Source organism: Zingiber officinale, chromosome 2B (genome assembly GCF_018446385.1).
Source record: "Zingiber officinale cultivar Zhangliang chromosome 2B, Zo_v1.1, whole genome shotgun sequence".
Lineage (NCBI taxonomy): Eukaryota > Viridiplantae > Streptophyta > Magnoliopsida > Zingiberales > Zingiberaceae > Zingiber > Zingiber officinale.
Window position 1 is genome coordinate 126221859 of NC_055989.1, and position 70777 is coordinate 126292635.

At 37.1% G+C, this 70777-nt stretch overlaps 6 protein-coding genes and 1 pseudogene across 7 annotated transcripts in view; 5 read left to right on the forward strand and 2 right to left on the reverse strand.

Moving 5' to 3' along the window:
• Window positions 1-9057: 9057 nt before the first annotated feature.
• On the reverse strand, window positions 9058-17326 carry LOC122048666 (annotated as a pseudogene).
• LOC122047048 (GDP-L-galactose phosphorylase 1-like) lies at window positions 15905-16662 on the forward strand. The gene is made up of 2 exons (XM_042608079.1): window positions 15905-16199; window positions 16303-16662. Exons 1-2 carry the CDS (start codon window positions 15951-15953, stop codon window positions 16612-16614), a joined length of 561 nt encoding a protein of 186 aa, XP_042464013.1. The 5' UTR covers window positions 15905-15950; the 3' UTR covers window positions 16615-16662.
• A 1599-nt stretch (window positions 17327-18925) lies between the features above and the next one.
• Window positions 18926-27747, forward strand: LOC122047049 (vacuolar protein sorting-associated protein 2 homolog 3-like). 2 transcript variants are annotated; one of them, XM_042608080.1, is made up of 11 exons: window positions 18926-19064; window positions 19366-19410; window positions 24456-24490; window positions 25033-25083; window positions 25202-25306; window positions 25388-25459; window positions 25601-25672; window positions 26775-26855; window positions 26985-27020; window positions 27101-27156; window positions 27443-27747. In XM_042608080.1, exons 1-11 carry the CDS (start codon window positions 19031-19033, stop codon window positions 27495-27497), a joined length of 642 nt encoding a protein of 213 aa, XP_042464014.1. In that variant the 5' UTR covers window positions 18926-19030; the 3' UTR covers window positions 27498-27747. The 2 variants fall into 2 exon arrangements, with proteins under 2 accessions (XP_042464014.1, XP_042464016.1); XM_042608082.1 differs by having other exon boundaries at window positions 27446-27747.
• An 824-nt stretch (window positions 27748-28571) lies between these two features.
• Window positions 28572-32715, forward strand: LOC122048667 (serine/threonine-protein kinase tricornered-like). The gene is made up of 13 exons (XM_042610204.1): window positions 28572-28826; window positions 29055-29229; window positions 29420-29745; window positions 29821-30046; window positions 30460-30539; window positions 30616-30700; window positions 30858-30989; window positions 31067-31180; window positions 31264-31311; window positions 31406-31477; window positions 32360-32413; window positions 32507-32601; window positions 32706-32715. The coding sequence occupies exons 1-13, from the start codon at window positions 28624-28626 to the stop codon at window positions 32713-32715; spliced, it is 1620 nt and encodes a 539-aa protein (XP_042466138.1). The 5' UTR covers window positions 28572-28623.
• Window positions 32286-36346, reverse strand: LOC122047050 (pentatricopeptide repeat-containing protein At3g09040, mitochondrial-like). Its single transcript, XM_042608083.1, has one exon. The coding sequence runs from the start codon at window positions 36162-36164 to the stop codon at window positions 33099-33101; it is 3066 nt and encodes a 1021-aa protein (XP_042464017.1). The 5' UTR covers window positions 36165-36346; the 3' UTR covers window positions 32286-33098.
• Window positions 36347-37709: 1363 nt separating this feature from the next.
• Window positions 37710-45843, forward strand: LOC122047051 (FAM10 family protein At4g22670-like). The gene is made up of 11 exons (XM_042608084.1): window positions 37710-37907; window positions 37990-38044; window positions 38936-39097; window positions 39181-39268; window positions 39348-39428; window positions 39517-39581; window positions 44172-44312; window positions 44404-44520; window positions 44633-44794; window positions 44876-44933; window positions 45539-45843. Exons 1-11 carry the CDS (start codon window positions 37798-37800, stop codon window positions 45634-45636), a joined length of 1137 nt encoding a protein of 378 aa, XP_042464018.1. The 5' UTR covers window positions 37710-37797; the 3' UTR covers window positions 45637-45843.
• Window positions 45844-69189: 23346 nt separating this feature from the next.
• Window positions 69190-70777, forward strand: part of LOC122047053 (60S ribosomal protein L23A-like) — a 2220-nt gene continuing 632 nt past the window's right edge. Inside the window, exons 1-3 of the mRNA XM_042608086.1 lie at window positions 69190-69303; window positions 69736-69782; window positions 70716-70777. The exon at window positions 70716-70777 is cut by the window's right edge and continues 296 nt beyond it. Coding sequence (XP_042464020.1) covers window positions 69770-69782; window positions 70716-70777 — 75 coding nt within the window. The 5' untranslated portion in view covers window positions 69190-69303; window positions 69736-69769. The remainder of the gene's footprint in view (window positions 69304-69735; window positions 69783-70715) is intronic.

Here is a 70777-nt window from a genome sequence, read left to right on the forward strand (position 1 = left end):
GATTGGTATATCCTAATCAATCAGCTAATCAATTGGGAATGCTTTTGTGCTCACTAGAATGGCTCCCAATCGATCGACTGATCGGTTGGGCTACCTTTACTCGTGGAACTCTTCCAATCGATCGATTGGTCTCTAGTTCAATCAATCATCTGATTGATCGATGGGCCAATCGTTTGACCCACTTGAACTTTTCTCCCTATGCCAAGTGTTTGATCAACCTTAACCCACTTGGACTTACTGTCTCATGCCAAGTGTCTGATCCTCCATAACCCACTTGGACTTCCAAACACTACGTGTCTGGTCAACCTTGATCCACTTGAATTTTCACTATCTAACTTAACTCACCAGGACTTTCCATCACCTAGCTTCACTTAGTAGGATTTCCCAACTACCTAGCTTCACTCACCAGGACTTTCCATCACCTAGCTTCACTCACTAGGATTTTCCAACTGCCTGACTTCAGTCACCAAGATTTTCCATCACCTAGCTTCACTCACTAGGATTTCTCAACTGTCTAGCTTCACTAACCAAGACTTTCCATCATGTAGCTTCATTCATTAGGATTTTCCATCACCAAGTTTCACTCACTAGGATTTTTCATCTACCCGGCTTCACTCACCGTGGCTTTCCACACCAATTATCTAGTCAATATTGACTCACTTGGATTTTTTATCTTCTACCAACCTTCCCATTGGATTTACCCTTGTCTAACTTCTAGTTAGGACTTTCCAATCAAACATCTGGTCAACCTTGACCTATTTGACTATTCTTCACATCAAACTGGTCAAACCTTGACCAGAGAAGAATTACACCAATAATCTCCCCCAAACGGACAATTACAGATGCAATATCCATACATTGTCAAACATTGAAACTCGAATATCAAGACTCAAGCTTGAGCTAACTCAGGCTTAGTCAAACTGGTCAACCTTAACCTAGGGAAAATTACACCAACATAGAGCACTGCTCCTCTTCATTCAAAAACACACTGTATTTGAATTCTATTCTTTGTTTCTATGCTTTCAACAATTGTAAGATACTACTCTGCCTTTGTCAAAGGAGAATTTTAAGTGAGCTTCAACTGCCTTAGATTAAGAACCATCCTGATTGTAATCAAGTAAAACTTCTTGTCTCTTACTCTTTCTTTATGTTATTATTTTGTTAAAACTAACAATGTGCCCTTGCTAAGTAGAAAGCAAGAGATTGGTTTTAAAAATATACTTGTAGGCTATTCATCCCCCTCTAGCCAGCATAGCGCTGACCAATAATTGGTATTAGAACCAGGTTTGCTTTAGAAGGACTAACCGCCAACTAAAGAAAAAGAAAGATGGTCGGATCTAGCATCTATCCACTAACATTTGAGGGGGAGTTCGCGTTTTGAAAATGAAAAAGGAGGTATTTTTTTTAACTGACTTTGATATAATGCTTTCAATTAAATTTAGTTTTTAAGTGCCCAAAAGTAAATATGGAAAAGAACTCAAGAAGCATCTTTAGACTAAGAAGCAACGCGATGAATTCATGACTAATGGTAAAGACGAGTTCCATCTTCTGAGCATTCTACCTGCTCAGGAACTCGATAGAATCAGTAACTACCGCTGTGCAAAAGAATCTTGGGAAAAGTTCTAAAATTTTTATGAACAATCAAAAGAAGAAGAATCTGATTCTGCAATGGATATCCATTCATCTTCAGAAGAGCCCAAGACCAAGGAGATTGTTGGAACAACACTAATTGTCGAGTACCTACCTAAAGATGACGAAAGTGCCTCAAAAGAGAACATCGATGAAGGGAGAGTATCAACCGATGAATCCGACACCGTAAGTTAGATACGTCAACTTCCTCTAGATCAACTATATGAATGCATTAAAATGCTAAGTAAATCTTTATGTAAAACTTAGTTAAAATATTTAGAATAAATATTATGCTTGTTTACCATAAACTTTTGAAAAATTAAAAGTTGAAAATGCTAAACAAAAAGAAAAAAAAATAGAATTATTAGAAAAGAATTTGGCAAGTTCAAATTCCAATTCTTTACCAATTTCAAATTGTAAAAATTAAAAAGGGCTAAATGTTAGATTGTAGAGCTCGCTAGAGGGGAGTGAATAATGATTTAAAACTTCGTAGCGAGTTAGAGTAAGCAACGGAAAAATAAGAGCAATGCTAACACGAACCAGTTTTACTTAATTCGGAGCCTTGGTCGACTCCTACTCCAAGGTCTGCACTCGTCGAGTGATTTCGTTGGGAAATCATAATAGTTCGCAAAATCTGATTACAAATGTAAGTACAAGAAGTTTAGAGAGAAAATACCGACAACAATACAAAAAAAAAAACTTGAGCCGTAGGTTGTCAGAGAAGCTTCGCAGAGTCACAGCTTTGTAGAGTCACAGCCCGTCGACCCGTCTAGACTTCGTGCCAGCTATCAGATCAGTCCGTCAACCTAACTGGACTTCATGCCAGTTATCAAGTCAGCCCGTCGACTTAGTTGGATTTTGTGCCAGCTATCAGGTTAACCCATCGACCTAGCTGGGTTTCGTGCCAGATATCAGGTCAGCCCATCGACTTATTTGGACTTCTCCTGCACACTTCGTCAAAGTATTAGATCACAACGAAACTAACTTAACCTACTTTGTCATTCATCAAAAACAAACTTAACCTACTTTTAAGTTCAAATAATTTCTAGGTTCAAATAATTTTTAAGTTAAAATATTTTTTAAAATATATTTTAAGTTAAAATAATTTTTAAAATAATTTTTAAGTTAAAATAATTTTTTAAGTTAAATTAATAATTTTTAAATTAATTTTTATGAGAACATAATTTTTAAAATAATTTTTTAAGTTAAAATAATTTTTAAATTAAAATATTTTTTAAAAAATAATTTTTAAATTAAAATATTTTTAAAAATAATTTTTAAGTTAAAATAATTTTTAAAATAAAATAATTTTTTAAAGTTAATATATTGTTTAAAATAATTTGAAATTGAATTTTTAATTTAGTTTTAAATTAATTTTAATTTGATTTAGTTTAATTTAAATTTAATTTAATTCAAATTTATTTTAATTTAATTTTAATTTAACTTAATTTTAATTGAATTGAATTTTAATTTAATTTTAATTTAATTTAATTTTAATTTGATTTAAATTTAATTTAATTTAATTTAATTTAATTTCATTTGATTTGATTCGATTCGATGGATTTGATTTAATTTGATTTAATTTAATTTAATTTGAAATCCTTAGTCATCTCACCCGATCTATATTTTCAATCAGGGAAATCTATAATTTTTGTTAATTGAAGTTAAGTTTAGTTTTTAGGGTTTGGTTTAACTTTGTGTTAGATTTAGGTTTAGCTTTGGGCTCAACAAACAGACATTCTTTGGATAAACTTTTGGGCTATGGTGAGTCACCTGGACATCATTAGAGTAATCATGCCTTCGAGATTTTTCAAATAGTCTTATCCACTGAACTTAGTACAAAATCTTGGTTTAGCTAGTTAGGATCTGTAAAGGGTAGCTTCAGTTAGTTCCACTCAGCCAAATGCACCAGGTCAAAGTCATATCTTCCTAAACATGCATAGATTGAGTTTCCCTAACATACTATCATCCAAAACTTCACCAGTACCGTAGGTCAAATTAAACTGAGTCCCTTTTTAAACTAATCCTAATTACCCTGCGGGTAGGTTATTTTTGGAGGTACCAACTAGTTTGGAGTCTATATCTAAATTATTGATTTTCCTTTTAAGATTTTTAATTTGTAATTTAAATTTAAGCTTTTAATTTTGAATTAATTAAATTGGTTAAATTTTCTTTCTTTAAAGGAGTGTATTTAATATTTAAATTTTCTTTCAATTTTAATTTTATTATGTTAAAATTTTTGGCGTTTAAGTTTTCATTATTTTTAAATTTGAATTAATTGAACTGTTTAAATTATATTTCTTTAAAAGTTTATCTCTTAATTTTCTATTAACTGTTAATTTTAAATTTTCTTTAATATTTAATTTTAAATTTTCTTTAATGCTTAATTTTGAATTTATTAAATTCGATTTTTGTTTTATTGAAATGTTTGAATTTATCCTTATATTTTCTGTGTCCTTTAAGTTTATATTATTAGTTGAATTTATTAGATTAGTCTTATCTTTAAAATTTAATCTTTTGTTAATTAAATTATCTTAGTTTTGGATAGAATTTTCTAGATTGATATTGTATAGATTATTAAATACTTTATTAAGGTATTTATTGATTTTATCTAAATCTATTTCATTATTTTTTGAATTAAACTTTATTTTAATATTTGAATTAATTATTTCTGAATTAATTAATGTATCTAAATTGATTTAGTCAATGTTTTGTTTGACCAAGTCATGGTTGATGCTGATTTGATCAAAGTCTTGATTGACTTAATCAGAATCTAGATTATTTTGTGGTTTTGAACTTTAATTATGTAAATTTAGATTATCATGTACCATATTTGGGATAATTTCATACTTATATAAATTAGCATGCAGATTATTTAAACTACTACTGATAGGGGTATTTTGGTAAATTATACTAATTTTAACCACATCCCGTAATTCAGTAGGCTTTTTGATTCGATTTGACTCAAGTCCATATTTATTTTTGACTTGATCCTCTAGTTCTAACAACTCCTCATGTAGCTTGATCAACTGGGTCCAAAGCTCATGTGCATTCTCGTACTTTCCTAATCTGCATAAAACATTGTTAGGTAAAATATTACAAATAAGTTTACTTACATTTTTGTTCAGTTCTGAGTCCCGAGAAGGTTTTCTCAATATCAGCAAATTATCAAAATTTATACTTCTAAGAACCATTTCATTCCTCGCCTTCAGTAGTTGAAATCTTCTTGATCGTATGGTGGTGGCTTGTGGATGCTACGTCCTTCTTGAATAGACATTGGTATATTTGCAAAAAAAAAAAAAGAAACAATTTCTAAGACTTTGTCTTGGGGTAAGCAATGTGGGAGATAAAGAAATATGCATCAAATTTTTTTTTAAAAAAATATTATTATAAATTTTGTTAAACGCGATATTTTGTCAACACTAGCCAATGGTAAAAAAGTGAAAATGAATTTTAAAAAAATACTTTTGGATGGAAAAAATGAAAGGCGCAAGAATATATTTTAAGCAAAAATAATATCTAATTTTTCTTTAAAAAAAAAAGGATCCCCCTTCCTTGATTGGTGGTTGCACCAATTCAGAGTGGTACTTGCTTTGATACCACTTGTTAGATCATAGATCTCACTAGAGGGGGGTGAATAGCGATTTAAAACTTCATTGCGAGTTAGAGTAAGCAGCGGAAATATAAGAGCAATGCTAACATGAACCAGTTTTGCTTGGTTCAGAGCCTTAGTCGACTCCTACTCCAAGGTCCGCACTCGTCGAGTGCTTTCATTAGGCAATCATTAATAGTTCACAAAATCTGATTAGAAATGTAAGTACAAGAACTTTAGAGAGAAAATACCTACAACAATAAAAAAAAAACTTGAGTCGCAGGTTGTCGGAGAAGCTTCACAGAGTTGTAGAAGACAGCGCAGTAGAGCAGTCATTGGAAGACGTTGTTGTATTTTGCTCTAGGGCGAGACCTCCTTATATAGGATACTCCAAGCGCTCGGATCCCTTTCGGGCGCCCGGACCGTGACGTAGGTCCGACCAACCAGCGCGCTCCATGTTGCAATGCGATAAGTCTTTGCCTTCCAAGCGCCCGAATCCCTTCCGGACGCCCGGACCAACTCCGGGAGCCTGACCACCATCTTCCAAAAAGTCCTTCTCCTGCAAGAAAATGTTAGTTCGAGGTAAAATAAAAGTTATATTACCCTACAAAACAGAAGTTAGCACAAATATAATACAAAAGTAGTAATTAGATTCCATCTCACTGAGACCGGAATCTAATCACGATCTCAACTTAGATTCCCAAAATGGTTCTAAGTTGGATCGACGCCTACTGTTCCCTCAATCGGGGAACGCGTCCTCACCAAGTCACTCCCCTCTAGTGACTGACCTTAACTTACCTACTAGATGTCTGGTCTGCCCGTCAACCCGTCTGGACTTCGTGCCAGCTATCAGGTCAGCCCGTCGACCTAGCTGGACTTCGTGCCAGCTATCAGGTTAGCCCGTTGACCTAGCTAGACTTTGTACCAGCTATCAGGTCAGCCCATCGACCTAGTTGGACTTCGTGCCAACTATCAAGTCAGTCCGTCGACCTAGTTGGGCTTCGTGCCAGCTATCAGATCAGCCCGTCGACCTATCTGGACTTTCCTGCACACTTCATCAAAATGTTAGATCACAACGAAACTAACTTAACTTACTTTATCATTCATCAAAACCTGAGTTAGACCGTTAGTGCTAACTGTACCAACACTAAATTGGTATTTTAAATTTTACAAAGATAAAATTTGAAACGTGATATGAAAATATATTTCAAAAAATTATCTTATTAATTCAGTAGATAAAAATTTATATTGGATTCCTAAATCATGCTTAGTATGATTAGTGAAATTTTTATGCATACGTTATATTTAATTTACTTTAATTTTTAATATATCCTAAAAAGTTAATTAGTTCATATATCTACTGTTGTTCATGTTTTCTATTTAAATTTTTTTTATACATAAATGGATTAACTATTAGTACATAAAATTTCAAAACTTGTTGACTAACATTTTTATGAATTTTTGAAATAAAAATTAATTTTTAAAATTTAAAATATTTTAGAGATTAATTTTGAAGATCCTGATTTTTATAAAAATTAACATGAATTATAAATATAGAGAAAAATTAGCAAGATTTTTTATAATAATTTCTATTTTTTAATCATTTATTTTACGATATAACTCTATCTATTTAAAATATTTTCTATGATTAAAATAAAAAATGTTATGTACTTGAAATTTTTATCATATTTTCAAATCATTATAATTATTATTGAAAAATATTTTTAAGATTTTTAGACACTTTAAAATAATTTATAAATTATTTTTTAAAAAACTTTTGATTAATTAATTAAATATTATCTCTTTAAAAATTAATTTCGGTAAAAAGTTAAATAACTGAAAATTGTGTTGTGTACCCTTAGAAAAAATTTTCTAACTATTTTTCGTATTTTTTCTAACATTATTTTTTATATGATCAAAAGTGAAAAAAGTTAGAAAGTTTAAGTTAATGGGGGAGGTATAAAATTTTTATATTTTCTTGAATTTATTACTTTAAGTAAAATTTTATATTTCCTTGAATTTATTACTTGTTATTTTCTTAAATTTATTGCAAATTTATTATCAATTATAAATGTAAATTTACTTATTTACATTATTTTATTTTGGTTTATCCCTAACTTAACTTAGATTAATGCATATCAAAAGGGAAGATATTGTAAGTATCTCGGGTTAAGTTTGATGTGATTATCAAGGTTAGTTAGGCTATGCATATTTTATGTCTTGTGTCTAAGTGTGCAGAGAGTTAGGAACATATGAAGTCAAGTGGAAGATGCAACAAGCGAGAAACATGGCACGGAAAGTAAGTCGACGAACTCGGTGCATCCAAGGGATGAAGAGTTGTGGGAGGGGCACCGGCGGATGAGAAGGACGTGTGCAGTGCTTTCGAGAGATGAAAAGCCGAGAAGGAAGTCTACTCGAGGAGAAAATCGAAATTGAGTTCGAGTGAGCTCAACTCTGGATGACTGAAGAATTACCCAAGTAACTGGAGTAGTAGTCAGATAAGTCAACACAAAATTGACGTGTCCAGGCACCTAGACTAAATCCAGGTGCCCGGACTAGTCCAAGCACCTAAACCAGCTTGGGCCAGCAGAGGCTCCCTTTCGGAGACGTTGCAGTGGGGATAGAATTTGGGTCCACATCAACAACATTCCAGACGCCTGAATCAGTCCAGGCGCCCGGGCATGGATGAGAGACTTATCACGAAGCCATTGTGGAGCCGTTGCAGAGCAGATAAGGTGCCACAGTGGAGGAGGTTGAAACTAGTCCAAGCTCTCGAAACTCGCCACATCATCAATGACTATATTTTGACCAATCAGCTATAATAGAGCTCTGGTCCTCTTTATTCAAAAACACAGTATTTTAATTCTGCTCTTTGTTCTGTGCTTTCAATGATTATAAGAGATTACTTCACCTTTGTCAAAAAAAAAAAAAAAATTAGTGAGTTTCAACCGCGGCCCAACACAGACTAACAACAACTTCCACAATCAATGAAGCCTTGTTAATATCTTTCTTACCTATTTCTTTCATTAAATTCACTAATACACCTTTTGTCATTACTCAATTTGATGACTAACAACTTACCTTTTACAAATTTGTTAAAAACGTTTACCTCCATTTTACACCAATCGTGGTAATGTTTTTAATTCCCCTCTTTTACTTCCTTAGCTTTGGATTCGCCCTATATGCCACATAAGACTATTGCTTTAATATTTGGCCTTAATTTCCTCATTTCTCATAACCATGCTCTCTTAAGTAAGAATTATGTTGTTTTTTTTCTACTCTTGTTATTTCTCCTATCCTTTTTGTTTATCCATCACATGTCTGTGCTTGTATGCATAGTGATGCTTGCCCCTAGAGCTATGGTGCAACAGTAGAGCATCCATGTTGTTACCCAGGTACTCGAAGTTTGATTCCCAGATATAGCGAATGGGGTGTACAATAAAAGGATGATAGATTTCTTAGCTGCTCGCCACAAATGTTTTCCAATTTACCCTAATGGACGGTAGAAAAATTTCGTGAGACCGGACCAATCACTCTAAGATTAGTCAATGAGGTTAATTAAATTTATCATCATTGTAAACATAATCATGCCCCCGGGGTTATGGTGCAGCGGTAGGACATCCAGGTTGTCACCTAGGCACCCGCGGTTCGAGCCCCAGCTATAACAAATTTGTAGAAATTTTTCCTCCAAATGGGGCACACAACTAAATGATGTTGGGCTGCCTGCTACTTCCCGATTTACCCTGGTGGCCGATGTAAAACTTCCGTGAAACCGGACCAATCACCCCAAACTTGACATTACCCAGCTTGATTAATCATTTTTTTTTACCTATGCATCATAGGTCAGTGCTTGTAAGCATAGTGATGCCCACTCCTGAATCTTTCAACCCAAAAGCTAGTCGTGATCTTAATGATCTTCTTCTAGTTGCATCTCCGAGTTCAATCCCACAAACATCGGAAAGCCTTATTAGGTAGAGTGGGACGTCGAAAAGCTCCTTGCCCACATGCTCCTTCTCCAACTCCTTCCTGTCACTACAAGAAAAAAGTTGATAGACAACGCTTTAAAAGTATTGTCTATATGCCTGAAAAAACGTTATTAAAAGCACTGTTGTTAAAAGCCTGCTTAATGACAACGCTTTAAAAGCGTTGTCATTTGTAGCAAAGACAATGCTTTTGCAATGCTTTAAAAGCATTGTATTTTTTTTTTTTGCAAAAGCAATGTTATTATAACACTTTAAAAGCGTTGTTGTTTTTAGCAAAGATAACACTTTTGCAACGCTTTAAAAGTGTTGTCTTTTTAAAATTAAAAAAAAATCTATTTACAAAGTCATTATTTTTATATTTACAAAACTATTATTTTTCTTTTACCATGTCTAGATTCAAATTTAACATATAATAGCAGTTAATCAGTTCAACTAATGATTTTAAACTCATACTAAAATAATAGAATTTAACTACAAAGTATATATTAGTATTTATAGGAGAATTGCTAATGATTTCAAAGACTAAGGGGGCGTTTGGTTCTCTCCTAGGAATCGGAATGGGAATAAGTATCATAGTATTATGGAATGGGAATGGGTATGAGCTTAGGTATCATTCTTAAAAATGATGTTTGGTTAGTTAAATATTTTCAATCGGAATGAACCTAAATTTCCTTTTTTACCCTTATAGGAAAATAAGAGAAAAAATTAGATGGGAGAGAAAGTTGAATATGAGAGAAACATATGATGAGAGAGAAAGTGTGTTGGGAAAAAATGAAGAGAGAGAAAGTATGATGAGAGAAAATGAGGAGAGAGTGCATGATAGGAGAGATTGAGAAAAGAAAAAGTATGAAGAGAGAGAAAATATGCTAGAGAGAAAGAGTGATGGGAAACAATGAAGAGAGAGAAAGTATTATGAGAGAAAATGAAAGAGTGAAGACAGAGAAAGTATGATGAGAGAGAAAGTGGGTTGAGAGAGAAAGAATGATGGGAAAAATGAAGAGAGAGAAAGTGTGATGAGAGAAAATGAGAGATTGAGGAGAAAGAAAGTATGCTGAGAGAGAAAGAGTGATGGAAAAAATGAAGAGAGAGAAAGTATTCTGAGAGAAAATGAAAAGGTAAGGAGAGAGAAAGTATGATGAGAGAGAAATAGTAATGGAAAAAATGAAGAGAGAGAAAGTATGATGAGAGAAAATGAGAGACTGGGGAGAGAGAAAGTATGATGAGAGAGAAAGTGTGATTAGAGAAAATAAAGAGAGAGAGTGTGTGATGAGAGAGAATGAAGAGAGAAAATAAGGAGAGAGAGTATGCTAAGAGAGATTGGGGAGAGAGAAAGTAGGATGAGAGAGAAAGTGCGATGAGAGAGAAAGTGCGATGAAAAAATAAGGAGAAAGTGTGTAATGGGAGAAAAAGTGTGATGAACGAGAATGAAGAGAGAGGAAATAAGAAGAAAGAGTGTATGATGGGAGAGAATATAGAGAGAAAATGGTAGAGAATGTGTGATAAGAGAGAATGAGGAGAGAGAAAGTATGTTGAGAGAGAAAGTGTGATGATAAAATAAGGAGAGAGAAAATATGATGAGAGAGAACAAGGAGAGAGTGTATGAAATTAAAAAAAAATTGAACAAATATACTAAGAGTATTTTTGTCTAAAATTTAATTCACATTTCTATTCCATCAAAACCCAAGGGAGGAGGTGAGTTTCATCCATACCCAAGTTGTTGGGTTTCATTCCAAAATCTTGGGGGCGTTTGGTTAAATGATGGGAATGACTATGGGTATAGGTTTGATAGTAGGGTGGAATGGGAATAGGAATAGAAATAAAACCCATCAAGTTATATGAGTTTGGTTGATTTCCATAAATCTAGTAATCATTCCCAAAATGTCATTCCCAAACCCACAATCCAAACACTATCTTTTACTATCATTCCATTCCCTCATTCCCAAACCCATCAACCAAACACCTTAATTTCATTCTCATTAACCAAACACAAGGTTTGGGAATGAATTCATTCCCTCATTCCCAAACACATAAACCAAACGCCACCTAAATAGTTTTGTTTCAAAGTCGATAGTGATATTCAAATTAAAATAAAAAAGCACAAAATAGCTAGCCGACCTCGAAGGTAACGATATGCATTCTTACTTCTTGTCACCCGTACAGGGGAGATACTACCGAAATTTTCTCTAGCAGGGACTCCCCCGGGGCGTGACAACTAGGTATTTCCAGAGCCAAGTTTGCGAGTCAAACTAGGTATTTTCATATTTGTACGGATTTCCGTTATGTTCATGTTTCAGAATTCCATTTTGGATTTGTATGGATTTCCGTTGATTTTCTCATTTCTGAGTTCTGAGGTCACAAAGGGGGACTGGACAGCGGTGGAACATCTCCAGACAGCAAATAGGTAAAATGTTAAATTTTATAAATTTTTATACTTGTAGTAATATCTGGGATATAACTTAACAAATATGACGAGATCTACACGAGCGGCTGCGTCGAGACATGGTGCTGGGCGGTCACGTAAGAGGATTTTGGAATCTCTAGCAATGGACTCACCAGAGATGCCTATTGGGGTTGAGCCTGTCGGTCAAGGACAGACTCAAGATACTGCTGGCACGTCGGACTCTCAGACTCCGGTGGCTTCGTTAGAGGTACCCAACCATACCTTATACACTGTACCACCCGTGGCAAATCCGATACCTCCAACAGCAGAGCTTGCGACGTACCCGGCACCACCGCCACCTGGATCTGCCATGTACTCGGCACCAGCGGCACCCGCGCCCCTAGTGCCTACAGTGTACCTAGCATCCGCACCAGCAGTACCGCTTACGACATTTCCGATACCACCACCTACAATACCTCCAGCAGTGGCCACCCATATCGACCTTGGAGTACCACCAGTGGTACGTGCTCCAGCTTATGCAGCAGCACCGGGAGTACCTCCCCCGGGCTATCCAGCGGTACCACCTGTAGCACCAACTCCAGTGATTCCGCCAGTTTCCGCGTCGATCCCTACCCACCTCACTGATATTGTCGCGGCACAAGCCCGGATTCCAGCATTGCCAGAGTCGATGAAGAGTTGATTCACACTATTCCGAGGAGAGACTGATCCGAGCGTGGCCCAGTCCTGGATTGAGACTATGGATTGGACCTTCTTCTATATGGCTTGCTCCGAGTAGGAGAAAGCAGAGCTATCTGCTTTCCATTTACGAGATGAGGTTGATATCTAGTGGGATACGCAGCATTTTATCATAGGCGAACAGAATATTACCTGGGTGAGTTTAAAAGAGGCTTTTGAGAGCCGGTATTGCCCATGAGCATATCAGATGACTCGCCGGCAGGATTTTCTGAGTTTGCGGTAGAACAACCGCTCGGTGATAGAGTACAATGTTGAGTTTAATCGGTTGGCCAGGTTTTGCCCAGAATTAGTTGTTGAGGATAGATCCCGCATGCTACAGTTTGTCCAAGGACTAGATGGACATCTGCAAGTAAAGATTGCCGATTTTGGTAATTCTTCCTACATAGAGACATTGGACAGAGCTCTGATGATAGAGTCAGCTCACCAGAGAGCATACTCGGACAAGAAAAGGAAACAGACGGATCGGACATTTGGACATATCCAGTAGCCACAGGCTACACAGCATCAGAGTGGCACAGCGGAAGCGAGGTGGGGCCCGCCCGGGCCGGGGGCGTTACAGATGGTATCAAAGGCACCTTGCGACCTTGAGTACGCCTGTGACAGGAGCACCCAAGGCACCACCTAGCGAGGGAGATTCTGGGATTTGTCTGTGGTGTGATTCGTGGTTACACAACGAGAACGTTATGTCTTTAAATGGGGGTGATTATAATACCCCCGGTTCTGAGATTCTGGTTAAGTTTGACTTAAAAGGCTAAATGATACTATCATATTATCAAGGTGCACCTTCCTTTTTGGAAGTCCAAACTAAAGAACTCCAAAGTTAAGCGTGCTTGACTTGGAGAAATCTGAGGATGGGTGACCTCCTAGGAAGTTTTCCAGGGTGCGTGTGAGTGAGGACAAAGCACGCTGAAAGGATCTTCGGTGGTCTGTGGAGCTAGTCGTCAACCCGATGGGCAATTCTGGTGGCGTTCTTTGTTCAGTCTGGGTGGGGCCCGCCTAGGCTAGGCCGGGGCGTTACACTTCTACTAGATACACTCAAAAATGATTGTCGGCTTGAGACTAGGACAAAACACTTACCACTGTATATCTACCATAGAAAACAAAACCATTAGTATTATACAAAAGAAATTTTTACTCTTAAAGCTGAAAACAAATATTACAGTTCACACCATACAACAGTTAGAAAATCTGGATTTTAGACAACACATTACACAAAACTATAAAATAGTACAAAACTACTTAAAAATTGAAACCAACAATGAAGCTCAAGTTGTTGGAACCTGATCATAATTAACATTCTGTGTATCTGCACAGAATGGTCAAAGATTAGAAATTCTAGTCCACATAAAGGTCTCATCATTACTCAACAAAACTCCTGCTAAATTTGAATTTTATAGTGATTACTATAAACTTGCATTCAAGCAACAAATAAAAAAAAATCAAACTAAAATAGTTGAGGAAAATTCATATCACGACTTAGTTCCAACTCATCAGAAATAGTTTAAACTGCTTAAATTATTCCCTAATTGGAATTCAAGAAACTATTTTGTAGCAACATCATATACGTTTCCATTTTAAATATGAAAGTTGATCCTTAGTTTGTAGTTAATGGTGATTCTTCACATATAAATTTACTATTAATATGAGCTAATAACATTATATTATAAATATACACATGATCATCTAATGGAAGAGAATTCCCCTATTAGCTATACACATAACAAAACTCTACAAATATATAATAGCTAAAAAGCTAAAACCAATAAGATAATCATTTGGTGAAAGAAAATAGATGGGGTAGCTTTATAGTTGACGAAGATGCTTCACAAGGAAGGATCTAACAGTTGCTATATCTTAAAAGAATTATTACAGATGAGATAATCATCCAATGACAAATTATATATGCATGTCAACAATTTGTAAAGGAAATTAGAAAACTCACTTGTTCGTAGTCTGGATTTTTGATCTAATCTAACCTAGAGCATGGAAAGTAAAAACACATCAAGTAAACATCTAGTGAAATAAAAACTAGAGCATGTAACAAAACCTAAACTAATTGCATTCAAATAAAGAACAAACATCATGGGAACATAAATCACTAAACTAACAAGCATTACATGGAATTAAACTAAAGAAATTGTATAAACTAAAACCTATATAATGGAAGAGACATTTAATCAAACACTTGATGGACGTGAGTCAATGAAATCATAATGTATGCAAATTGAATCATAGGAGATCAAATTAATACAAGCACTTAACATTCACATGAAACATAACTCAACATGAAAGAAATCAAACACATAAGAAACCACAAGTGTTTATGGATGAACCCAAGCTTTGGACGGATCTTGTAGATGATGGCTATTGCAGATGGAATGGTCGTCCAAAAAAAGAGCTGAGTTGTAGCCAGCGGTGATGATGTTTCTCCTCTTCTAATCCGAAGAGGAAGATGGCCATAATTGAGAGGAGCTACGCCGGTGATGGATGGGGTTGCTGAGAACTGTGGAACGTGGAGGCTCTTCTTCTAACTCGAAGGAGAGACCCCCTTGCGCTCTTCCCGTCTAACCCGAAGGGAGGAGGTGGTGGAGATGTGGTGTGGCTGGATGGAGAAGCAATGGCTGAAGGCGTTGATGTGCGTTGGGGCAGAAAATCACGAAGGGGTGGCTGACAATGTGAGACGTGGAGAAGAAAGGCGGCATGCGTGCGACCTCAGCGTCGGGGCAGAAGAACGAGATGATCGGGTTGGATGAGGTGACGAGATGCAGATGGGGGAGATGGAGAGGATATGGCCAGCCGACCGGCAATGGAAAAGTGGGAGCCGACCGACGGATGGAGGAAGTGAAGGTGGCGGTGAGTGCTGTTTGGCGTCAGGAAACTCTCCCCAGAAGCGATGGCGTGCGTAAAGGTTGAGGAGGTATTCAAGAGATAGGTAGGTGTCGAGTGAAACCAAGGGTTTTATTACTCTTTACTTGATCCAATGATTCATAACATTCCAAATTGAGATGATAACTTGATAATAAACAATACTTTTTAAAAATTAGACACTAAAAAAATTTATAATAAACAACATTTTTCAAAAATATTATCTTTGACTCACAAAAATCACTAATAGACAACGGTTTTTAAAAAAAACATTATCTATAGTCAAAAAATAAAGAGATAGATAACACTTTTCATTTAAAATGTTGTTAAAAGAAGAAAGACAACATTTTTTTAAAAAAAAAATGTTAAAAGAAGAAAGACAACACTTTTTTTAAAAAAAAAAATATTATCTTTTAAATATTGTAAAATTTTAATTTTCTTCTAGCGAGTGAGACAGCCCCTTAACCACGAGTCCAGATCCTCTGCGCCCGCCTCCCGTGCGCCCTCTGCGCCTGTCGCTACGCGACAAAAAATCCACGCGCTAAGCACGTGCGTTTCTCCGCTCCAGTAATAAAACCCAACTCCAACGCACACATATCGTTTCCTGCTGATCGGTCTGTTGACCGATCAGCAAGAATTCTGATCGGTCAGCAGACCGATCAGCAGGAATGCTGATCGGTCTTGCTGACCGATCAGCATTCCAGCAGGATTTGCTTTATTAACTTTTTTTTTTTCTTTTTTGTCCATGCCTTTTCCTGTGGAGAGAGCTCCTACTCAAAGAGTTCCAATTGCTAAAGGTCTGCTGTGCCATGGTGGAGTGAAGATCTCACTATTGCTGAACTATCCAGTGAGGGGCCTTGTTTACGAGGGAGGAACTAGTTTGAAAGACTTATCTGATGTAGTTTCCAAGTCTTGCAAGTGTCTTCAAGAGAACAATATCCCATTTAATGTTCTTATTTCTGATTCAGGCTGGAGGATCTTTCTCTTTCCCCAGGTAAACTTCTATTGATCACATGAACTTACTAGTCATATTCAAAATATAGCTCTTAGATTTATCAGTCAATAAAGAGGTATTATTTATCGTATCATTCTTGCAGTGTTATGCCGAAAAACAAGCCTTGGGCGAAGTGAGTGAGGAGATCCTAGAGACTCAAGTGAACCCTGCTGTGTGGAAGATCAGTGGGCATATGGTGCTGAAGCGCAAGAAAGACTTCGAAGAGGCAACAGAGCAATATGCTTGGAGGCTATTAGCTGAGGTCTCTCTTTCGGAGGCAAGGTTCAAAGAAGTGGAAGACTACATTCGTTGGGGCCCTTGGACTAGAGGAGTCTACGAAGGAAAAGATCAAGCTGGAAGAGAAAAAGGAAACCTCATTTCAGTCATTAGCCCCTATCGATCGAGCTACTTGTAACCTTGCAGAAGGTTGCCTAGTCTTGCAGTGAGAAAGATAACATTGTAAGTTGCGTATGAAAATCCTGCTGGAATGCTGATCGGTCAGCAAGACCGATCAGCATTCCTGCTGATCGGTCTGCTGACCGATCAGCATTCTTGCTGATCGGTCAACAGATCGATCAGCAGGAAGCGATATGTGTGCGTTGGAGTTGGGTTTTATTACTGAAACGGAGAAATGCACGTGCTTAGCGCGTGGGTTTTTTGTCGCGTAGCGACGGGCGCAGAGGGCGCACGGGAGGCGGGCGCAGAGGATCTGAACTCCTTAACCACTTCCCCCCTCCACATTCTGCCAATTCCCCCACTTCGCTGACCTGTTTCAGATGCATGCATGCAGAGTTGATCTGTTTGTTCTAAGCATCTACTGCGAGAGTAGCGTACCATGGCAAGGAGCAGATTTCTGGGGCTGTGTTAGTGTTCCCAGTCCCTCTCCCTGGCAAACTCGTCGAGCTTCCTGGAGAGGTCCTTGAGGCTCATGCTTGCCTCCTCCTCCTCCTCCTCCTCCTCCTCTTCTACTGCTGTTGCTGCTCTCTGCTTCGCTTCTTCCATGTCTCCCTTCTTCCTCACTGGGAAGGCAGAGGAGGAGTTAAGAGGGGAGTTGATGCCTTCCCAAAGTGGGTATGGAATTTGGATAAAACGAGTGATAGTAAAGCAGAGCAAAAGAGCGAGGGATGGGACGTGGAAGAAGGCATGGTATGAGTGGACGAGGATGGCACATCAGTTGCTCGCTGCCTGAGTATCCATCAGAGGCAATAGCACCAGGGTTGTCGCTGTTTGGTACTCTAGTGGAGTTTAGACTAGATTGAGGCTGGCGAGATCGGTCGATGGATGAACCATCGAGGAGGAGTCGAACGGTTCACGGATGAGTTGGTACGACTTGGTTATATGATGGCAAAAAATGAATACGCTCATCCCAGAGTCCTCATCAATCCGTTCCAAGACCAACACGGAATAGATAAATCACGGACGATTACTAACCTTTAGAATAACGACTAGCACATGAAGGAGGTATTTACCTCGGCTTTGTTGAGATTTGAACCTTAATGATAACACCTCATGCGCTAACCACTAGACCGTCTCGGAAATACACATATTTTCCGAAAATATAACTCATCACGGAAATAATTTTTTATAAGATTTGTTTATATAAATTTATATAGAGTTGTTATTGATAGTTAAAATTCATCATTTGAGTAGATTTGAGTAGGGCGGGTTGACTGTCCATTTTTAACAAGTTGGGAAATTTCAAATTAAACTCAATTTAAAATGGATTGTAAGTTAATGGGCCATTATATATCCTACCTATGTTAAATTTGATCATTTCATAAATAAATATTTTTTTAAAAAAAATCTAATAAAATTTTTAATTCTTAATTTCACATTATACATATACCCCTAAGATTTAGTGGGGTAATAAGATGGCTAGTACATTTTTTAAATAATCAAGATTTAATTTTCACACAGAGCATACTTATGATGATTAAATTATTAATGAAAATGGGGTGGTACATCAAGAGCTACCGTGCTTTCTAGATTTACTTAGTAAATAGAATATAGGTTAAACCATCTATCTAGGATTAATCAAGTTATAAAATCTAGATAGCTTATATAAAAAATAATTTACAAGGAAGAATTCACAACTGTTACTAAAAAAAATACATATATCACTATAAATTCATAATCCACAATTCAATTTTAAATTTTGTTTTCCTTCTCAACCAGAAAGCCAACTTAAGCCCGTCACGGGCCGACCTACCTAAACCTGCAATTGATATGGACTTATTCGTTTGTGTTCACTTTTAAATGTGTTAATAAAATTTCAACTCAATCTACTTAAATTATTTGACAGGACGTATCCACTTAAATTGAAACTCTAAGTTTATACACCAGCTATTATTTGGTTCATGGTGTTTATATATTTATTTTAATTTAATGATGAAATATAATATAATTTAAAATGATAATGTGAATATTTGGAGGACAAATACTTTTTATTTTATTTATAATTATAAAAATTCTTTAACTGAAATGATTATAATATAGAATAGTTTTGAAAGAAAACTAAAATGAAAAGAAGGTATTTGTAATTACGATATTGAACTTGATCTTTTGAAAAGGAACCATAATAAAGTTTAAAATAAAATTTGAAAAATGAATAAAAAGTAAAATTATAATTTTGCAATTTTGTGAAAGGCAATATTTTATAAATTATAGGATTAGAATATAATATTGTCGAGTATAAAAATGAAAATGTAAAATAAAACTCTCTTGATTCTTCACGACTAAGAATAGGTCTGTGTAGACTACGCCCAATCTCCCATCAGATCAGCTCTCCCTCATTTTTGATCTGATTTCGTTCGGCGAATCTTTTGGGAAAGATGAATATTTTCTCCAAGAAACCCACAGCCAAAGGTGAATCCTCCTCCCTTTTTCTCGTTGGATTGATCCTTTTGTTATCTCTTTAGAATTTGTATTCGTTCTGTAGTACTCTGCAGAACTTCTCTGCAGAACTTCATTAGATCGAAATTGAGGTGTTATATCCGATTGATGTAAAAATAAATTTAATACTAGGGATAAGTCGTCGTGTTCGATGATGAATTTTGCTTTACGAGGCTCTGCCTTATCTCTTCCACAGAAAAAAGCTGAAATTTTGTCTTCTACTACCCCCTTTGATGAATGGCCTTAGTAAAATTTGAATTTGTTTTAACCGCAGAGGCTCTACGAGCTAGTAAGAGGGAGATAGCAAACTCTACCAGAGGTATTATTTTTATGTTGCTTAAGGTATTTCGAAAGTAATTTCACTCTGTTTAGATTTTTTTTATCCTTATCAAAATGTGATAGATGCTATCTTCATGTGCACTGTTTATGTAGCTTTAAGGTACAGATAGATGCTATCTATATGACTATGTCTAGCTTGTTGCATAACCAGTAAATATAGACTAAGACAATGATAATGAAAACGAAATATACTTGGATGTAGGCAAACTTAAATAGTTAACATAGAATGGAACCAATGATCCCTTTGACTTTAGATCAATTAGCGCATTGATAAAGGTAAAGTTCAATAATACTTTTCTTGTTATCTTTGGAATATGCTGTTGTGAGGTTTGAGTAATTACCAATGTAGAAGCACCCTATCACTAGGCATGATCCTTAAGATGTTTCTGTCTTGAGTTTTCTTGGAGAGTAGCCTCCTTGATAATTAATATTTTATTTTTATCATCCTAGTAAAAAACTCCTCCCATGACGAACGGCCGGTTCTAAGCCCGGATAAAGGAAGAGAGTTGCATTAGATTGTCAGCCAGCGTTAAAACTATGACAAATATTCAATGAATGAATCTATTAAACTATTGTGTTAATGCTAGGTTGTTCCTCGAAAGGAACGTGCTGCAAGATCCGATTGTAACGTCTCGGCAAGAGCCGCTACATCTTCATAACTCGGATGTAGTACTAAATATGCAAGAGTTCGCGTTGTAGGGTATGACTGTAACATATCAATAATGACCGCTACATCTCCATGAGAACTTGAGTGTAGTGTTAAATAGGCCAGAGTTCTCATACTATAAGTTGGATAAGAACAAATATTATAGGAAAATTAATAATCTAAGATTTGAAACATAAAGCATAGGAACTCTCACTGGTAAATCAATGAAGGTAGTAGATATGATGATTAGGAGAAGAATTAGTATTTTGTATGTACAAGAGACAAAATGGGTAAGCGAGAAGGCAAAGATGATAGAAAACTCGGGTTTTAAATTATGGTACACGGGAAAGAGTAAAGCAAGAAATGAAGTGGGCATTTTTGTAGATAGTTTGTTAAAGGATGAAATAGTAAGAGTAGTTAGAAAAGGGGATAGAATTATAGCCCTTAAGATAATAGTGACGAAAGAAACTATGAACATAATTAGTGTATATGCACCGCAGATAGGATTAGATAAAGCTACCAAATGAAGGTTTTGGGATAACTTAGATGAAATATTACAAAACATTCTGACAAATAAAATGATTTTAATATGAGATAATTTAAATGGTCATGTCGGAGTGAAAAATAAGGAATATGAGAGGGTACATGGGGGTTATGAGTTTGGAACGAGAAATAAGGAAAGGAAAACTATATTAGATTTTGCGATAGCATATGACCTTATATTAACTAATATGTTTTTTTGAGAAAAAAGAACACTTAGTCACATTCAAAAATGATAATAATAAATCACAAATTGACTTTCTTATGATTAGGAAGAAAGATAGAAAGATTTATAAAGATTGCAAGGTCATCCCTGGAGAAATTTAACTACCCAACATAGGTTAGTAGTGTTGGATATACATACGTTAGTAGTGTTGGATATACGCCTCAAATATAATATCAATAGAAAGAAAATATATACGACTCCTAAAATTAAGTGGTGGAAGTTAAAGGATGGGAAGTAAAATATATTTAAGGAAAAGGTAGGAGTACAAAAATTAGGTGAAATATACAGTGCCTATAATACAACATGGGATAAGATGATATCAAAGTTGAAAATAGTAGCTAAGAGTGTACTCAGTAAGTCAAAGGAATATGTACCATTAAGTAAGGAATCTTGGTGGTGGAATGAGAAAGCACAAGAGAAAGTGAAGAAAAATGAATAGCTTATATGGAATTATATATTTGTAAGAGCGAGGAAAATTTAAAAAAATATACAATAGCCCAAAAAAAAGTTAACAAAATAGTGAATGAAGCAAAGAATGAAACTTTTGAATGATTATATCAAAATTGGATACCAAAGAAGGGAAAGAGACATTTATAGAATAACTAAAGTGAGAGAAAGGAAGACAAGAGATCTTATCCAAATAAAATATATTAAAAATAAATGTAATTGGGTACTAGTAAACGATGGAGAAATAAAAGAGCGGTGGTAGAGGTATTTTCATCAACTTTTTAATGAAGGTTTAGATGACCAACTTAACTTAGATAATTTAAGTAGGTCAAATAAGCATAGAAATTAAAAATTTTATCATAGAATTCAAACTTTAGAAGTAAAACAAGCTTTAAATGGGATGCATAATGGAAAAACTGTTCAGATGATATTCCGATAGAGGTATGGAAGCCTAGGGAAACAAAGTATTGAATGACTTACAAAACTATTTAACATGATATTGAAAACGAAAAAAATGTTTGATTAATAGAGGATAAGTTCTAGTTCCCTTATATAAGAACAAAGGAGTCATACAAAATTGTGTAAACTATAAGAGTATTTAACTAATGAGTCATACCATGAAACTTTGAAAAAAAATAATACAAAAAAATTAAAGAGACCTTGGTGACCGAAAATCAATTTAGGTTTATGCCTGGAAAGTCGACGATAGAAGCTATACATCTTCTTAGACAATTAATTGAAAAATATCGGGAGGAAAAACAAGATCTACACATGGTATTCATTGACTTAGAAAAAGCTTATGGGAGTCCCAAGAGAAATTATATGGAGAATTCTAGAAAAGAGAGGTGTTAGCATAAAATATATTGAACTAATTAAAGATATGTACAAGGATGTAACGACCAGAGTAAAGACTTCAGGCGAAGTAATTGAAGCATTTTCAATAAAGATAGGGTTACATCAAGGATCAACTCTAAGCCCCTATATTTTACACTAACTATGGACGAACTCACTGTACGCATTCAAGATACAGTGTTGTAGTGCATATTGTTTGCAGATAATTTAGTTTGGTAGATGAGACACATGAAGGAGTAAATGTTAAACTAGAATCTTGGCGAGAAACACTAGAAGGTAAAGGTTTTAGGCTTAGTAGAATAAAGACAGAATATATGAAATTTAAATTTAGCAATATTAGATATAATGTGACAATTGTTAAGATAGAAGATGACAAGTTGCACGGAACCGAGAGTTTTAAATATTTAGGATCACTTTTACAAAACGATGGAGGGATTGAGAGAGATGTTTTATATAGAATATAAGCAGGATGGTTGAAATAGAGGAGAGCGTCGGGTGTTTTATGTGACTGTAAAGTACCTCTAAAACTTAAAGGAAAGTTCTACAAAATCGCAATTAGACTTGTTATGTTATATGGAGCTAAATGTTGGGTTATGACTCGAGCACATGAGTAGAAGATGAGAGTTACAGAGATAAGAATGTTAAGGTGGGTGGGTGGATATACAAGGATGGACAGAATAAGAAATGAGAGCATTATAGAGAAAGTCGGAGTTGCATCTATTGAGGCAAACTTTGAGAGACACGTTTAAGATGATACGGGCATGTACTTAAATGACCAATAAATGCTCCAGTTAGGCAATGTGAAATTATGACAAACATGCATATCAAACTAGGAAGAGGAAGAGGAAGAAGAAAACCAAAAAAGACTTGATTAATAACAATAAAACAAGATAAGATTTATTTAAGTATAGATAATGATATAGTAGAAGATGAAGCTCAATGGCGTAAAAGTATCCATATAACCGACCTCACCTAGTGGGATAAGGCTTGGTTGTTGTTGTTGTATCATCCTAGTAAAATGTTAAAGATGCAACCAGCTAAAGGTGTTAGACATTTAAGACTTCTCAACTTTATTCTTTTTAAATAATACAGGTAAATTATTTTTAGATATGATCGAAATGTGTTTTTATGTTTCGCGTCACATGGATGTCATGATTACATATTTACATCGTGTCTCTAAGATGTTTTTTTTATCACATGCATGTTGTTGAAGCTAGGAGGCTTCAGGCCCGTTAGTTCGACATGGATAAGTGTTGTGATCAATTATATAGGTATAAATATAAATTGGTTTCTTCTCTTATTGGTTGAATTATGCAAAAGGTGGTAGCCCCCACCCCCGACTGAGCATTAGGAGGGAGTAAATCAGGTACCGAGCAAACCCCCATGTGGAAGAGTATTTCAACAGTTTTTGTTGGGATTCAACTCTTGCTCAATTCTGCAAATTTACCACATGGTTATCGGCTCCACCACACCCAAGGAAGCATGGTTATCGGCTCGGCCACAGCCTAGGGCTTCCCTTATTGGTTGAAGCTTTTATGGTAAGTGGCTAGCCAATCAACTTGAATAAGATATTAGAGGAGATTTGAGGTTTGAATTCTACCAGTGTAAAAAGGTCCTTACATACCCTTGAGTCATATTTGGCGTGGAAGGGGTATGTTGAAACAAGGAACCCCACACTCATTAGTCCTACATATACAAGTGTGGTGGTCCATTATATAAATCTAAATGTAGATATAAATTGATCTCGCTCCTAAATTGCTCTAGCTTTTGAACTAAGTAGATAACTAATCAAGTTTAAAACGATATATTTGATTTCAACTGCTATTTCTGTAAATCTGAAGGCACCAATAGACATTCTGTTTCAATGAAACTGATCCACATGCACAGACCACCATATTATGGTGAAGCATCTAAACTCATGGTTAAGATGTTCTTTTGTACAAGCAATTTGTGCATGAAATTGTGATCACTGTTACTAATTAAGCAGATCGGACTAAAAATAGATTGTCTTTTTGCACTTTACGGCATAGATTCACTTCAGTACTTTGCTTGCTTCACTTCAATATTTTAGGCCATAGCTTAGATACAGTTTGGTGACTTTCCTTTTATAGCAGTTATGTGCATGTTCTGAACCTTTGGGATGAAAATAAGAATGCTATTGGCACTTGTATGCACACGCATCTACTTCCACTAGACATAATAATTAATCTTCAGTTTTCTTTATGTGTACAGTTAGTGTGGATATTCACGTGTGATTTGCACTATTATTTCTCATGCAAAAGCATGCTCAACCATCTCTGTTTGATTTTGTTAGGCATTGAGAGGGAGATTGGAGCATTGCAATTGGAAGTATGTTCCTCCACCTGTTTTGACTGCATGTACCATTGTTTTAATAAATTTTTTCTTGCAAAATTTTTGTAAAAAATCTTGATCTTGAAACTAAATCAACCAATGCCAATTTATTGTTCTGAAAAATGGTATCTGATATGGATGTGGATCCAAGTGTTGACCTGACTATTTCTAAATTTTTTTACATGTGATCAGTAGGGTTATAGTGGTAGGGGTAGATGATGAGTCTTGACTCCTGAGTATCATATAATACACAAGATTTATTTTATTATAAACATTATTATAATATATTATAATAGTATATTATAATAATATTGCAATACACTTATAATATAATATATTATTATTAATTCTATTATCATATGTTGTGAATAATAATCTAAATATATTATTATAGTGTTACCTATAATTTAATATAATAAAATAATTTACTTTAATACTATCGAACCTAACCAAATAGGGCCTTTAGGATTTCAGAATTTCGTAAAATACTCAAAAAGTGATGATTAACAAAACCCTGACCCAAGCTTGAACAATGACAGGAAAAAAGACTTGTTGCTGAGATTAAAAGAACTGCAAAAACTGGAAATGATGTAAGGATATCAACTTCTTTTAACGATTCTTAAAATATGTTTATCATGGTCAGCAGAGAAGCAGCTTCTTCTGATCTAGAAAATGATGGTTGCATTTCCCTAATGACATCCTTTCCAGGCTGCAACAAAAATTTTAGCCCGTCAGCTTATCCGTTTAAGGCAACAAATCTCAAATTTACAAGGTAGCCGAGCTCAGATGAGGGGTATAGCAACTCACACACAAGTAAGAACAACTCTTTTCTATTAATCTAAATCTTTGATAAAACATGAATTTGATGATTAAAGTTTATTATTAACTTTTCAGGCAATGTATGCCACCACCTCAGTTGCTGCTGGTATGGAAGGTGCAAGCAAGGCAATGGGAGCAATGAATAAGGTCTAGAAAAACTTCTGACTTTTTAAGGCATTTGTAGAAAATTGAACTATTTCCATTTCACCATGGTAACAAATGTCCAAATCATATCTGTTGTGGTGTCTGGAAAGGTTTCATTCTTATAATGCCATTTGTTTTCTGCAGCAAATGGAGCCTGCCAAGCAAATCAAGGTTATGCAAGAATTTCAAAAACAGTCAGCCCAAATGGATATGACAGTATGCTCGTTTCCTCTTTTTTTTTCTGATAAGATCAATTCTTTGTTTAATAATTTAGAATTCCCACTTCTATTAGTTGTAGCATAGTTGTTGTCCTCAGGGTTTAAAATACCGTATTGGCTGTCAGAGTGTCAGGGCAGTATTTACTAGCCCAAGGAAAGACCAGTAGGTGAACCACCCTTTTTTAAGTAGACTGCCTTGAAACTGTTTTACCATGCAGTATGTTCAGTATAGGAATGAATACCATCTTGTATCCCTTGATTTGAGTCATTGTGTCTTGCGTTTGAAGATAAAAAATTATCATTTTGCAGTCCGTACAGGCAGTACAGTGTGGTTACTAGGGGAGATGTACATAGAATAATAGAACAGAGATCAGATTAACATCTTATTCATACCTTGTGCTAATTACCATTCCTCAACATTCTTTGCAATAAGATTTTGACAGAAAGATCTCGTCCATGAATTATCAGTCAGGGATTTCAACTCCAATTCTTGTTTGGAGAAATAAAAATGTAATTCCCTTTTGACAACTTTTTATTTGGGGAGGTTATTAAAGTAATCAGACTACTGTTGCCAGGGTTATCCCAGATTCTATAGCTCCAATTGAAGAATTCACTAAAAGTACCAAAATCGAATTCTAGTTCCAAAGTGTCTTTTTCCTTTTGCAGCAAAGATGATTACACTCACCCTAGGCCCCCTTACAGCCCACCCCCTGGTTATGTGAGGGGAGGTAAGTCACGGGGTCATCTTATAGCTGACGGCCAAGTGACTAGAGGGTGGAAGGAGTTTTTGTTCCCAGGGACATGGCTGCCAAAGTGTCTTTTTCCTGATAAGCTATATGAAAGCCTTCCCTGTTTTATCTATTTCTTCTTAGGCTTTGTTTGTTCTCACAAAATAGATAGATTCAGAAATGTAGGTGATATCCTCTTCCTACCAAACTGTTTGTAGTGTTTGATTCTTTATATAAAAATTAAAAATACACTGGGTTTCTCTCCTGTTCATTCTGCATTCCTTCTTTCTCTTTGGACAAGCATTTTCATAGTAACCAAAGTTGGCATGAATTTGATGCCTTTATATGGTAAACTTTCACTTTTGAGTTCAGAGTGAGATGATGTCAGACTCCATTGATGAAGTTTTAGACAATGACGAGGCTGAAGATGAAATTGAAGACCTGACAAGTCAGGTATGCTTTATTTCTTTTTGGTATAAGTCTACCAGAATCAGGCAATTTCTGTGCTGTTCCAATAGATTTTTTCAGATTATCCACATTGCTAACTTTCGATTTCTTTTGAATTTTCTTTCATATTCTTAGGTGTTGGATGAAATTGGTGTTGATGTTGCATCTCAGGTTGGTATCTTTGGTGTCTGATATTTTTGGTGGCTATTCCTAATTTAAGTTCAGACTTTGACGTTTAAACATCCTTGCAGTTGTCATCTGCTCCAAAAGGAAGAATCTCACAGAAGAATGCTCAAAATGCCGAGAGGTTTGCCTTTCTGATGTCCTTTTGAACTCTTTTGATACTACAAACAAAACCTCATCTTCTTGTCAAATTACTAGTCATATAACATTACTGAGAACTCAACCGAAGAATATCTATGTAGCTGCATGTAATAGTTTGGATAAACACAGCTCGATGACATCGATAATTGTATTTACATTTCAACGGATTTAATTTGCTTCCACTACACATTCAATTGGAACTTGATGCTTTTTCTTCATCTTTCTTTGATATCCTGACTTTATGTTTTTAATGCACACATGATGTTTAGCAGTGCGGAGCTTGATGATATCGAGAAGAGGATGGCTGCCCTCAGAAATCCATGAAGGCTCCTCCATGCTCAAAATGTTCGTTCGATATGATGTGTGATTATTCTCTTGAAAACGATCACTTGTAGGAGTGGCCTACGGATTGCCTTCACTCCACATTCAAAATGTGAAGCATCCACTAGATACAAATTTTATGTTTTCTCTGTTATGTTAATCCAATTCAAATATACCTGTGTTGCCTACTGTGTAGCTGACAGATTAGCACAACTCGTATCAATTATGCATAAACTTTGCGACTTTGGATGAATCTCTTGTGGGTTTGACTTCGATCGACTAATTACGTTGCGGTTCAATTCATGCCGCTTTATCCATGATTGATTTAATTTGTCAAAAATACAGGTTATTGTTCCTTATTTAAGGTCCGGTACATAAAACTCCTGTCAATATAAGTCTTACCTTTTTTTTTTTTTTTTGTACGATGTTATTTTCACGACTAAAAGTCAAAGTCACATAATAGTTATTGTACTATTGCTCATGACTATTCAAAAATAATCCATATAATGATTTGGTGCTTGAAGTACCGGAGCTTTAGTTTCAAGTTACTGGAAGATGGTACAATTAATTAAAATTGCTTCAAAATGAGTAAATAAGATATGATACCTATTGATAAAGGATAAATTTCTCTAGTAGAGGATGGAGATAAAATTTTAGATATTATATATATTATTTTTTTATTAATATTTTCTATTTTTGTTATACAATATTTTCTAGAATTACAATCTTCCCATTTTAGATTTCTAAGAAACATGTGATACAACATTTTGTTTTATTTTTTTTAATAAAAAAATTAAAGCTATATTTTGAAAATTTTCATATATAGATTAAAACGGCTGTCCCATGTTTTCCCCTCCTCCCATATTATTTACCTTCCTAATTCTCCCTGCGGTTCCCATCGATTCTTCCCCCGAACTATTTGCCCTCCATTTCAATTCCCTCCTCCTCCTCTTCTCTTCTTTACGTCCATTATGTAGCCTCCTGCACTCCTCTTTTCGACCCTTTGAATCGCCTAATGCTTTGTTGAATGAATACATTTACAGGGGCGTAAGGAACATTTTTGTTTAGGAAGAATGAACGCTCGAATATCTCGTGCTAGTTCATACTGATCTTGTTTACGCCTCCAGTTATGGATTCGGCTAGGAGTTGGCTGCAGAAACTCCAGCAAAGAGAAAAGGTTTCAAAGAAGAAAGAGCAGGGACTGAATGGCGTCGATGAGAGTTATGAAGAAGAGCATTCCAGTGCAACGAGGCAAAGGGTAGCTACAGCCAAACAATACATAGAAAATCATTACAAGGAGCAGATGAAAAATTTGCAAGAACGCAAGGAAAGGTATATGTGGCTTTGGTACAAAAAGGAATGTGATTCTCTTGTTTATTCTATAATAAATTGATGCAAAGTTTATGATTTTGATTGATTGAAGTAGAACTTATTGGTTTGTACAAAAGTGGATCCTAATCACATGCAAGTTCTTGTGTCATTCAACAATAGTGAATGTTCTTCTTGTTTTGAATTGAATTCCTTTACATGAATATTCAACCAGAACTAGATGTTTTACAGACGATGTAGTCTGGAAAAGAAGCTAGCTGATTCTGATGTTTCGGAAGAAGAACAACTCAATATTCTTAAGTATCTCGAGAAAAAGGAGACAGAGTATATGCGCCTTCAAAGGCACAGAATGGGAGTGGATGATTTTGAACTACTCACAATGATAGGGAAAGGTGCTTTTGGGGAGGTATGCTATCAAGGATGTTTTTGTTTTTTTTTTTGATGATTTTCGAATGTTCCTATGTGGTAACTGCCATCTCCTTTGATCATTTGAAAACCTAAATTGGCTAATGGAATAAGAAAAACAACTTGACGAAATAAATACTTCAGTTCAGCTATGATGTTACATGTAACTCCTTGTGAAAAGCATCCTGCAGGTCTGGGTTTGTAGGGAGAAAGACACTGGTAATGCGTATGCAATGAAGAAGCTTAAGAAATCTGAAATGTTACGTCGAGGCCAGGTTGAACATGTTAAAGCTGAAAGGAATCTTCTAGCAGAGGTCGATAGGAATTGTATAGTGAAGCTATACTTCTCCTTCCAAGACAATGATTACTTGTATCTGATTATGGAGTATCTACCTGGTGGTGATATGATGACATTGCTTATGCGAAAGGATACATTGAGCGAGGATGAAGCTAGATTCTATATTGGTGAAGCAGTTTTAGCTATCGAGTCTATTCATAAGCACAATTACATTCACAGGTTATCACAAGCTTAACATGGATATGTATCAGAATTATCGTCTTTTCAAATCAGCATCTAAAATTTGCTTTTCAGGGATATAAAGCCTGATAATCTACTACTAGACAGATATGGCCACCTTAAGCTTTCAGATTTTGGATTGTGTAAGCCATTGCATTGTTATTTTCCAAATTTGCAAGAAAAGGACACCAATGTTGGAAAGAACTCTAGTTGTTCTCCTCAACTCAGTGAACAGCCATCTTTACCGAAACGTACTCAACAGGAGCAGCTAGAGCACTGGCAAAAGAATAGGAGGTCATTGGTAAGAAACTTGTATTGTGCCTGAGAATCATCAGATTAAGACTATATCGATAAAATGCTTTTTCATAGCTTTTTTGGGTATTGATAACCTTATAATGTATTTAAGATACAATAAATATAAACCAAGCTACTTATCGGTTCATATTTGAGTACTTTTGGCACATAGTTTAAGCAGTGGCTTATCTAGGTTTCTTTGCAACTTATCATATATACTTAAATTCTATTCGTAGAGGTGGCTTCAGGTTGAACCATACTATAACTCTCTTGTCGCTTTTCTTGTGTGTTTGCATTCTTCTTCTTCTTGGTATGTTCAAGGGGCTGTTCTCTGTTGCACACAATGCAAAGTTGTATTGCCTCTATCACTCGAGTATCTAAAGATCTAGCATCTCTTTAACATGGCTGTGAATTCTTCAGGCATACTCTACGGTCGGTACGCCTGACTACATTGCTCCAGAAGTCCTACTGAAGAAGGGTTATGGGGTGGAATGTGATTGGTAAGACAATTTGCTTCATTTTTTTCTCCAATTCACATCTCACATCGGATGGTGACCTTTGTTCACCTTCTCATAGGTGGTCACTAGGAGCCATCATGTATGAAATGCTTATCGGTTATCCTCCATTTTATTCTGATGAACCTATGGCAACCTGCAGAAAGGTTTGTTCTTATTCCTTATACACCTTTGCTATAAAATCTTACTCAGTGGCTGAACTAATTTTCTCCTAGGTAGGGCACTTAACTAAAATAATAACAAAATCAACACAACAAATATAGTTCAAGAGTCTAAGTTAGTGCTTTGGACTAATATATGCAGATAGTTAATTGGCGAACACACCTGAAGTTCCCTGAAGAAGCAAAACTATCTCCCGAAGCGAAAGACTTAGTCAGTAGACTCTTGTGCAACGTTGAACAACGACTTGGCACGAAAGGGGCTGATGAGATAAAGGTTGGCTTTTGGTCATGAATAAATTTAAAAGGACTCCATGGAAGAGGTTATAACAAGGGATAGTTTTGCTACATCAGGATCACCCTTGGTTCAATGGTGTTGAGTGGGACAAACTTTACGAAATGGAGGCCGCATTTATACCCGAGGTGAAAGATGAACTGGATACCCAAAACTTTGAAAAGTTCGAAGAGGTACCTTGGATAGTGAATTTTGTTTGAACAATTGGATCTTCTGAACTTTAATATGCATGCCCCTCCCTGTCAATATTTCGCAGTCTGACAGCCAAATTCAATCTTCATCTAAGTCAGGCCCCTGGAGAAAGGTAGAACAAGAACTTTTACCATAAATTTTTATGAATTTAAAGTATATAAAACCTAAAATACTCATTGCATTACCTTGTGATTCTACTGTTGCAGATGCTTTCATCCAAGGATTTGAACTTTATGGGATACACATATAAAAACTTTGAAATAGTCAATGATGGAGAAGTGCCTGGAATGAGTATATTCATCTTTTTTACATATAAATTACTCTTCTTTTTTTGCATAATCATAATTTTTTTACTGAGATGTCAACTTTGTTCATTTCCTTATAATGATTTCTTGTGTTTGATTGAGTTGTATGAATATACTGTTTTTTTTCAGCTTTAGGAATTGAACTTCAGCATTATGCAACTAACTTCAAATCATAGGATTGTAACATTTAAATTTAAATAATTTTAAGAAATACATTTGATATTTATCCTTTCTAGAGACTCCGCATTAGCATTCATTCTTATCATTTATGTTTGTTTTCGGTTTTAGCTGAACTGAAGAAGAAGGGCAAATTGAGGAAGCCAAGTATCAAATCTCTCTTTGGTAATCCTCTGTTCCCTTGAAATTACATATGTATTATATCTTTGTAGTTACTTGCAGTATTGTGCAAAACCCATCTTTCTAGCACTTCTTCTATGAGATAATTTTTGCTTTCATCTTTTTACTCTTCCAACACCATTCCTATTCCTTAGCTACTTCACTAAAACTAGTAGACAAATGTTGTACAATCTTACTCCGACTTGACACGATCAAGTTTGGATTCCTGAAATCATGCTCGGTCTTCTTTGATGCAGTGACATTCTAAAACCACTAAAACTATAGTCCTAAACTAAAGGATTTCTCCTTGTGCTTCTTTCCATCATATGCATATACATAAACTAAACCTTTCAAGGCCTATGCAAGCCATTGTCGACTAGAAAGATCACAAAGTTTTGAACATGAATGAGTTTGTCGCGCTCTTGTTAAATCACAGATTAACATCTTCAAACAGGAAATATGTTCCGACTGAATTGTCTTATTTGTTACTTGCATATCTCATTTTATGCCATATTTCAGAGTGTCCAGAAACAGAGGAGCTGCAAGATGAACTCATTCAAGCGCATTCGCTCAGTAGTTCGCCTAACCGACTAGAAGCCTCAAAAAGCCAGAGGGCAGCCTCACCATAAATGCCATTGATTACTATAAAATGTTGTGAAAACTCAGTTTCCTTTAATCACATGGATACCAGAAGCATTGTATCTTAAGGATTCATCTCAGCTATCAAGTGGCATGTGCCTACACAGGGATAACATGGAAAGGCAAGAATGCTGATTCTATGTCTTCCTTCCTTCCAAACCCAACAATAAGAAACTGGTCTTTGTATATCTCTTTCAGCTCACTGTTTCTTTTCATATTCCTGTAGTGATTTGTAATTGCACGAATGAAATGATGTACATGTGCCATTAGTCATATTCAAAGTCGATGATTTCTTCCATGGTCTATCGCTTGAATTATTCCATATACATTGCACCATGCCTTTTCAAAGCCATTGAATAAGGTGGCTACAAGACTTGCATTGTATGTTCATGTGATGAGAAGCCCTTGAAGCAGTAAGAAGGATACTCGCAGATGCTGCTTCTGAAGAAACAAACAAAAATCTCCCTATCACCATCTAGTATCCCCTCCAAATAAAAGCACCATAGATATTCGTCTTTTATCCACATTCTGTTGAAATTCTCCTTCCACATGTTCTCCTAATCACAGGGAGAACTGATATTTGGGCCACGGGCAGCACAACAAAAATCGAAGTAGGATATCATCCAAAAACTTCAAGTAAATCAGTGTAATCTTCTTTCATTTCTGTTGTCAGATCAGTTAGTGTGTCATAGATTCTGATAGCATCTGGGTGCATTTTGTCACCTGCCACAAAAGAGACAGTTTCTTTTCCCACATTAACCCAACTGATCCCAGGAGATTTCTTCACTCTTCTTTCTCTCATTTCTTTTTTTACCATCTTTGAACCACTCCAATCACCAGATGCAGAATATATATTTGAAAGTAAGATATAGGGAGAAGAGTTTACTGGTTCCAATTCGATGAGTTTATCTGCTGCTCTTTTGCCACTGACTTCATCTCCATATTTTCTGCAAGCTGCAAGCAATGTTGCCCAGATAACACCATCAGGGTCAAAAGGCAACCTATTAATAAGCTCCTCAGCCTCTTTTAGATTACCACTACGACCAAGGATATCTATCATGCAAGCGTAGTGATCTACTCTTGGGGTTATTCCATAGTATGTGCTCATCATATGAAAGTAACGGTGGCCCTCAGTGACCAGGCCTGCATGACTACAAGCTGTAAGGACACCAAGAAAGGTAATGTCATCAGGTGGAATCTGTAATTGCTCCATTTGCTGGAAGAGCTCCAGAGCCACTTCCGCGTGCCCATTCTTTGCAAAACTGGCAATCATAGAATTCCATGAGACAACGTCTTCTTTGTTCTCCAACTCTTGGAACACTAGAAAAGACGCTTCCGCATCCCCACACTTGGAATACATGTCTATGAGACCGTTACTTGGGTGTTTGTATGAACCAAAACCAGTGCGTATGATTTGGCTGTGCACTAGTCGGCCATAAAATAAGTCAGATAAGTCGGCACAAGATCTCAGAACACTAGTTAAAGTGAACTCATCGGATTTAACATTGTAGCTATGCATACTACCGAAGAAAAGCAATGCATCACCACTGTAACCAATTTGTGCATGCCCTGAAATGATTGCTGTCCATAAAACCATGCTCTTCTCCTCGGGCATCTCCCAGAAAAGCTTTTTGCCGTCTTCAACTTCCCTAGAGTTCAAATACATGTCTAAAAGTGAGATCCCCAGGAACGAACTATCATATAAGAGGCCAGATTTGAGCAAGTGGCAATGCACTTGTTTACCCATGATTGATCTTGAAGGACAAGCAAAAGAAGGAAGAATGCTTGCAAAGGTGAACTCAGATGGCTTCAAGTTTTCAACCTGCATATGCTTAAACATTTCTAATGCTTCCTCCTCCATATGATTTTGGACAAGACCAGCAATCAGAGCATTTGTTGTGACAATGCTCCTTTCATCCATCTGAGCATACACTGTCTTGGCGGCATCAATTTCACTGAGTTTTGCATAGAAGTCTACAAGTGAGCTTGCCACATAGAGATTTGAACCGAAACCGGATTTGATAGCTAGGCAATGAATTTTCCTTCCTTTCTCAGAATCATGTAGATTGGAGCAAACACTAAAAACACTGGAAAAGGATATCTCATCGGGTTCAACCTCATTCATTGTCATCCTTTGGAACATATCCAACGCATCGTCTGCTTTCCCACTATTGGCAAGTCCAACTATGGTTGCATTCCATGAAACAATATCTCTGGAAGGCAAATGCTGGAATTGCCTCATTGCATCATTGATTTCTCCACATTTAGCATACATATCTAAGATTGCATTACCCACAAACAAACTTGCTACAGAATTAGTTTTGACTGTGAAAGAATGTAACTGCCTACCTAGGCTAGGATTTTCCATGCAAGTACAAGCACCGAAAACACTGACAAAAGTGAACTCGTCAGGTTCAAAATCAAGTCTTCTCATCTGAAAGAACAACGGCATGACTTCTTGTACATCACCACTCTGAACATATCCACTGAGCATTGCATTCCACATGACTGTATTCCTTTCTTCCAAAAAATCAAACACTGTCCTTGCATCTTCTATTCGAGAACATTTAGCATATAGGTTGACCAAAGAAGTTCCAACGAATACATTTGCGTCCAAACCAAGCCTAATCGCCTCAGAATGTACTTGCTGACCATCTGTCAGCGCCATTAGGTTGGCAGCAGCGCTCAACACACTTCCTAGTGTCGATCGAGTAGGCTTTATATCCCTACTTCTCATTTCTTCAAAGAAACTAAGAGCTTCAGCAAAATGTTCATTTCGACTATGACCTGAGATCATCACATTCCATGCTACAGCATTTGGAGAAGGCATTTGCCAAAATATAGATTCTGCATCGTTAAGCCTTCCCAGGCTCAAAAGTGCAGTCATAACAGTGACGTATGCAACACGGTCGGGCATTCCACCTTTCTCTATCATATCTGAGAACAACGCAACTGCTTCATTGAACATGCCAACACGAGAATAGCCGGCAATCATATTCGTCCAGGAAACAGTATCCACACTGGCAATTCTCTCAAACACTTTGCGGGCATCATCAACACGGTCGCATTTCGAGTACGTATCCACCAACGATCCCTCGCAGAAAGAGTTGGACTCAAAACCAGTCTTCAAGATGACCCCATGCACCTGCGTGCCGAAATCAAGATCCTTCAAGCGGGCGCAGGCGGAGAGAGCGATAGCGAATCCGAACTGATCCGGCAGCCCACCAGCAGACCGCATCGACCGGAAAGAACACAGAACCTCTTCCGGACAGCCTCTACGCGAGTGGGCAGAGAGGAGGGAGTTCCACGCGGCCGGTTCTCGCTCCTCGAGGCGGTCGAAGACCCTCGTGGAGTAGCAGAGGTGACCGCACTTGGAGTAGAGGTCGATGAGAGCGTTCCCGACGGCAGCGTAGAGGCGGATCCCATGTTTGATGATGCGGGCATGGATGCCCTTGCAGGTGTTGGTGAAGGCGTTCCTTAGAGGCGATTCGTCGTCGAACAGGTGGCGGGCTTTAACTGAGACTGCTTGTGCGGAGAGAGACGTGAGAAGATGGGCGTAGGATCGAGAATCGAAAGGAATCGAGTGGAGCTGAACGGGGGTTTGGATGGGATCAAAACTATGGGAGGAGGAGGAAATGCAGGAGGGATTGAGGTGAGAACTCCATGAGCGCTTCCAACGAAGCATTTAAAAGATGATTACGCTCGTACAGCATTTAACAAGAATTGGTATTTGTTGTAGGCTGGTCACAGGGTAAATCATGGAGTAAAATTATACCAATAACCAATTCTATGCAATCCCATCAATTCTATTTTGATCTCACAACAAAAGACAATTCTATCCGTTTCCAGAACGATTTAGTACTAGGAGTTGTCAATTGGAGAAGTTGCACAACTGATTTATATTTTAAGTATTTTAATAATCATTTGTTATTATATAATATATAAAATTTATTTTCTAAAAATTATTAAAACACCCCTTTATCTATAATTTTTTATTCAAACTAATGATTAATATAATATATTGAAATCATATTGACCCTTTATAATGAAATTATATTAATTAAAGTATTTTAGTATTAAATTATTAAAATAGAGTTATTAGGGTAAAATACCTGACTTTTGAAATCTGAATTATTTGGGTCTTTGAAAATCCGAATTGTTTGGATTTTCGAGTGTCACCCTTACCGTTTTCCTATGAAAAAAATTAATTTAATTTAATATTAAACTTATCTTAGTAAAAAAATTAAGAAAAATATATTTTTTAATATTGTCGACCTAAAATATTTATAGAAGTTTCTTAGAACATATTAATGATGAGAAAAATTCATAATAATATGTCGTAGCTGAGTCTAACTCTAGATCTGATTGTTTCGCTTGTAAAATTATTAATAAACCTTGAAATTATTTTTAGTGTGAATAGAAAAAAGATATTAACTTAAATTAATTTTAGGTTTCAACAAATTAATTAGTAAAAGGGAGAAATTTTTAATAAAATAATAAGATATTACTTTTTAACACCACTTTAAAAATACTTTATACAAAATAATTTCAAAATGATATTTATTTTTTTAATCAAAATTGAGTCAAAACGTAATAGAGTAATTTTAAATATTTTTTTTTAACTCTACGATGATGGACGAAATATTTTGCATAGATTAACATACGTTGTTCCGGTGAGACTATGTTTAAGTGATCGTCAAGGGAAAAGATAAAAAAATAAAGAAAATTAAGGTTAGAGTTAATGTAAAATTCATACCTCCTTTATTATTATTTGAGCTATTTATATAGTCTCCTTATGAGTTGTAGGGATCGAAGAAGCATTATTATTATCGGAGGTAATAATGGAGTTGATTTAGAGCTATTTTGATTCAAAAATTGTTAAAATTATTCGGCTTTAGAATTGTTTTATAAAATTTTAAGATGATGCTATTTTATATAAAATAGTTTCAAAGTGGAATCAAAAGTATTTTAATAATTAAATAATAAATAAAATATTATTTTTTAAAAAAATATTCTTTTAACAGTAAATATAAAAAATTAATGTCTTTTTAATTTTTCTATCTATGTAATAATATTATAGTGATATAATTGTCGTCTTGAAAATGTCAAAATTGGGTCCCAATGCGGTCTGTCTCACCTCTAGGCTCTACGGCTAGCCCGCACCCAAAGCCCACACTCGGAAGCTACTAGAAGCCGCTAGGGGCTGGAGCACACGATAAAAGGGCCAAACAGCTACCCAGGAGACTGCTCGCTACTTCCGCTGCCCTTTCCTCTAGTCTTCCTCTGATCCTCTCGAATCTCGAAGCGATCGAATCTCCATGGAGGCGGCCAAGGTGAAGGAGCTGCGCCTCTTCGTGGCGCAATGCAAGAAGGATCCAGCCATCCTTGCCGACCCTTCCCTTTCCTTCTTCCGCGACTACCTTGAGAGGTAAAATAGGATTGTCTTCTCTTGTCGTCATCGGTTTTGAGTCTATAATTTTCTCACGTGTGCACTTCTTGCCTGTATTTAGTTTGGGCGCGGAGCTTCCGGCTGCAGCTTACGGTCTTGGGGCGTCTTCTGCTACGGTAGCCTGCAAAACCCTATTTCTTACCTTTTCTTCTTTAGCTTGATCGATGTACGTTTTACTGCTAGATTCACATTTTCTCCTCTTTCAATTAAAATAGGCAACTGCTTTTGTGAACACATTAGTTATTATTTTGTGCCAGTTTATGTGATAATGATGCACAGTATATACACGATGAATATTAGTTTCCATTTTGGATACATAATTTGTTTTTTCCCTATGAAAATTGAACTAAACACGCCAGACTAGTCATCAACTGTACTCTTTTAGGAGATTTGGGAAATTGGGTTGGCTTTTTTTTGCCAGCAATTTGATATTCAGTTCTTCGATAAATGCCCTTTATGCAATCATATCTACCTTTCTAGTCACTTTAAATCATACAATGCATTGATTTAATTCGGTAGCCTGCACATCACATGCTGCACACACTTGCATCAGCATCAACATTACATCAGTCCTTTCTTCTCCATCTTCTATCATCATAGAAGGTGGAAGGAGAGGAGGGTGGAACAAGTGGCAAGTGTTGGCTGTTGTTCAATGGCAACAAAAGGTGGCTAAAAAGGAAATGGATACTGGATGAGAAATAATTCCTTGAATGATGAAATGATATTGCCCATTCTCAATCTTGTATATTTTGAAATAGGCTTGGATCACCTAAACAATTGATATATGTCTTTTTTTTCTTCAGGAATCCTTTGGTGCTATCCCTGGTATCTAGAGAATACCACTATATTTGTTCCATATGCTAAGTGGTAGTTTATTTTTTTTTTCTCTGTTTGTATCTGTGGTGTGTATACAGGAACTTTACCTGATCTAATTTTTTTTACTAGATCTCTTTCCTTCATCACTTGAGATCCCAACACATAATGTTCATGATTTGTATTCACTGCAGAGAGCTCCAGTGGTGGATGAAATAGACACAGATATTGATGAGGATGATGTTGATGCAAAAGGTGCCCCTCCAGTAGATCATGAATCTGATGATGAAATTATCGAATCAGATGTTGAGTTAGAGGGAGAAATTGTTGAAGCTGATAATGATCCTCCTCAAAAAGTAAATGAAGTTGGATGTTTTGTACTTCTTTTGCTTGCTATTGCAGTACCAATATAGACATGTGCCTTGGTTGAATTTTCTAGATGGGAGATCCATCTCTTGAAGTGACTGATGAAAACCGTGATGCCTCTCAAGAGGCTAAGGCAAAGGCCATGGAGGCAATTTCAGAAGGTAGTATACATTTTAAATGGTGTTTTTTATTTCTTATAGTAGACTGTGGCTGACAACAATTTTTTTAATTTACAAATAGGGAGACTCGACGAGGCTATTGAGCATCTCACAGAGGCAATATTGCTGAACCCAACATCAGCAATTATGTACGCTACTAGAGGTAAGTGTGAATTCCACACCGCTTGTACAATACTTCTGTGGCAATGTCTTTCTATTATGAATCATCCAGGTCATTATTTCATCTGCAGCATCGGTCTTTATCAAGATGAAGAAACCTAATGCTGCAATTCGAGATGCAACTGCTGCTCTAGAGGTTATTTTCGATACATTTAACTGCTTGTACTACCTTTTTTTTGGTCTTCGGCATTTCATCTCCTAGATGACATAACCTGTCACGAGGGCATTGAATTTATAATTTCATGCTTAACAAAACATATGAATGATGTTATTGTTCCAGCTTCTAGTTATTAAGGGTTGCTATATCAACCTAATCCAAAAAATGGCAAGACTTGATTCTGAAAAGGGCACACAGGTTAATGCAGGATATTGTGGCATATGAACTCTATCCGATGTAAAATATGATTTTTCTAAAATTTAGTTAAAATTAGAACGCCGGTATTTATGTGACAAAATGGAGTTGGTGAAAATAAGATGCAAATAGTAAGCATCTCCCAGAATTGAATCGAAATGATGTTTTGTTGTAATTTTTAGGGCTACTTTTGAAAGCTATTGCAATGTTTTAAGTTTTAACAAATGCATGCACAAAATTTAAATTTAGTAACAAATCTAACGGGCATAAGATATCTGTATTTTTTTTTTCCAAATGACACCTATTTGCCATTTTGTTGTGATTTTTTAGCAGGCATGGATGATCTGTTTTGTTGTTTTTATCTCCCACTTGTAGATGGCTGGAGGGACTGTTTCTCATATTTCTAATGCAATCGGTTGTGGAGGGAAAGAGTTAGCTAATATCATTATAGTTGATTGACTTTCCAAAAAGTATTTCAGTATCATTAGTCACCAATGTTTTTTTGTTATTGAATGCGTCACGCCCTGGAGTTATACTTGTCTAAGGGAACGGATGGTACTCCTAGTGACAATGTACGATATAACATGATATGAGTCCCCCATAGACATAAATGAACATGGAAGATATAAAACATAGCAATAACAGAATAGAGAGATTTACACAATTCCCACACAACATAGAAAACATAAATGACTGCCAACCAACATGACTTAGAACAAACCTCATAACTGAATAAAAGTAGCTACAAGGCTAAAATACCCAAATCTAAGTCAAATTATTACATAACTAAGTTCAAATACCCGTGGGCAGTCAAGGTATAACAACCCAATGATACAATACAACACATATCACTGACGACACACTCAACCACTCGTAGGAGACATGGTCGACCAAGATATATGCTGTCAAATCTCTCAACATCATAGTGGAGGCATGATTGCTAACCACTCGTAGGAGACATGGTGGACAAGATGTACTAGTCACCGTCAACTCTCTCAACTTCGTAGTGGAGACATGATCGTAAACTCCTCGTAGGAGACATGGTCTATAGGTGTCAACTCTTTCAACGTCGTAGTGGAGACATGATCGTAAACCACTCGTAGGAGACATGGTTGATAGGTGTCAAGTCTCTCAACATCGTAATGAAGACATGTTCGTAAACCACTCGTAGGAGACATGATCGGCAGGTGTCACCTCTCTCAACATCGCAGTGGAGACATGATGGTCAAGATGCATACAGTACAATGATGTGCAAGATGCTAATTGCCATGACTCAAACACAATCATCATCAATGGAACAACATAATAAACACAAGTATATCCAGAAACATGATCTATCAATTACACTACTAAACAACATATATAGTACTAGTAACACCTATAGTACACATTATACATGTACGACCACAGCACACAGGTAGTCAAATATGATAATTCCTATAGTATATACTATACACGTGTGCATGCTACAACATGTGAATAATCGACATGATGACTCCTATATACACCATACATGTGTACACTATAGAGTAAGAATATCCAAAGATGAGATTGCATGTATAATAAATAGATCATCTTTAAGATCAAGCATTTAAGTATCAGACTCAGGTAAAAATATGACTACAGTCAAGGTAAATTTATCTACTCCATAAACTATCTCTATGCTTAGTCAATGAAATACGGAGGTCAAGGAAGAAATACTCGCCTTTATCTATGTTTCGTGCCGAATGTCCTCAAATTGGGACTCGTCTCGAATTAAAAACTCAAATCAATCAATTGGCCTCCCTCTCTGGTGGTAGCTTACTATGGTCGGTGGGGGTAGTGAAATCGAGGGTTAAGGTTGTCGATTGCGACGATCGTAACAATGGCAGTGGTAGTTGCTGCTCGGAATCTGCAGGTGTGCGAGGGCAGCAGATCGGCGCTTCGACAATGTCTCAGACCTCTGGTAACCACCAACCCCAGCCCTTCGCCCAACGACTGATCACTGCTCTAGCAGTGGCTCCCGGCGACCTGCAAAGCAACTGCGTCATGAGTGAAGTGCGGCGCTCGCATCAATAATAGCTGTTGTTCGGGGGGCATCTGGGGGATTAGGCACGATGGCTGGCTGGATCTAGAGGTGGCCACGAGTAGGGTGGTGGTGGATCGATCGGTGGCTCGGTGGGGTCGGCAGTGTCTAGTGAATCGGGGCGGTGCAGCGAGGTAGAGACGCGAAGAGGGCGAAGAAGGTGGCGTCCGAGTCGGTCCCGCGGTGGGGTGAAGGATGTGCTACGTTGGCAATGTGGCTCGCGGCAATCAGTGCGGTGATGAAATCGTCGATGTGTGTGAAGGGGGAGACGGCGATGAAATCGAGAGATCAGAGATAGGACTAGGTTTGAATAGGAAATGAAGAGGTAATTAGGTTTTTGTGTATTTATAACTTAGGTTTATTAATTTAACTTTTTATTAATGACCTTAATTAACTCCCACTTAAATGGGCATTTCAAACAAGCTTTCATAACTCTAATAGATTTATCCCTTTAAACCTATCATACGAATTCGGTTTAAATTTCGAATTTTTTTAAAAAAAAAAAATCTAAAAAATTCTACAAGGTTATTTCTTAAGTAACACATTATTTTATTATTATTTAAGTGTCATATCTAACTAAATGAATTCTTATTCCTTTCTGTTATTGATCAAAGGTATTACAATGTTAGATGTCCCTTGGCATATTATTCAAATCTCTAAAGTCTATTATCTTATTCATAGAAAGTTTCTGCAACGTATGCTAAATTTGGTACATTTACTAGATAAAGCTAAAAAAAGGATGAGATACCCTTTCTCATTTAGCTCGCAAAAGAAGAAGGATAAGTATTTAGCTTATTGATTTATTTGGCTACTGTTAAAGAGTGCATCTTTGGATGAATTGCTCTAGTATAAAAGTTGTTTCTGTTAGCTGAAAAATACACCTGATAATTGATATGGCTTTGTTGTATGAAATCAACTTATAATCAGTTTCGTCTATTTTCTGAAGTTCTTCATGTCCATGACACATAGGCATAAATATATAGTTCCTTTGTAAAGGAAAAAATGGTAATTATGTGAATGTTCTATTAATTTCCTTTGTCACTTGTACTGCATATCACTTTCCATTTTACTTAAATTCCTAATAGTTTCATCAAGTTCAATAAACTCTGAGTATGTGTGGTTGTACTCAAATACTAGTTCAGGCCTTTAAAATTTCCAAATGGTTGGAACATGTGGATTGGGTCACCTCAAACTGCATTATGTGGAAATGTAATAATAGTTTCAATTGTGTACAAGTAAAAAAATCCTGATGCACAGTAAATTCAAACTTGATACAGGACTGCAACAACATCTTGTCATCTCATACAAATAGAAACATTACTTGGGATTGAGATTGCTCAGCAGTGTTGTAACTAAATGTTTAGTAAACTGCTGGCTTGTTGAGGCATTTTCTGCATATATAGTAGAGCATGAACTTCTCACATGAACCGTCCAGAAATAAGGAGTTCTTGAGGATTTTTCATCAGGAATGGTTAATTATCTTGCATGCACAATTAACCAAATTGGAGTAATTGAGAGTTAATACTTCTAAATCCTACAAATTGTTTTAAAGAGAGTTCTATCAAAATGTTTGGGTGATTGTGATTTACTGAGTTTAATACTGAACTTGAAGGGCATTGATTAAGCACACACTGCTATCCACCAATTCTTTATCTTCTCTTAACCCATAAGGAGGAGAAAACACAATAAAGTATATTCTCTTTTACCTTTTCCTTTTTTGGTTTTTGATGGAAATGGGTAATCTTTGATAACCTCATGTTTGTCAAAGCCAAGTGTAAGTTACATATAAAGCTAATGGCATCAAAGCTTTTCAGCTATTTTACTTTGTCTTAGTTAATTATCTGCTCTTGCTCTAGGTTAATTATGATTTTCCTTTGAGCTTCTGTTGTTCTATGCCCTGCCAGATACTATCGTTGTTCATTAATTTTGTAATCATGATTAGTTATTTATTTTTTGGTGTTGCATTTGTCTTGAACTTCAAACTTTGAATATACTAAAGCACCTCCCTAATTTTTTTTGGTTCTCCTAAACTTGATTTTGTTATTAGTTTGTTTACTGTTGTATAGTTAGATATATCATTATTTCTTTCTTTTCTTTTTGTTTGATTTTCCTTTTGTCAATTGCAAAATCAAATGAAATTATGTTTTGTTTCCTTCCCACTTGCTTGAACATGAATAATACATTAGAACAATAACATTTGTTTGGTCCTCTAGATTATGGTATTGGGGCCTAGGTTTTATTTTTGTCGCAAGCTAGATCTTCAACATTGTTTTTGCTAGTGTTTATTTACGCAGTTGAACATTTTGCAGATTAATCCTGATTCTGCAAAAGGCTATAAAACAAGAGGAATTGCTCTTGCTATGCTTGGGAAATGGGAAGAAGCTGCTAAGGATCTCCATGTTGCATCCAAGTTGGATTATGATGAGGAGATAAATTCTGTGCTGAAAAAGGTTTATTTTCTATTGTCATGCCTACACCTACTTGCATGCTACAAGAATGATTTGCACTTGGATTTATAATCTGCACCGTGGTCCCATAAAGGTTGAACCCAATGCACACAAGATTGAAGAGCACCATAGGAAGTATGAACGACTGCGAAAGGAACGAGAAGAGAAGAAACTTGAGCGTGAGAGGCAGCGTCGACGTACTGAGGCTAAGGTACATTTTGTGTATGAGTAGCTAAAATTTATAAATTTCATCTTTTTCAAAGAAAAGCTAATTGTGAGATGCTGTTTGTATTTATTTGTATCTTATCTTTAATATCTTCTAGGCTGCTTATGAAAAGGCAAATAAGAAAGAAGAATCAAGTAGGACAGCAGGAGGCACACCCGGAGGATTCCCTGGAGGTATGCCTGGGGGAATGCCAGGAGGCTTCCCTGGTGCTATGCCTGGGTCTGTGCCTGGAAATATTGATATGAGCAAGATTTTAAATGTGAGAATGTTTTGTTTTACTTGCCTTGTTACAACGCAGATGCCTTAAGGGTATTGATGTTTGTTTTACTATGTGAAATAGGATCCTGAGCTTATGGCAGCATTTAGTGACCCTGAGGTTATGGCTGCACTTCAAGAAGGTACGTATACATGCTTGGGTTTTGTGTCATCAGACAATTCTTGAAGCTACAGTTAGATTTGAAACCTCTTAATTATGTGAACCCCTAATGTCTATTTGATCTGTCTTATAGTAGATTTATAACTCTCTCTTTGTTTGCAGACGTTGGGCCAAATTGGCCTCTCTGAGTATTCATGCTCAAAAGAATTTTTTTCTTCAAACTAGTACCTTGCCTTTGGTTACTCTTGTTCAGCATAAGTAAATGTCATATAGAAGTTACATGTTCATAAGTTGATGGCAAAACATCTAAATTTTGATGGGCATAAGCTACACATTTTTTTTTTTACTTTTATTTTGTTACGTCAAACATTTGTACGAGTATCTGGATATAGTGAAGCCAGTGAATACTACAGGCAATATCAAGATCACACTATCATAAAATAAAGGGTGAACACATTTTATTTTTATGAAATTCACTTTCTAATATGCAACAATTTGTGAATACGCATTGAACCTTGTTTAGTGCATCGCTAAAGGTTCTCTTAACCTACAGATGCATTATTTAACTAATTACTGCAATCATTCTTTTTTTTCCCCCTGGTAATTGTGATATTGTGGTTGGTGCAGTGATGAGTAACCCGGCAAGCTTTGCTAAGCATCAAGCAAACCCCAAAGTGGCTCCCATCATTGCGAAGATGATGGGTAAATTTGCTGGACCTAAATAGAGAGCGTCATGGAAGTTCAGATACGAGTAATAAACCTATTTGTGTCTGTAACTTTATTTTTCCGCTGGTCAGTCGTCTTTTGAGGAATTCTAGAACATTAAATGGCTGGATTTGAAACATTATTTGGTTCGTACTACTTTAATTAGTCTTCAACGATGTTCTTGGATAGATAAAACGATGCTTGAATCCTTATTGTGAGTTTTGGTATTGGCTTGCTGCTTGAATCATTGTTTGGAATTGGCTTGGAAAGGTAACATGTGTAGCCAATGGTTTGAATGAAGTAGGTTTTTTCATTCCATTCTTGATGGGAATACTAGGTTTTCATGTATAAAAAGTTTCAACAATTTGTCAGGTGAGGATGCTGGAGTACAAATTTTATAGTCGGATAATGTGATCGTTTTGGCTTCTTGCAAATATTCAGTTTTAGATGCTATTTGTAGTGAAAGCAGCATTTTGCTGCCGTTTGATTGATAGCCAAAGATTTCTTAAAGATTGATAGCCAATCTCAAAGAAGTCTAGTCCCAATGGAGAATAGAAGCATGAGCCTTTTATTTTTTTACATTCCTAGCACCCATCTTTGTGTCCATGTGGACGGTATTCAGATCTTTAGATCCATCGACTTCCTACTCTTTTTCACCAAAACAATTAATTTGATAATTATCACATAGTGAAACTTTTCAATTATTCTTTCAATGAGTTCCAACTGTTAGTTTGTAAATTTCAAATGTTTGCCCTAAACTTTTGAGAAAATTTATAACTATGGAGCATGAGCATTCTTTGGTGGCCTTAATGGGTGATAAGGGAGATGGTAACGATGGTAGCACATTTGATCATGATAGGAATTGTGATGCAAAAAGATGATAACACCCACCTGATGTGCTCCTTCACCATCCGACCTAAATCCTTATGGAAGGTTTAAGTATCTCGGGCGAGTTTTGATATGATCAATCGAGTTTAGTTAGGTTTTTCTGTTTGATCCCTTGTGTTTAAGTGTGTAAGGATTTAGGAACACATGAAGTCGAGTTGAAAATGCAACTATCGAGAATGATCGCATGAAAAATGAGTAGATGGTTCAATGCATTCGAGGGACGAGGAGTTACAGAAGAATACACCGGCGAACGAGAAGGACGTGCGTCATGCTTCCGAGGGACGAAAAGTTAGGGAGGAAGACTGCTCGAGGTGAAAGTTGGAGTTGAGTTCGAGTGAGTTCAACTTTGGATGGTCGGAGTATCATCCCCAAACGACCAGACGAAAAATTAGTCAACTCGGAAGTTGACCAAGTCCATGCACACGGAGCAGTCTTGGCCAGATCAGCAAGCTGTTGCAACGAGAATCAACACTGACAGCCGTTGGGAAGAAGTCATTGCGGAGTAGATCAAGTTAACCAAGTTCAGGCGTCGGGTCTAGGTGCCCAAGAGTTGTCACGTCAGCCAATATCTAACTTCGACCAGTAAAGTATAAATAAAGCTCTGGTCCTCGGAGTTTATTACAATACACTCTGTACTTGAATTGTCTTTTTGTTTTTTAAAGTTTGCACTTTCAACAATTGTAAGAGGTTATTCCATCTTCGTCAAAAAGTGATCTTTTAGTGGAGTTTTACATCGCATTGGATTAGCAACCTCCTCGTTACAAATCAAGTAAATTTTGTCTCATTTCTTTAATTTTATGCTTTCGTTTTATTTCAATTAACGTATGTGTCCTTGCTAAGTTTAGAAGCAAGTGAAGTTTTTAACCTTAATTGCAGGTTATTTATCCTCTCTCTCTCTCTCTCCCCCCCTAAACTGATCTATTAGGACCTACAGAAGGGTCTGTCCTAAGTTCTTGTGGAAGGGAGGTAGGTAAATTGCATAATTGTGAAGTCAGCTATGGAGGGCACTTACAAGAGGAGCTACACAAAGGGGGAAAAAAATGGTGATTGAAGGTTCATAATTTATTTTGCAAGCTGGTTTATCTCATCTAGAAGTGATGAGGATGGATCGTTAGTGACGTGCCACGCAAATGGATTGGCTTTGAGAACCTCTGAGAAAAGAGGAAAATCGTCAGTAAGCAGACCAGGGGTTCTTTAGCACAGCTACGCCGATGGTCAAGTCAAAAAATCGGTGGTTGTGCAAAGAAAACAGTAGTAAGTAGAAGATGTGTAAATATGCATGTACGTATACTTGTGCCAATGGAGAAGGATCCCCTTTTACAATGCCCCTCACAATCTCCGCATTGATGATACAATATCCTGCAATCAATCAATCTGTCACATCATCATGCTTATACTGCATCCATCAATTACATCGGTATATAGGTGGTGTAAGTATTCGGACATAGGTATAATCCTCTAATAAACCCATACGTTGTAGTAATGGGCATAACTAGGCTCATGAGGCCTTTTGGGCTGCTAGCTATGTAAAATTTGATCTCGTCTGGAAGCAATGAGGATGGACTGTCGATGACATGGCACGCATATGCATTGGCTCTGAGAACCCCTGAGAAAAGAGGGAAACCGTCAATAAGCAGGCCAAGTAATCCCTGACGCAGCTACTCCGACAGTCAAGTGAAACATCGGTGGTGGCGCAAAGCAAATAGTAGTAAGTAGAAGAAGAAGATGCATGCACGCATACTGAAGGATCGAAATATGTAATAGGTGGGGGGGGGTGAATATCGCACGTTAAAACTTTTTTCTTTTCGTATTGAATCATAGAACAAATATTGAAGTGGCGGCGGAAAATAATACAAAAGACTCAAGTGGTTACTTGATTAGGAGCCTACGTCGACTCTACTCCAAGACCTGTGATTCTTGATCGCACCATTGGGCAAATTACTATAATTCTTCTTTCCGAAACCTCTGAAAAGAAGTAATTCGTACAATAACAGATATAAGATAGTAACAGCCTACTATCTTACTTGAAATGAAGTACAATGCAAGCTAAATAAAATTATACCAAATGAATAAGAAGCGATGAATATCGTCGACACTTTATCGGAGCAATAGCTTGCTTGAAGATGTGTTGCAGAGCAATAGTATGAACAGAGACTTTGCACAGAGATAAATAGAAAACTTGATTACTGCCTCGGACCTCGAGCTCCCCATTTATAAGCATGGTTCGATCGACCGAAAAGATGTTCAGTCGACTAATCCTTTCGGTCTACTGATCCCTCTATTGGTCGACTGAACTATCAGCTTTCCTTTTTCATCTAGATCCGATCACGGCCTCATTAATAGCATTTATTGTTCAGTCGACCGATCACCTTATTCAGTCAACCGAACAGAGCACTTTCCTTGTTCGCCGAGATCTGAAATTAATTCGTCATTAATTCTCTGATCGTTCGGTCGACCGATCAGCCTATGATCTCTGCCATGTCATCATGGTTTGGTTTGTTGGTGCAATATCCCTTAGGTCAAGGTTGACTGGTTTGACCAAGCTTGAGTCTTGGTCATAGTTTCGATGTTTGACAATACATGTAGACACATGGACAATGCAGGTGCAGTTGTTCATATGGGGAGATTCTGATCAGGGACTGATCAGTGTGAATGAAGAAGAGTCAAGTAGGTATACCTGACTGGAAGGAAACCCTGGTGAGTGAAGCCAGGTGAAAGTCCTAGTGAGTGAAGCTAGACAGATGGAAATCCTGGTGAGTGAAGCCAGGTGAAAGTCCTAGTGAGTGAAGCTAGGCAGATGGAAATCCTGGTGAGTGAAGCCAGGTGAAAGTCCTAGTGAGTGAAGCTAGGCAGAATGGAAAATCCTGGTGAGTGAAGCCAGGTGAAAGTCCTAGTGAGTGAAGCTAGGCAGATGGAAAACCCTAGTGAGTGAAGGTAGGTGAAAGCCCTGGTGAGTGAAGCCAGGCAAGGGAAAATCCAGATGGATCAAGGATGATCAGACATCTGGTGTTGGGAAGTCCAAGTAGGTCAAAGGATTGACTGGATACTTGGCACGAAGAGAAAAGTCCAAGTGGGTCAAAGGGATTGACCGGACACTTGGTGGGGAGTTCTGGCAGGTCAAGGGAGTGACCAGATGCTAGGTATGATGTACCAACAGGTCAAGGTTGACCGGATGTTGGTTTGAGAGGCTTGGGACTTGGTTTTGGGCAAAAACCAAGAGCTGGATCGATCAGTGGATCGATCCAGGCCTTTCCTAGCGAACAGAGAGCCTCTGAATCGATCAGTGGATCGATCCAGAGGTCCCAATCGATCAGTCGATCGATTGGGACGCTTTTGCTTCGCGCGATAAGCGCTGGATCGATCCGTGGATCGATCCAGGCGTTTTTCCAGAGCACAGAGGCGCTCTGGATCGATCCGTGAATCGATCCAAAGCCTCCCCGATCGATTGGGAGTTTTCGAATCGATCGGGATCCGACCGTTGCGTCGTATTTGAGCTGCAGGCGGGCGTCTCCTTCAGCACTTCTTCACCGATTCATTTCAGATCTTCACCAGCTTCTCCACAGCTCTTCTCAAGCTCGAGATCGCCAGTTCTTGAAGGTTCTTGGAGGTTCTTCCAAGTCAAGAGGCGGATCAAAGCAAGGAGAAGAAACTAGGGTTAGGGTTTTTGCACTCATTGTAAGCTTGTGAGCTTATATTTCATTATCTTTCCCTTTCTTCTTGTATTGAGTATTGTATGGCTTCTCCGCCCTTGGTAATTACCATAAAGGAGAGTTTTATTAGTGGAGGGTGTGTGTAGGTGTGGATCCTTGGACTAGTCACCTCTTGTGAGGTGGATACCAAGTAAACCAACCGTGTTAGCGTTGTGTGATTTGTTTCTGTATTTTCGCTGCACATCTTCGAAGAAACAAGCAACGACGAGCATCTAGCACGCGACGAGCTATTCACCCCCCCCCCCCCCCTCTAGCTACTTTTCGGTCCCAACAAGTGATATCAGAGCGAAGCCGCTCTTCACCGGAATCATTGCCGGAAGGGGCAAACAAAACAAGCAAAGCTAGAAGGTGAAGAAGTTGGAGCAAATTCATCAAAGTCAAAGAATTCAAGAAGCTCAACTTCAAGATGCAATTCCAAGATAGACTTGGATTTGACACAAGGGTGGCTCCACCGTACACATCCACAAGCTTCGATTTTTGGAAATCAAGAATCAAAAATTTTCTTATGATGGAGATAGAGCAATGGTTTGCTCTAATGGAAGGCTTCAAAGCTCCAACAAACTCAAAGGGCAAAGTTCTCAAGAGGAGCAAGTGGAGCCAAGAGCAAGTCAAAAGGTGCGAGGCAAATGACAAAGTGACCAAGCTTTTGGTCATTTTATTGCCAAGCACCATCCTTTGCAAAATTAGAGAATTTGAAGATGCAAAGGAATTATGGAGTAAATTGGCCAAGCTTCATGAAGAGATCCCCTCCACTGTACAAGAGCAAGAAGAATCCAGAGAGGGTGACTCTTTGGAGCAAGACCAAGAGGAGGACTCCGAAGTTGAGAGATGCTCAACTTCCGAAGTAGAGGAAGTCCAAGAAGCTTCATCCTCAAAGGAGTGTAATCAAAAGAGCAAGGAAGGAGCATATTCCTTGTTTCATGTACAAGAGGATGAAGAAGAAGGTGAAGCCTCCACCTCTAGGATTGAGGGGGAGCAATCTTCATTGACACCGGAGCAAGAGCAAGAAGAATCCTCCACATCCGGGTCAAGAGAAGATGAGGATGAAGAAGCTTCCACCTCCGCAAGTCAAGCAAAATCGAATGGGGGAATATCTTCGGATGAAGAGGAAGCTTCTACCTCCGGAGCAAAAGGAGAAAATGTCATCCCTACACAAGAAGGTATAAATGTTTCAATTAAAAATAAAAAACATATAATATGTTTTGAGTGTAGGGAAAGTGGGCACTACAAGAGCAAGTGTCCCAACTTGGCCAAGAAGAAGGGTCAAGTGACACAAAAGGGCAAGGAGAAGCCCAAGGAGACCACCCCCGGGACAAGGAAGAGCAAGGAGCACATTGTGTGCTTCTTGTGTCAACAAAAAGGGCATTACCGAAGTCAATGCCCCAAGGGGAAGAAGATGGTCAAGGCTCAAGGAGGCACTAGTCAAGGGGGAGCCTCCAAGGTAAAGAAGAAGGTAACGTTTATTGAGCCTACCCCTTTACGTTATGGTAAAAAATCATGATAGTTCTAATTTCTATCATTTTAATGCTATTTACCATGAAAATAGGAAGCATGATAGTGTTAAGGAAAAACATATACCTTTTCATGCTAAAGCTACCACACCTAGGGTTAGGAAGGTAGATGAAAATCTAGGTAAGAAAACTAAGGGTTTTAGTTATAAGCCTAGAAATAAAAATGTTCATGGGTTTAATGAAAAACCAAAATCTAAGGATTTAATGGTAGAAAATCAAGCCTTAAGGTCAAGGCTTGATAAAATTGAAAAGACCCTAAAAAGGATGAAAAATATCCTATTAGGGCAAAATGAGCATAACCTAGGTTTAGAGGTACAAAAGTCATCCAATGGCCATAGAGGTTTGGGATACAAACCCAAAGCCAAAAAGGATGTGCCTAGTTATCATAGGGTTCTATATAGTTATGGAACAAGCCCTAAGTCTAGTGGGCAAGCCAAAAATACAAGGGAAGATATCCCTAGAAGTATCTTTGCAACCAAAGTGACTAAGACTTCTAAGAAGTCTAAGAAAGTCATCGACAAGGTCACAAGGGAGGCTATCCCTAGAGTTGACTTAGAAAATGTGACCAAGGCTTCTAAGAAGCCCAACAAGGTCACTAGGAAGGTATCTAGGGAAGTTATCCCTAGTGAGTACCTAGAGCATCCAAGGAGCACCAATAGGTGTTGGGTTCCTAGGAGCATCTTCTTTACCCCATAGATGGGTTAGAGAGTGTCAACTCTAAGAAGAAGGGTAGTTAACCTAACTTTGAAGAAATTGACACTCAAGGAGCATTTTCAAGGTTTTCGTTAACCTTTGAAAATGAAATGGAATTATTATTTACTCTTTGAAAGAGTAAAATGTGCCTAATGGTGGAAAATTTGATTTTATCTTAAATGGCATAAATTGAGAAAACCTAGAGAAATACCAAATTGGGATTTTGGTATTCTCTTAGAAATTTAAGGCAATCCGGGCCTTGATTTACGTGTTTACTCTTGAGGAAAAATGGAATATGCCAACATTTGAGGATATGCTTAATTTTTAAGTGGCATAAACAAATCAAGAGAAATAGAAATGTCAATTTAGGTTTTGGCACTTCTTTGAAGCATTTAGGGAAATCTAGGTATATTTTATTTATGCTAAACATTGCCATGATTGTTTGCCCATCATATGCCATGACATCATGTCTATTTTTGCATTCATGTTTTATTATGAAAAATCCAAAAATACCATGTCATGACATTCATACATCATGTAGTTATAGGATATTTTCTTTTGAAAAATTATTTCCTTTTGATGTATGTCATACCATAATCATGCATTAAGTTTAATTCCTTGTAATTAAGGACAAATGACATTTAACAACACTTATTAACAAGTGGCATCCTAGGTGGATGCCAAATATCTCTAAAATGCCTAGATAGATATGTGTGATCCCTAGAATAGGGCAAAATCAAAATCTCACATCTCACAAGGACTATAAGGTGACTTGTATGTGTTTTAGTGCACATTAGATACAAGTGAGATGTTAGGAAGATGAATAAAACTCAAGATGTTGATTTAGTGCATTCTTTTGAGTTTTAAAGTCATCAAAACACATAGTTATGTGTTTTCCCATCATTGGGAAAGCTAATGTACAAGTCATGTGCATTAAGCCCAAGGAATGTGATGGGATATTGGTTTTGAAAATTATTTTAAAAGGTTTTTGGAAAACCTTGGTGAAGGCTATCTTATGATAGTAATCACCATTGAATAGTTAGACACAAACTCGAAGAAAACGCTCAACTTTTAGCAAGTTTTCAAGCTTGTGTCAATCTTTGAAAATATGATGTATTTTCATAGAAAACTATTTTTCCATGATAAGGTATGCCCTATATAATGTATACACAAAATTTCATGATTTTTGAATTTTTGTAGAATTTTCTAGGGGTTTCTGAAGTTGGCTGAATTTGAAATTCAGCAACTATCAGAGCTCCGATCGATCCATGGATCGATTGGAGTGTATGAATCGATCAGTGGATCGATTCCGAAGGCAATTCTCGTGAGCAGAAGCTCGCTGGATCGATCATCCGATCGATCCACAAGGCCTGAATCGATCAATGGATCGATTCAGCAAGATTCAATCGATTGGAACCCAACTTCAATCGATCCAAGGTGCTGATTTTGGCTGGGAAGGCCTGATTTCAGCATTTTGAACCTGTTTTAGTCTACGTAACCATTCCAAACCCCTCAAAATACATTTGTATACATAAAAAGGGTGTTTTCGTGTTGAAAACAAGGATAGATTGGTTAAGGAAGACTATATTGAAGTCTAGGGTGAGGTTTGTTTCAAATTTTGAATATTTGAACCTCAAAGCTTCTAAATTTGGGTTTCCTAAAGGATTAGGGATTCCAAGTCATTGTTGGTGCAATGACAGAAGTTACCACCATGTCTTTAAGGGGGGGGACTCTTTAAAGACATGAAAATTATTTTTCATGAACCTTGGAAGGTGGTTAACCTTCTATTAAGTGGATAATGCTTAAGGATGGGCATTTGCCTACATTAAGGAAGAATGTAGGGTTCAGGATAAATGAAAGGTATGAGACCTTCATTTGGGTCATTAGACCATGTTAATGCTCCAGGGCGAGCATTGTTTGAAAATGAAGGGAATGGGTCCTTCATTATCGTGTTGGTCACAACGAGTGAAGTTGTGAACAACGATGAGCAACTCTTCAAGGGGAGAGTTTTCAACAATGGGGCATTTGTTGAAATTTACCAAAATTGAGGCACGGGTTGATGTGTGCTCAAAGATGGGTTGATGTGTGCCAATAGGGGGAGAATGTGTGGTTTAAGTTAGGCCTTCATTACCTATGGGGGAGGTCATAGGGGGAGAATGAAGGGAACCAACATTCATACTTTGGCATGAATGGAGTTAAGGCTATGGGATTAGCTTAACTCAGAATGGTCCAAACTTAAAGGTATTGTCAAACATCAAAAAGGGAGAGATTGTTGGTGCAATATCCCTTAGGTCAAGGTTGACTGGTTTGACCAAGCTTGAGTCTTGGTCATAGTTTCGATGTTTGACAATACATGTAGACACATGGACAATGCAGGTGCAGTTGTTCATATGGGGAGATTCTGATCAGGGACTGATCAGTGTGAATGAAGAAGAGTCAAGTAGGTATACCTGACTGGAAGGAAACCCTGGTGAGTGAAGCCAGGTGAAAGTCCTAGTGAGTGAAGCTAAGCAGATGGAAATCCTGGTGAGTGAAGCCAGGTGAAAGTCCTAATGAGTGAAGCTAGGCAGAATGAAAAATCTTGGTGAGTGAAGCCATGTGAAAGTCCTAGTGAGTAAAGCTAGGCAGATGGAAAACCCTAGTGAGTGAAGGTAGGTGAAAGCCCTGGTGAGTGAAGCCAGGCAAGGGAAAATCCAGATGGATCAAGGATGATCAGACATCTGGTGTTGGGAAGTCCAAGTAGGTCAAAGGATTGGCTGGATACTTGGCACGAAGAGAAAAGTCCAAGTGGGTCAAAGGGATTGACCGGACACTTGGTGGGGAGTTCTGGCAGGTCAAGGGAGTGACCAGATGCTAGGTATGATGTACCAACAGGTCAAGGTTGACCGGCTGTTGGTTTGAGAGGCTTGGGACTTGGTTTTGGGCAAAAACCAAGAGCTGGATCGATTAGTGGATCGATCCAGGCCTTTCCTAGCGAACAGAGAGCCTCTGAATCGATCAGTGGATCGATCCAGAGGTCCCAATCGATCAGCCGATTGATTGGGACGCTGCTGCTTCGCGCGATAAGCGCTGGATCGATCCGTGGATCGATCCAGGCGTTTTTCTAGAGCACAGAGGCGCTCTGGATCGATCCGTGAATCGATCCAAAGCCTCCCCGATCGATTGGGAGTTTTCGAATCGATCGGGATCCGACCGTTGCGTCGTATTTGAGTTGCAAGCGAGCGTCTCCTTCAATACTTCTTCACCGATTCATTTCAGATCTTCACCAGCTCCTCCACAGCTCTTCTCAAGCTCGAGATCGCCAGTTCTTGAAGGTTCTTGGAGGTTCTTCCAAGTCAAGAGGCGGATCAAAGCAAGGAGAAGAAACTAGGGTTAGGGTTTTTGCACTCATTGTAAGCTTGTGAGCTTGTATTTCATTACCTTTCCCTTTCTTCTTGTATTGAGTATTGTAGGGCTTCTCCGCCCTTGGTAGTTACCATAAAGGAGAGTTTTATTAGTGGAGGGTGTGTGTAGGTGTGGATCCTTGGACTAGTCACCTCTTGTGAGGTGGATACCAAGTAAACCAACCGTGTTAGCGTTGTGTGATTTGTTTCTGTATTTTCCGCTGCACATCTTCGAAGAAACAAACAACGACGAGCATCTAGCACGCGACGAGCTATTCACCCCCCACCCCCCCCCCTCTAGCTACTTTTCGGTCCTAACATGGTTGACCGATTAATCTGATTCCTATAAAATAATGTTAACAGAATATCCTTACAAAACAAAGTTAGCACAATATAATATATTAGTAAGATGCATGAGTAATATTTGACAGTAGAACTGTCTTGATTTCAACTTGGAAACCTTCCCAGTTTCTTCAGTTAGATCAGCGACTAAGGCTTGTTCCTTTCCAGAACACGACCTCACTATCGTTCTTCTCCAGTTGTTTACCTCAACTTACCTGCCAAACATGGTCCTCCAGACCTATTTGGACTTTCTCTACTTAGTGTCTAATCCCTAATTCACTAAGCTTTTTCCTGCAATACTACAGTAGCCAACAACAATAATAGTAATACAGAACATTATGGTAAAACTGAACTTAGATTTATCAAAATCGTTGGTCCGATCGACCATGTGCAGTCGACCGGAAGCCGTTAGAACAATCTTGCTTGGAGTTCACTCCTCCAAGACTTCCCGCTACCTAAGGTTACCACTCCTAGGATTTTCTCCATCTGGCTTCATTCACTAGAACCTAGAGTTACCTTCCTCTAGAGTTTCTCCACCTGACTTTACTCACCAGGACCTAAGGTTATCTCCCCCTAGAGTTTTCTCCACCTGACTTCACTCACCAAGACTCAGCATTAGATCGACCCACCAGAGATTTGATATCAGATCCTCTAGCCTACCGAATCCTTCTATCTAGCTTCCATAATCTACCGAGATTTCCTTTGCCTAGCCGCAACTAGGACTTCCCTTGATCAAGCTCCATTAAACATATTTGTCGAACATTAAAACCTTAGAGGTCGACTGCACAAATAATCTCTCCTTTTTCGATGTTTGACAAATATGTTTAAGTTAGGGATAATTACTGATTTAGATTTTTAACGTAAACCCTTTTTCTCCTCCTTTTGTCACTCATAAAAAAAAACCTTTTATACATATCTTTGATATCTAAGGTATTCTCTAATTTTTGCACCAACAATAATGCAATGCCTTTCTTAAAAATAATTTTCAAAAAGATTGTAAAATTTTTTTATCAAGCATGCTTTTCAATCACAAGGATATTAAAAGAAGCAAAATTTCCAAGACTCTCGTCTTGGGATTAGTAGTGCGGAATAAAAGAAATAAGTGTAAAAAGAAATATCTTTAAGGAAAAAAAATTTTAAAATCTGTTCAAAAAACTATTAAGTAATGTCAGAGTTAGCAGGCTCTGATACCAATTAAAGAATCGAAATATGCAATAGAGGGGCGGTGAATATCGCACATTAATTTTTTTTTCTTTTTGTATCGAATTGTAGAATAAATATCAAAGTGGCAACAGAAAATAATACAAAAGATTCAAGTGGTTACTTGGTTCGGAACACATGTCGACTCCTACTCCAAGACCCGCGATCTTTGATCGCATCGTTGGATAAATTACTATAATTCTTCTTTCCAAAACCTCCAGAAAGAAGAAATTCATACAATGACATATAGAAGATAATAACAGCCTACTATCTTACTTGAAATGAAGTTCAATGCAAGCTAAATAAAATTATATCAAACAAATAAGAAGCAATGAAGATCGTCGACACTTTATCGGAGCAGTGGCTTACTTGAAGATGTGTTGTAGAGCAGTAGCACGAACATAGACTTTACACAGAGATAAACAGAAAACTTGATTACTGCCTCGGACCTCGAGCTCCCCTTTTATAAGTATGGTTCGGTCGACCGAAAAGATGTTCGATCGACTGATCCTTTTGGTCGATCGATCCCTCTATTGGTCGACTGAACCATCAGCTTTCCTTCTTTGTCCAGATCCAATCACGACCTCATTAATAGCGTTTATTGTTCGATCGATCGATCACCTTGTTCGGTCGACCGAACAGAGCACCTTCCTTGTTCGTCGAGATGTTAAATTAATTCTCTAATTGTTTGGTCGACCAATCCCTAGGTTCGGTCGATCGATCAGCTTGCCTTCCTTATTTACTTTGGCTTGATCTGATCTCTGCCATGTCATCAAGGTTCGATCGATCGATCTGCTGGTTCGGTCGACCGATCAGTCCAGTTCCTGCAAAACAAAGTCAACACAATATAATATATGAGTAGTAAGATGCATGAGTAGTATTTAACAGTAGAACTATCTTGATCTCAACTTAGAAACCTTCCCAGTTTCTTTAGTTGGATCAACAACCTAGGGTTTGTTCCTTTCTAGAAGACGACCTCACAGTCGCTCTTCTCTAGTTGCTTACCTCAACTTACTTGCCAAACATGGTCCTCCAAACCTATTTGAAGTTTCTTTGCTCAGTGTATGATCTCTGATCTACTAAGGCTTTTCTTGTAATACTACATTAGCTAACAACAATAATAGTAATACAGAATATTATGGTAAAACTAAACTTAGATTTACCAAGATCCGCTGGTCTGGTCAACCGTCCAAACAACCTTGCTTGGAGTTCATTCCTCCAAGACTTCTCATTACCTAAGGTTACCCTCCTAGGATTTTCTCCTTCTGGCTTACTCACTAGAACTTGGAGTTACCTCCCTCTAGGGTTTTCTCCACCTGGCTTCACTCACCAGGACCTAAGGTTATCTCCCCCTAGACTTTTCTCCACCATGGCTTCACTCACCAAGACTCAGCATTAGATCGCCCCACCAGGGATTCGATATCGGGTCATCCATGTTGATGCGGTTAGCACTAATGGTCTAACCCAGGTTTTGATGAATGACAAAATAGGTTAAGTTAGTTTTGTTTAGGGGTATAATCGAGCCGAGCCGAGTCGAACTCTTGAATGTTTGAGCTTGACTCATTTATAATCGAGTCGAGCTCGAGCTTTATTTAACGAATATATTCATGGCTCATGAGCTTATTCGAACTTTTATTGAGCCTAAACGAGCTTAATAAATATAAATCATAAATTTGAATATTCATTAAAAACTAAATTATATATTTAGAGAAAATTATAATATTATTATTAAAATTTATAATTTTATTCTAATAAATAAATTTAATAAATTTGTCTATATTTTTCATAAGTAGAGTGTAAATTTTATAAATTCAATATCAAAACTATTAATTTTTTTTTTAAAAGTTGTTTAATGAGCTTAACGAACGTGTTCACGAGCTAATGAGCCGAATATTGCGAAGCTTGAGCTTGGTTTGTTTATCTTAACGAGCCTCATTAAACGAGCTCAAACGAGCTTTTATCGAATCGAGTTTCGAATAACTCGTGAGCGACTTGGTTCATTTACACCCCTAGTTTTGTTGTTGATCTAATACTCTGACCGAGTGTACAGGAGAAGCCCAGATAGGTCGACGGGCTGACCGGATGTCTGGCACGAAGCCCAGCTAAGTCGACGTGCCGACCGGATAGCTGACACGAAGTCCAAACGGGTCGACAGGCTGACCGGACGTTTGGCACGAAGTCTAGCTAGGTCGACGGGCTGACCGGATAACTGGCAGAAAGTCCAGACGGGTTGAAGGGTTGACCGGACGTCTGGCAGATAAGTAAAGGTAAGTCACTGGAGGGGAGTGACTGTGAGGACGCATTCTCGGAAGGGAACTTAGGCGTCGATCCGACTTAGAACCATTTCGGAACTCTAAGTCGAGATCGTGACTAGATTCCGGTCTCGGAAAGACGGAATTTAAGTCATACTCTTTCTATTTGAATTATGAGCTGTGCTAATAATCTGTTTTGCAGGAGATATGAGTGCCTCGGACTAACATTTTTTTGCAGGAAGGAAACTACTGGAAAATAGGGTCCGAGCGCCCGGGAGATACCCAGGCGCCCGGAGGTGAACTTTTATCATCTTCACGTCATCGCCACATGGAGCCTCCTGGTTGGATCAGCTACGTCACACCAGGGTGCCCTGAAGGTTCCAGGCGCCCCGAACCTCCTATATAAGGAGGGTCAAGGCTGAAGCTCCAACAACAAACTGGCAATCAGATCTTCAGTGCTCCTGCGACGCTGCCAAAAGCTCACCGACAAGTTTCTTTTTCTTTCTGTCTTAGTTTTCATAATTGTCGGTATTTTTTTACTAATAATTCATGTACTTTCGTTGTAATTCTCATTTCGAATTATTAATGATTGCCCACCGAAAGCACCCTTGTGTGCGGGTCTTGGAGTAGGAGTTGACACAGACTCCGAACCAAGTAAAAATTACTTATGTCATCTCTCTTTACTTTACTTTTTCCGCTGCGTACTCTCGTTAATTTTTAAATCAATATTCACCGCCCCCCTCTATCGACTTTCACGATCCAACAAGTGGTATCAGAGCAGGTACCGCTCTGATTTGGTGCAACCACCAGTCAGACAAGGGGTGATATTTTTTTCCATTTTTTTCGGCTTTTCAGTTTTTCGCATAATTCCAAACTGGTATTATTACCTTTTTGAAAATATTTTCTCGTTGCAGTTAATCTAAATTGGTGCAACACCAATTTAGTTTTTCTCTATTATTTCTATTTCCTCCCGCACTACTAATCCAAGACCAAGTCTTGGGGCGTTGCTTGTCTAGCTACTCTCTTGTGTGCAGGATGTCTCAGATCGAAGGCTTCAGTACGGTGCATCCTCCCCTATTCAATGGGGACGATTTTCTGTACTAGAAGAAAAAGATGGAGGTCTACCTAAAGACGGACTTCGACCAATGGTTGAGCGTCACAAAAGCCTACCGAGCACCAGTTGACAACTCCGGGAATCTACTTGATCTTGAACAATGGACGTCAGATATAAAGAAGAAGGCATCAACATAGAACAAGGCGATCAACACGTTACAATGCGGACTGACAAGGGAAGAGATGAACCGGGTAGGACTGCACCAGAACACTAAAGAGCTATGGGAAAAGTTGATCGAGCTGCACGAAGGGACCAGTGACGCTAAGGTAACGAAACGAGATTTGCTATTAAATAGAATATTTAATAAAAAAATGCAGGAAGGAGAAACGGTGAGTCAGCTTCACGCGAGGATCAAGGACATCCTCAACGGGCTCTACGCGATAGGCCACCAGATGGATAACAGAGATTTGATAAGGTACGCGTTAAACGCTTTTCCGCGTAATAGTTTGTGGGCATCTATCGTAGATGCCTACAAAATTTCAAAAAAATTATCTAAATTAAAATTAGACGAACTTTTTTGTGAATTAGAACTACACGAACAAACTAACGCTAGATCCGAGAAAGGTATAGCCTTGTTTGCAGGTTCCTCCAAAGAAAAGAAGAACAAGCCTGAACCTGAAGAAGATTCTGACCAGAACTCTGAAGATGAAGAGCACCTAGTGAACCTGGTAAGGAAGATGTTCACCGGGAGGAAGAGGAGCTTCAGCAAGAAGGACCTTCAGAAGATCAATTCTCCAACAAAATCAAGGAATGCGACATGCTTCGGATGCAACAAGAAGGGACATTACAAGAATGAGTGCCCGAGATTGAAGAATGACAAACCGAAGACGACTAAAAAGAAGGCCTTCAAAGCGACGTGGGACGACACCTCCTCGGACGAATCGGAGGCCGAAGATCAGAAGCACTAGAGTCATCTTGCGCTAATGGCCTACGAAACTGAGTCGGAAGGCGAATCAGAAGATGGGTCCGAACCCGAATCGAGCCACGAGTCCGTACTCGTTTCCGAAGGTCCCGAAGAGGTATATCTTAACTTAAATCGAAAATTCTTTAAAATTATTTCGTGTTTGAATAATAAATTGGTTAAATTAGAAAAAGTAAATGAATTACTCCTTGAAGAAAATCAAAATCTCAAGGAACAACTCACGAATAACAATCCAACTCAAGATCTAATACTTGAGGAGGAAAATTTGACACTAAAATTAGAAATTAACAAATTAAAAGATATGTTAGAGAAATTCACAACAAGATCTAAGAACTTAGATCTAATTTTAAACAACCAAAAAGTAATTTACAATAAAATCGGACTTGGCTATAAGTCAAACTCAAATAAAACATTTAATTCATTAATAACCCAACACAAACCAACAAGAAAAGCTTGGGTTCTGAAAGCGTGCTTAACCACACAAGTAGGACTTAACCAATACTACATACCTAAAGGAAAAATATACTATATAAAATCAGATAATTCAAATCAAAAACCTAAATACAAATCTAAATCAACAAATTCAAAAACTAAACATTTTAAAACCCACCAAAATTTAAAATATCATGAAGTTAAATATAACTATAAAAGAAATAGACATAAACCAAGATTTAAAAATAAAAAATAAAGGGCAATAATTCAGGGGGAGGCTTCAGAATAGCTGGCACCTCCAAAACTAACATACCAAGAAGGATAACCCAAACTAATCTACCCGGCATGGTACTTAAGGACTAATTAGAAAGGGATTCAAGTTTAACTTGAAAAATGGTACTGGTGAAATCTTGGATGATAGTACGTTAAGGAAGCTTAGTCTATGCATGTCTAGGAAGATATGACTTCGACCTGGTGCATTTGGCTAAGTGGAACTGATCGAAACTACCCTTTATGGATCCTAACCAGTTAGACCAAGGTTTTGTACTAAGTCCAGTGGATAGGACTATTTGGAAAACCTCGAAGGCATGATTACTCTAATGATGTCCAAGTGACTCACCATAGCCCAGAAGTTTATCCAGAGAATGTCTATCTGTTGAACTCAAAGCTAAACCTGAATCTAACATAAAGTGTAAATCAAACCCTGAATTTGAACCTAATTCATCTCACAAAATTATAGGATTCCTTAATTGAAAACATAGATCGGATGAGATGACTAAGGACTCAATTAAAATTAAAATATTAAAATAAATTAAATTAAAATTAAATTAAAATTTTAAAAAAATAAATTAAAATTAAAATTAAAAAATTTAAAATTAAATTAAATTAAAAAATTAAATTAAGATTAAAATATTAAATTAAATTAAATTTTTATTAAAAACTTAAAAATTCATTTTAAAATTAAACTTATTTTTTAAAAACTTAAAAATTCATTTTAAAATTAAACTTATTTTAAAAAAAAACTTAAAAAATCATTTTAAATTTAAAACTTAAATTCTTTTTAACTTAAAAAATTTATTTTAAAATTAAAACTTAAATTCTTTTTAACCTAAAAAAATTTATTTTAAAATTAAAACTTAAATTCTTTTTAACTTAAAAAATTTATGTTAAAATTAAACTTAAATTCTTTTTAACTTAAAAATTTAAATTCTTTTTAACCAATTCTGAATGAACCAATCAATCTCTAAATCACGAAGAGGAAGAAGAACCTCAAGAGAGTCAACCTCCTAGAACTATTAGAGTCAACCCAAATCATCCAACTAGCCAAATAATCGGTGATCCAGACCTAAGGGTTCAGACGAGGTCATCCTTTAGAAACCTAAGTCAAATTTCATTAATTTCAAAAATTGAACCTAAAACAGTGGCTGAATTGCTACTTGGCCCAGACTGGGTAATTGCTATACAAGAAGAACTAGCTCAATTTGAAAGAAATGAAGTTTGAGATTTAGTGCCACCACCCAAAAATAAAAAGATAATAGAAACAAAATGGGTATTTAGAAATAAATTAAGTGAAACTGGGGAAATCACAAGAAATAAAGCTAGACTAGTTGCTAAAGGGTTTAGTCAAGTAAAAGGACTTGACTACGATGAAACTTATGCCTCAGTGGCTAGACTAAAGTTCATTAGAATGTTACTTAGTTATGCAGCCCACAAAGGGTTTAGACTGTACCAAATGGACATTAAGTCAGCTTTCCTAAATGGACTGATAAAAGAAGAAGTTTATGTAGGACAACCACCTGGGTTTGAAAATCTAAAACACTCTGATTATATATTTAAATTAGAGAAGACTTTATATGGACTTAAGCAAGCTCCTAGGGCATGGTATGAAAGACTTACTTCGTACCTAATTTCTAAAGGGTTCAACCAAGGTCAAATTGACCCAACCCTTTTCGTTAAGTTAATACAAAAGGATATTTTTATAGCCCAAATCTATGTAAATGATATCATCTTTGGGTCAACAAATTCAGAATTTTTAGATGAATTCACAAGTCTAATGAAACAAGAATTTGAAATGAGCTTAGTAGGAAAACTAACTTATTTTTTAGGATTACAAATCAAACAAACAAATGAAGGAAACTATATTTATCAACAAAAATACACTAAAGAATTACTTAAAAAATTCGGAATGGAAAATACTAAAGAGATAAAAACGCCTATGGTCGTGAACACAATCCTAGATAATGACCCAAATGGAAAATCGGTTGACTTAAAATATTATAGGAGTGTCATAGGTAGTCTACTATACTTAACTGTAAGTCGACCCGATATTTTATTTGCAGTTAGTATGTGTGCTAGATACCAAACCTGCGCTAAGGAATCACATCTAACTCAGGTTAAAAGAATCTTCAAATACCTTAAAGGAACAATAAATGTAGGTATTTGGTATCCTAGAACTAATAACTTTGAATTAATAGGGTACTCTGACTCAGATTATGTTGGGTGCAAATTAGACCGCAAAAGCACAAGTGGTGATTGTCAACTACTAGGTCTATCACTTGTTAGCTGGTTCAGTAGAAAGCAACACTGTATTGCGCTATCCACTTTAAAAGATTTTAACTTAAACCTTACAAATGTAAAAGTGTTAATTGACAATATTAGTTCAATTAATTTAACAAAAAATCCAGTGTATCATTGCAGAACCAAACACATTGAAATTATGCATCACTTTATCAGGGATCATGTCACTAAAGGAGACATTGAACTCAAGTACATTGAGTCAAAGTCTAATTTAGCTGATATATTTACTAAACCCCTCCCTGAAAGTGAATTTAGCAATCTACATAGAAAATTAGGGTTGTGCCTAATAGATTAGGAATTTTAAAAAATTATTTTCAAAAATAAGCACTTTCAAATTCTAAGGTAAAATACTTTTTATGTTTTCAAAATTTTCTATTTTTAGAATTTCAAAATAGTTTTAGCCTTAGACTAGAAAATTTTCTTAGAAATCATGTTCCCCTAGGGCTAGTATTTGAGCATCTCACCAACACCCTAGGATTTCCTTGTTTGTGATTGTCAAACATAGAAAGGGGTGAGATGCATATGCAGATTGTCTGAACTTAAGATGCTTATATCAGTGCATCAATATAAGTCTGGACGTTAAATATCAAACAGATATTAATCAAATTAAGTCATTCAGTGTAGTCAAACACTGACTAATGCTTAGACTTAACTTGACTAACCAAGTGAAAGCTGTTATCCTCTAATAGTCAGTGAGTAGCTAACTGGTTAGACAGATTTAACAATGTCAGGTTCAGGGGGAGCAATAATTATTTTCACACCTTTTTTTTTAATATTCTCTTGAAATTAGGTTTTGAAAAACATTCTTCTAAAAACGTTTTAGAAACCTAACCGTTGTAAAACCAAGTTTTATATTTTTTTTAAAATTGTATGTTATAAACTTAGTTTGAAAATTGGCTTTGAAAATCGAATTTTACAAACTTAGTTTTGAAACTATGATTGTTCAAACTTGAATATTGAAAATTAATTTAAGAAAATAAAAACTTAGCTTTGCAAATTAGATTTCACAAACTTAACTCTGAAGAATTAGATTTTGAACATTAAATCTGACCTGTTTTTTTTTTAATCTTACTTTAATAATTACTTTTATAAAACTCATGATTGAAAAATATTTCAAGTTCAAACTTATTTTGAAAATTAAATTGAAACTTATACACTTATTGGCCTCGTTTGAAGTTAGCTTTAACTTGAAAATTAGCTTTTATAAATTTATGGTTGTTTAAATTATTTGTTAAAAATTTGCAAACCTATTACTAAATTATTTTTCTAAAATTAGCTATTTTTGATAACTTAGCTATTTTGAAAAAGTTAACAGATACTCTTTAACAGTAAAATCTTTAATCATTTTAACTCCCCCGAGTCAATCTGACTTGTTTTTGCAATTGTCCATATTCTATATTTATAATATGTTTGTGTTTGATGAATGTCAAAAGGGGAGGGTTAGGTGGTTAAGTTAGCTAAAACAAATTGAAAATACAAAACAAATTGAAAATGCAAACTAACTTAAAAACTTGTTAATGCTTGTTTCACTTAAGGGGTTAGGTGGTTAAGTTAGCTAAAACAAATTGAAAATACAAACTAACTTAAAAACCTGTTAATGCTTGTTTCACTTGCACTTGACACTAACTTAACCAAGTTGTCATTCCATCAAAAAGGGAGAGATTGTTGGTGCGGTTAGCACTAACGGTCTAACCCAGGTTTTGATGAATGACAAAATAGGTTAAGTTAGTTTTGTTGTTGATCTAACACTCTGACTGAGTGTACAGGAGAAGCCCAGACAGGTCGACGGGCTGACCTGATGTCTGGCACGAAGCCCAGCTAGGTCGACGGGCCGACATGATAGCTAGCACGAAGTCCAAACGGGTCGACGGGCTGACCGGACGTTTGACACGAAGTCCGGTTAGGTCGACGGGCTGACCGAATAGCTGGCACGAAGTCTAGACGGGTCAAAGGGATGACCGGACGTCTGGCAGGTAAGTAAAGGTAAGTCACTTGAGGGGAGTAACTGTGAGAATGCGTTCCCGGGAAGGGAACTTAGGCGCCGATCCGACTTAGAACCATTTCGGAACTCTAAGTCGAGATCGTGACTAGATTCCGATCTCGGAAAGACGGAATCTAAGTCATACTCTTTCTATTTGAATTATGAACTGTACTAATAATCTGTTTTGCAGGAGATATGAGTGCTTTGGACTAATGTTTTTTTGCAAGAAGGAAACTGCTGCAAAACAGGGTCTGGGTGCCCGGGAGGTACCCAAGCGCCCGGAGGTCCAGCGCCCGGAGGCGAACTTTTATCATCTTCGTGTCATCGCCACATGGAGCCTCCTAGTTGGATCAGCTACGTCACATCAGGGCACCCTGAAGGTTTCAGGCGCCCCGATCCTCCTATATAAGGAGGGGCAAGGCTGAAGCTCCAACAACAAACTGACAATCAGATCTTCAGTGCTCCTGCGACGCTGCCAAAAGCTCACTGACAAGTTTCTTTTTCTTTCTGTCTTAGTTTTCATAATTATCGGCATTTTTTTTACTAATAATTCGTATACTTTCGTTGTAATTCTCATTTCGAATTATTAATGATTGCCCACCGAAAGCACCCTTGTGTGCGGGTCTTGGAGTAGGAGTCGACACAAGCTCTGAATCAAGTAAAAATTACTTGTGTCATTTCTCTTTACTTTACTTTTTCTGCTGCGTACTCTCGTTAATTTTTAAATCGATATTCACCCCCCCCCCCTCTATCGACTTTCACGATCCAACAATCCAAACCTACCGAATCCTTCTACTTGGCTTCCACGATCTACCGAGATTTCTCTTGCTTAGCTGCAACTAGGACTTCCCTTTCCTAATCGCAATTAGGATTAGTCACTCAGTTGACTTCTCACCCTTGCCTAGCCGTGACTAGGACTTCCCTTGATCAAGCTCTATTAAACATATTTATCGGGCATTAAAACCTTGGAGGTTGATTACACCAACATGTACATATACCAACGAAGGAGGACCCCTTTTTATAATGCCCTTCACAATCTCCGCATATTGATGAGATATTATCTTGCAATCAATCAATCTGCCATATCATCATACTTATACTGCATCGATCAATCACATCAGTACATAGGTGGTGTAAGTATCCAAATAAAAGTATGATCCTCTGACAAACTCATGCTTTGTATTAATGACCATACTGGACTTTTGGATCATGAGACCTCTTGGGTTGCTAGCTATGTGAGCTTCTTACAGTGCCCAATTATGTATATGGCCTAATCGGGCCATAATGATATCTCAAAGGAAACAAGGTTGTGGTCGTCCAACAAGCCCTCATTGACTCTTCTAGGGCCCCTCTGATTGGCTAGGCCGATCGGGGGAGTGGGAACATAGAATCGAGCAAATCATGTCAAAACTAGGCATAGGGCCCCCGAGGAATTTGTTCGACCGACAAAGCCGATCGAGAGTGAGGAAATTAGGTCCCTAGTGAATCTTGTTCGCGCCGACAGTGGAGTTCATATAGAACCTATCCGATCAGCAAAGTCAATCGGGAATATGGACCCTATAGGTTAGCTGTTCGGCTTTTTGATACACCGTGAACTTTGACCGCCACTTGCACAAGATCCTTCACCCCTTTTCCTATAGGTCGGCTCTTTCTCTATTCACCATGTCATTGGCTATTATGCAGCTGGAATGATGCTTAAAGCATGTTCAGGAAGAGATGAACAGCAAATTGGATGAATGGCCGCAAGAAGGTATTGTGTGATCTATTGATGGCACCGAACTGCATACATTATAGGCTCAAGACCACACACAATAGCATACAAGGGCACAGACATTGCAAGGAGGAAGCCGAGTAACATGAAGTTTTGAGTAGCTTTGAATTCGAAGGCTGAAGAAGCGAGACCACTCCATAACACTCAGGTTCGAAAAGCAAGGAATGACAACACAAATAAGAACAAGTTGGAGTTTCGAACACGCACTCTGTCAAACTAGTTGAACAACACAATCATGATGGTTTCAAGTCATTGCATGAGCTTTTTATGATATGCTGTAACCAATGCTGGATTCGATGAAATAGTCACAATTATTGCTGCAGTTAAGGAAGAAGTTGAGTAGCTAATTGAGATGATTTCAAGCTTGATATCTCAGTTCAAAGTGATCACAAAAATACAGTACTGGTCTGATGATATGGTTCATTCTAAATGATTTAGTATCATTGGTATAAATAGATAAATTATGAGGATATTTTATCTTAGTACAGTAATTTTTATATGGAAAGATTAGAAATTAATTTTAAAATCTATTATAATAAATATCTATGTAAATATCCGTGGGGACAGTACAATGCAGGTCTTGGAATCATGGAGATACATTTATAATCTCATGCTTGAAAGGTTTTTAAGAGATATTTAATCTGAATGTATTTTAAAGTCGCGCGTATAATTCACATATTTTTTTAATTGTAATTTAATATTGATAATTTTTATGAGTAAAGAGTATCCTATATAGTATTTACGAGGCTGTTGTTTTTGGGTTGTTATTCCAGCCCATTTCGATAAACGGGCTCATATTAGCTGAGTATAGTGATCAACGGTCATGATTCGCTTATGCGCGTTATAAATATCTTGCACCTTCGTCTTTAGGGTTTTGCTCAAGGAGTTGGCCGGAGCCGTCGCAGCGATCGGTAACTCCATTCCCATCTCTTTTCTTCTCATTTTAGCGGAGCAAATATAATGAGTTTTTGATCCTTTTTGCTCTCGTTGATGCTTCTTGCGATTTGGTTTCTTTTGCATTCGAGCTGTTTGAGTTTATGCTTCGCATTCTGTTTTTTCTGTTGTAGAACTATTTTGTTGCGGATTTAATATCAGCGACGTTCATAGTTTTAGTAGCGACATAACGATCCGTTGCTGGATGACGATTGCAAGGTTCCCATGTTTTTTTTCTTCCATTTTGTGGAATTTTGTTTACAATTTCGCTTACAAGTGATTTAAGCTAAGCAAGATCTATTCCCGGGCGAGAATAATTTTCATGATTCATTGTCGTTTTGACTTTATCATTATTGTGTTGTAAGGATTGTGGGCGTTCTGCTAATTCTGATTTTGTCGATTGACTACAGTTCATTGCTTGTGAAACTTTTTCATTAAGATCAGATGGCTCCAAAAGGTATGTCACATCAACTTTTATCTCATTGTACCTTACAACATTCGTTTTATTTGAATCACTATTCAAATGTTTATATAATTTTGACACTATGAAACCTCATATATGCTTATTAGAGTTAATTACTTGAGCCTTGGAGTTAAACTCAACTTATACTTTATCAATTTTGAGTTGCAGTTTTTCTCCCTGACATCTAAGTTACAATTTGATATTCTTCTTTTTCCGGATTTAAAATGCTTGATTATCTGATCAATTCATGGATATTTACATTTCATCTTAGATTTAGTACTGGGCATGTCAATTTCCTTAGGTTAATGATTAAGTAACAATGTGTGTTTTTTGCTAATGAAAAACACCATGAGATGCTTACTCTTAATTATTTAGTTTTTTCACAAGTAAAAGGATGCTAGCTAGTTGATAGACCTTCATTTTGATGAACTATGACATGTATGCATAGTGACAGATCAAGTTAAATTTAAAGTGTATCTCTTGTAACTCATTTTTGTGAAACTGTCAATAGCCAATGGATTGAGAGTGCTCATTTTTTGTATGAGATATAAATATTTAATTATCACGGTAGCTTTCTATAATGTGTTATATTGTATGTGTTTTGTTATTGCTTTACAATTGAGTTCAGTTCTTTTGGGTTTGTCAGAATAACATCTTTTCGCTGATGTTCAAAATCTAAAACTAAACTTTTTTTAATAGTTAGTTGTCGTATGTTAATGTGTTCTGTGCTCAAATTGAAAACATTAATCAATGAACCAGTCAAACAGAGCTACTGAAATCTTTTGATCCCTACTCTGTGATTGAGGACTTTAGTTTACCAAGTCAACCTGGAAAATAAAGAATTTTCTTGTACAGCTTCTGATGCTTTGTCCTAATATATGACCCATATTGTTGGCTATTGATTATGTTTTTCGTATGTGCTATTAGCTACTTCAAAGAAATCTGATGAGAAAACACAGGCTGAGAAAGCCGCCAAGGCTGTGAAATCA

What these genes read in the sequence shown, in the direction of transcription:
- LOC122048667 (XM_042610204.1), top strand. Translation starts at nt 28,624, where the DNA reads ATGGATTCGGCTAGGAGTTGGCTGCAGAAACTCCAGCAAAGAGAAAAG. An exon ending in AGTCAGGCCCCTGGAGAAAG is followed by an intron (nt 31,312 to 31,405) that starts GTAGAACAAGAA and finishes CTACTGTTGCAG; the next exon opens with ATGCTTTCATCCAAGGATTT. An exon ending in AAATAGTCAATGATGGAGAA is followed by an intron (nt 31,478 to 32,359) that starts GTGCCTGGAATG and finishes GCCATATTTCAG; the next exon opens with AGTGTCCAGAAACAGAGGAG.
- LOC122047050 (XM_042608083.1), bottom strand. Translation starts at nt 36,164, where the DNA reads ATGCTTCGTTGGAAGCGCTCATGGAGTTCTCACCTCAATCCCTCCTGC.
- LOC122047049 (XM_042608080.1), top strand. Translation starts at nt 19,031, where the DNA reads ATGAATATTTTCTCCAAGAAACCCACAGCCAAAG. An exon ending in CAGCCCAAATGGATATGACA is followed by an intron (nt 25,673 to 26,774) that starts GTATGCTCGTTT and finishes TTTTGAGTTCAG; the next exon opens with AGTGAGATGATGTCAGACTC. An exon ending in AATGCTCAAAATGCCGAGAG is followed by an intron (nt 27,157 to 27,442) that starts GTTTGCCTTTCT and finishes CATGATGTTTAG; the next exon opens with CAGTGCGGAGCTTGATGATA.
- LOC122047048 (XM_042608079.1), top strand. Translation starts at nt 15,951, where the DNA reads ATGCCTTTTCCTGTGGAGAGAGCTCCTACTCAAAGAGTTCCAATTGCT. An exon ending in GGATCTTTCTCTTTCCCCAG is followed by an intron (nt 16,200 to 16,302) that starts GTAAACTTCTAT and finishes TCATTCTTGCAG; the next exon opens with TGTTATGCCGAAAAACAAGC.
- LOC122047051 (XM_042608084.1), top strand. Translation starts at nt 37,798, where the DNA reads ATGGAGGCGGCCAAGGTGAAGGAGCTGCGCCTCTTCGTGGCGCAATGC. An exon ending in TTGGGGCGTCTTCTGCTACG is followed by an intron (nt 38,045 to 38,935) that starts GTAGCCTGCAAA and finishes TATTCACTGCAG; the next exon opens with AGAGCTCCAGTGGTGGATGA. An exon ending in TAAATTCTGTGCTGAAAAAG is followed by an intron (nt 44,313 to 44,403) that starts GTTTATTTTCTA and finishes GGTCCCATAAAG; the next exon opens with GTTGAACCCAATGCACACAA.